This window comes from Primulina tabacum, chromosome 17 (assembly GCF_025594145.1).
Source record: "Primulina tabacum isolate GXHZ01 chromosome 17, ASM2559414v2, whole genome shotgun sequence".
NCBI lineage: Eukaryota > Viridiplantae > Streptophyta > Magnoliopsida > Lamiales > Gesneriaceae > Primulina > Primulina tabacum.
The window spans coordinates 14592721-14664809 of NC_134566.1; the positions used below are offsets into that span (position 1 = coordinate 14592721).

General features: G+C 35.8%; 2 protein-coding genes across 2 annotated transcripts; both read right to left on the minus strand.

The window, feature by feature from the left end:
- Positions 1-13173: 13173 nt before the first annotated feature.
- LOC142531545 (auxin-binding protein ABP19a) lies at positions 13174-14009 on the minus strand. The gene has a single exon (XM_075637716.1). It carries the CDS (start codon positions 13931-13933, stop codon positions 13301-13303), a length of 633 nt encoding a protein of 210 aa, XP_075493831.1. The 5' UTR covers positions 13934-14009; the 3' UTR covers positions 13174-13300.
- Positions 14010-29564: 15555 nt separating this feature from the next.
- Positions 29565-36636, minus strand: LOC142530885 (transcription initiation factor TFIID subunit 12b). The gene is made up of 9 exons (XM_075636783.1): positions 35717-36636; positions 34676-34894; positions 32620-33159; positions 32311-32385; positions 31626-31704; positions 31109-31173; positions 30736-30771; positions 30470-30649; positions 29565-29864 (listed from the first exon to the last, which is right to left on the minus strand). The coding sequence occupies exons 1-8, from the start codon at positions 36455-36457 to the stop codon at positions 30473-30475; spliced, it is 1932 nt and encodes a 643-aa protein (XP_075492898.1). The 5' UTR covers positions 36458-36636; the 3' UTR covers positions 29565-29864; positions 30470-30472.
- Positions 36637-72089: the final 35453 nt, after the last annotated feature.

The window sequence follows — 72089 nt, forward strand, 5'->3', positions numbered from 1 at the left end:
ATAAATGCTTTTGCACAAGACTGATGAACCGCAAACTCAGCTGTCATTCCCCGAGACTGGGGTTAGTTGACACCGGCGTTGTTTTACAACCACACAATTGAAAACAACAAGCCTCGTAGTACAGTATAAACCAAAAACCAGTTTATTACTCATAATCAATCAAAAGATTGTCTTTACAACGTAGATTCTTAAAATGATAAAAATAATATGCGGAAGCTTTTACAACTTACTAAGCCAAAACTAAAATAAACTTCTTGAATCATCTTATTATCAGCCCCAAAACTGGTCTTGCTCATCCTCTTCGATTTTCTTTTCTGATTTATCTGGGGAGAGTAGAGTAAGGGGTGAGTATTTTGGGAAATACTCAGCAAGTGGGGGCCGTTCGAGCACAATATAACAACATGCATAATTTCGAAAATCACATGACTTGCACTTACATAACATCATTCATATCACATGCATAACATTTACCAGCACTGAGATTCATCCACTTTCTATGGTTTACTGATATCAGTCCCTAATTTTTAATCCTCTAAGGGGGCGAGGCCGTATAGCGGTTATGTCCCCCACCGCGTAAGGGTACGTCATGGTTGGGATTCCCACCCATATACAGTCGAATCCTCACAGTGCCCAAAATCGTATGACAACCAACACAAGAACGGAGTAGAAGAAGAACGTACTCGACCGTATTTTCAAAAAAACGAAATAAATATGCATAAACGAAAGTTTAATCTTTAAAACAAGCCCACTTACCTTAGACTGGAAGAAAACGTGAAGAACTCTGAAACTATAGAAGAATCATGCAACCAACCCCTCGAAAACGCAGCAGCACATCTACCGAAAAATCAGCCGTCTTGAAAAATTCACTGCGCCTTATTTCACCGTTGGATCGGACTCAAAATTTTACAGTACGTTCAAAAGTACGTTAAATATATTATGAACAGTGAAGATCGAGTTTGAAAGTCGTTTAGGCCTGTTCATACAGAAAAACCGTAGGTATGCTGAATTACCGCCTAAAATCTGAGAAGTTTTCTTTCAAAGGCTATAAACAAAAAACTAACCGTTGGATTTTGCTGAAATTTGGATATGTTATGCGAAACATAACGAAGCATATTCTGAACGGTGGAGATCGGATTCTGAATATGCAAGCAAAAGAAACGAATTTCTAAACTTCGAAAGAATTTTGACGACTCGTGCAGAATTTTTGGGAGGAATTTCGAAAATTGAAGAGAAAAATTTCGAAATTTGCTTGCTAGAATGAGGGGTGAATTTTGAATGAGAGTGTCTTATTATTTATAGGGGTGAGATGAAAATCTTACCATAATTCGATTGATACTCTTTCCAAAATTTGGAGATGCTCCTTCCATAAATATTGATATGCTCCCTTGTTGAGAAAAGCTGTCTTGTACGTAATATTTCCTTCCAATTTGATTGATGTCCAGCCTTATTTCGAAATTAATACATGATTTGCACCGGAATTTGAATTTCATGTATTTATTGGCTTGGAATCTCCAATACCATGTATTATTTAATATTTTCGAATTTATTATAAATCAAAAATAAAGTCTTATACATGTCTATATTTAATTAATTGCATGTCCAAAAATTTGGGTTTTCACATCCCTCCCTTCTTATTAGAAGTTTCGTCTTCGAAACTTGAGTCGGCTTGACTTTCTAAATGGTAGGGATATTGCTTGCACATTTTCTATTCAAACTCCGAAATAGTTTTCTCATCTGTGTGTTTGACCATTGCACCTTGACATAGGGAATGATACATCATCTCGGTACTTGGTCTTTTATCCACAATATAAATAGAGACATCTTTATATTTCAGCTCTTTCCCCATGTTACCTTTGATCATGAGCAGTTCAATTTCCATAACATGGCCTGGGCTCGAGGTGTATTTCCTTAGTTTGGACTTCTGAAATACATTATGGATTCTAGACATATCTGATGACAATGCTATTCTGTAAGACAACATGCCAATCTATCCAGAATTTTGAATGGTCCTACGTATCGAGGATTCACTTTTACAGCTTTACTAAATCTAAGGATTCTTTGCATTGATGAGACCTTTATATAAGCCTTTTCACTCACTATGAATTCCACTTGTCTTCTTTTAAGATCAGAGTAACTCTTTTGCTGGTCCTATGCAGCCTTGAGTATATCTTTGATAATGGCCAATTTTTCTATTGTCGCTTGGAATAGTTCTGGCATGTCATGGATGTCTCCTTTATTTTGTCCCAGTACAGTGATGATCGACACTTCCGTCCGTAAAGGCTTCAAATGGAGTCATCCCAATATTGACGTGATAATTGTTATTGTAGGCGAATTCTATCAGGGGTATATGTTCACTTCAATTACTACCGAAATCTATGACACATGCCCTTATCAAACCCTCTAGGATTTGAATCATTCTCTCTGTTTGACCATCATTTTAAGGGCGATAAGCCGTATTAAGAGTGACTTTTGTTCTCATGGCTTCTTGAAAGCTCTACCACAAACGTGACACAAATCTTGGATATCTATCCGACATTATGATTGTTGGCACTCCATGTAGCCGCATAATGTTATCCAAGTATAGAGTAGTCAACTTGTCAATATTATAATTCCTTCGAACAAGTGGAAAGTACGTAGATTTTGTGAGTCTATCTACGATTATCCATATCACGTCTTGACTCTGTATTGACTTTGGAAATTCTACTACGAAATCCATGGAAATATGTTCTCATTTTCATTCTGTAATTCTAACTGTTGCAGTAATTCTCCATGTCGCTGATGATCGACTTTCACTTGTTGGCATACTTGTCACTTAAATATAAACTCGGCGACATCTATTTTTATTCTGTTTTGCCAGAAACGTTTTTTTTCAAATCTCTATACATCTTTGTACTGATGGTATAGATATGGAATGTTGACTTATGCGCCTCTAACATCACTTCTTATCGAAGATTGTCGATGTCTGGCTCACACAATCGTCCTCTCATCCCCAAGATTATGTCTGGGCCCACTTGAAAATCTGACGAATTTATTTTCTTGGCTTGTTCTTTGAACTTCTCTAGTGTCATGTCTCGACTCTGATTTAGCTTGACTGCTTCTAGAAGACATGATTGCACAGAGAGTGATGCCAGGGTTATCTTACCCATGTTTGACTCAAAGTATTGGCTACCTTATTTGCCTTGCTGGCGTGGTAGCTTATTGTCAAGTCACATTCTTTGAGTAACTTTATCTACCGTCCTTGTCCCATTTTTAATTCTTTTTGAATGAACAAATATTCGAGACTTTGTGGCAGTGAGTGAATACTTCACACTTGGCATCGTAGAGATAGTGTCTCCAAATTTTCAAAGCAAAATCACTGCTGCCAACTAGAGATCGTGAGTTGGGTAGTTTTGCTCATGTGGCTTTAGTTGACTAGCCTGTCTTTCATGAGTACGCCTCTGAGATCTTCCTTTGATACTTCGCTGTAGATGGTAAAATCCTTGTCCTCAGTAGATAATACCAACATTGGTGTAGATGCAAGCTTCTCCTTTAATGTTTGAAAGCTCTTTCACATCTTTATCTTCAGTTGAATTCATAGTTCTTTTGTGCGAGTCTCATTGGTGATACGACTACTGAAGAGAAGCCCTCGACAAATTTCAGCTAATAGCCTAGTAATCCAAAGAAGCTTCTAATTTTGGTTGCATTCTTATGTTTCGGATAATCTAGAATTGCCTCTACTTTCTTAGTTCCACTGATGACCTTATTTTGAATGCTGACATTGGGGTGTCTTCTGCTCTGACCTTTAGCTGATTATAGCTTGACCTCAGATCGAGTTTGGAGAAGACTGTAGCTCATTTAAGTTGATCGAAAAGACCGTCTATTATTGGAAGAATATATTTATCTTGATTGTGATCTTATAGAGTTCTCTATAATTTATACACAATCTCATACTTTAATAATGCTTCTTTACAAATAGGACCGGTGCTCCCATAAGAGATTCATTTGGCCTATTCCATTTTTTTTGTCTAACAACTATTGGAGTTATTATTTTAGCTCCTTGAGTTCATCTGGAGCCATTCGGTACAGTTTATTGGAGATTAATGTATCACTGGTATCAAATTTATCTCGAACTCTACTTCTTAGTCTGAGAACATTCCAAGAAGCCTTTCTGGAAAAACGTCTGAAAATTTTCGTATTACTTGAATATCTTCCAATTTCAGCTTATCTCCTTCTTGCACTTTGTTCACCATTACTAGGTAAACTTCTTCTCCCGATATTATGGCTTTCCAATTCTGGGTAATAGAAAAAATGCATTTCTGTTCCTTGGCATCGCCATGGTATCTGATTTGTTCTTGGTTTGGGGTTCAGAGTTTGACATTTTTACTCTGGCCATCTACTATCGCACGGCTCTTAGCTAATCAGTTCATCCTTAGGATGGCGTCGAAATCTATCGAAGTGAGTTGAATTAAGTCGGCACTGAATATATGCGAATTGATACTAATTTTATCTTATCTTGAAATTACCCCAATTATTATCTCAAAACTTAAAACCCATATAGAATATTGAAACTTAACTCAGTATTGATCTATAGCTTATTGACTTAAATTCCGAAAATTATAACCTAGTCGTTACCTCAAATAATTATTCTTTTACTAAATCTTATTTTCATCAAGATCACGAGCCTATCACGCTCTAAAACAAAGGAGTTCATTGAATGTCATTTTCTTTGAATCATTCTTAGCACCATAAAAGTCAAAACTTATTGTACTATACTTTCCTTGATACCCATCAATATCTCATAACTTACTTTTTTTTTTACGCAAGGTCGTAGCCTACTTGTTATCCCAAAATAATATAAATTCCTTAACCTGATGATATTTTCTCACAAGATATTCCAATGTTCTACATATTTAAAGTTAGCGCTTAATATTCTTAATAACCCAAACATATTGCTCACACAATTAACTATCAACACAAAATCAACTTCTATGGTACAGTACCCAAAACTTATGATATAATCCTTATATCAACTTTTCTCATATTAGTTTTCATAAATAACTTATCATCCTCGAGTCAAATTTTTTTCCTTAAATCAGAAGCTTAAGTCAACTTATCTCTGATAGATATATTCTCAAAATAGATACAAATACTAATTGTCCTCATAATAAAATTTCAAAAAAATCAACAAGTAGTTCAAGAAACACGTTGAACGAGATTTTCGAGAAAGTTTCCAAAAGTAGAAAGTTTGGACATTGACCCATGGATAGAAAGAATACGTCGAGAGAATTTTAGAACAGTCGACGGAATTAAATTCTGAGTTTCCTATGAAAAGCTAGGAATTCTACGAAACTTTCCTAAAATAGCAAAAAACGCGATTTCGGATGTCTAAACGAAAGATTTTCTTGTTTTCGGACCACGCCTCACATCAAAGTTGTGAATAATACTTGTTGGGAGTTTCGAAAGGGACTGCATCAGCCTTTTGCCATAACCTGACAAATTTTTCTTCCCAACTGGATTATGAACCTGGCGGCTCTGATACCACTAAAATGTCACGCCCCGAGACCGGGGTTAGTTGACACCGGCGTTGTTTTACAACCACACAATTGAAAACAACAAGCCTCGTAGTACAGTATAAACCAAAAACCAGTTTATTACTCATAATCAATCAAAAGATTGTCTTTACAACGTAGATTCTTAAAATGATAAAAATAATATGCGGAAGCTTTTACAACTTACTAAGCCAAAACTAAAATAAACTTCTTGAATCATCTTATTATCAGCCCCAAAACTGGTCTTGCTCATCCTCTTCGATTTTCTTTTCTGATTTATCTGGGGAGAGTAGAGTAAGGGGTGAGTATTTTGGGAAATACTCAGCAAGTGGGGGCCGTTCGAGCACAATATAACAACATGCATAATTTCGAAAATCACATGACTTGCACTTACATAACATCATTCATTCATACCAGCACTGAGATTCATCAACTTTCTATGGTTTACTGATACCAGTCCCTAATTTTTAATCCTCTACGGGGGCGAGGCCGTATAGCGGTTATATCCCCCACCGCGTAAGGGTACGTCATGGTTGGGATTCTCACCCATATACAGTCGAATCCTCACAGTGCCCAAAACCGTATGACAACCAACACAAGAACGGAGTAGAAGAAGAACGTACTCGACCGTATTTTCAAAAAAACGAAATAAATATGCATAAACGAAAGTTTAATCATTAAAACAAGCCCACTTACCTTAGACTGGAAGAAAACGTGAAGAACTCTGAAACTATAGAAGAATCATGCAACCAACCCCTCGAAAACGCAGCAGCACATCTACCGAAAAATCATCCGTCTTGAAAAATTTACTGCGCCTTATTTCACTGTTGGATCGGAATAAAAATTTTACAGTACGTTCACAAGTACGTTAAATATATTATGAACGGTGGGGATCGGGTTTGGAAGTCGTTTAGGCCTGTTCATACAGAAAAACCGTAGGTATGCTGAATTCCCGCCTAAAATCTGAGCAGTTTTCTTTCAAAGGCTATAAACGAAAAACTAACCGTTTGATTGTGCTGAAATTTGGATATGTTATGCGAAACATAACGAAGCATATTCTGAACGGTGGAGATCGGATTCTGAATACTCGAGCAAGAGAAACGAATTTCTGAACTTCGAAAGAATTTTGACGACTCGTGCAAAATTTTTGGGAGGAATTTCGAAAATTGAATAGCAAAATTTCGAAATTTGCTTGCTAGAATGAGGGGTGAATTTTGAATGAGAGTGTCTTCTTATTTATAGGGGTGAGATGAAAATCTTACCATAATTCGATTGATACTCTTTCCAAAATTTGGAGATGCTCCTTCCATAAATATTGATATGCTCCCTTGTTGAGAAAAGCTGCCTTGTACGTAATATTTCCTTCCAATTTGATTGATGTCCAGCCTTATTTCGAAATTAATACATGATTTGCACTGGAATTTGAATTTCATGTATTTATTGGCTTGGAATCTCCAATACCATGTATTATTTAATATTTTCGAATTTATTATAAATCGAAAATAAAGTCTTATACATGTCTATAGTTAATTAATTGCATGTCCAAAAATTTGGGTTCTCACATCAGCTGCAGCCTGAACCAGAACCAAATCCAGCTGCTGATGCCATGATTATAAGCCAATCTAATGGTGATATAGTGCATCAAGCCGACTCCCTCTTCTGCTCATCACAAAGATTTTTTACCTGAACAACCCGACTCTCCAACCAAGCTCCAATCGATTATCTCATGTCCCAAATGATCATTATTTCCCATACGTTCATGGTATTGAAGTCAAGAACTATGCTCACCAAGTTATGTTCGATGTCTTCAAGACTCAAGTGATTAAGAATCTAAGCACCATTGAGTCCCAAGTTCGAAAGTCACTACTGTTCAATCGCAAATTAAAAGTCAAGTTGTTGCCATAGAAGAAGAATTGGTAGCTCAAATTACTCGAGCCCAAATCAATATGGATGTAGAGTTGAAAGATCAAGTGGCTCATGTTTGACAAACATATGGATGAACGTTTTGATACTTTGGCAGGCAATTGCAAGATATTCCAGAATATATGCAACGTGGTGGTACAAAAAAAGTGGAAGTGGTGGACGAAGAAGATTGAATATTAAAAATGGCAAGCTGAGAGGGCCAAATACGAAGAATCTAAGAGAGCTGATGAAATTAAGAAGAATGGGATATAGAAGGAATAGAGGAGGAGGTGGCAGAAGCGGTTTGAGTCGTAGATGTTAGATTTTATATTTTCTCTGTAGGTGTATCATGACTTACTTTTATGCACATGTACAATGAAATTTCATTTCTTAATAAATTAATTTTTTTAACTCATTGTTTTCATTGATCCTGTAATATTTTTATAAACTTGCTGCCTGGTTTTGTCATTGTTAAAAAGGAAGAATTGTGAGAATATTTATCATAAATTTCGGTGATTGAAAAAATAACAACATCAAGGTGCTCGAGGAAACCATATGCTTCAGTGTATCATTTTTAAAAGTGGTCATCTAAGTTATGTCCAGGCATATTAAAGTTAGACTGTTACTATCCAATCTTCGGTCAGAAATGAGCAAATCAATCAGGATACAGGTTTTTTTAAAAATAATTTAATTTTTAAAATTAATTTCAAAAATAATTTTTTAAAAAAATAGGTATGCAAAAATACCCCAATCCGCACTTACGAAGCGCGGACGTTGCTCACGTGGAGCAGCGTCCGTGTTTCGTAAGCGCGAACGCTGCTCACGTGGATGCTCCACGTCGCTGATTCAATTTGAGCGACGGTTTTGATATAAATTCCGTCGCTAAATATTCCGTCGCGCGGACGTGGCTCCACGTGAGCAGCGTCCGTGCTTCTGCTCCACGTGATTCAAATTTAGGAGAAGAATTTTTGCGCATCTTTCAATCTGCATTATCACAATATTTCTGAGCACACTTAAGCGATCACTTTTTAAAGCTGCTCACTTAGCACTTGCCTATCAGAATATATCAGATCATCCAAGAATCTTTTAGTTCTACTTCACTAACTCAAGTCCTTACAAGCTAACCATTGGTTATTTGTTTAGTTGTCTAAGGAAATGAGAGTTCTTAAACAATCAGATTTGTAAAGTGATCACTAAGAGTTCCAATTTAGACATTTGATAAGTTCTATTTGAAATGAATTGTTACAAATAGTTGTAAAATCAAAGTCTTTTAGTGAAATCTTTCTAAATGAAAGAAGGGTTGATATAGAAGTGTTAATGTTTATATAAAAACATTCATAAAATATATGTTATTTATTTTTTCGTACTTTATATCTCCAGCTGTTGCTTATTTGAATAATATTTTACTCACAAGACAAAAATTCTTGAACTCGAGACACTTGAAAAAACGGGGGATTGCACGGGGAAATTGACGTAAAATGGAGGACTAAATATGGAGCTATTCATGAGTCATATGCTTATTTTCCATCTCTTTTAACTTTGTAGTTAAAACTACACAAGGACTAAACCGAGAAAATTAGTTAAAATGAATTATTAATTCGGAACACTTGAAAAATAAGCATCTGAATTAAGAAAATGAAATAAAATAGGGGACTAAATAGGGAATTATATTTTTAAATTCAAAAATATATATTTTATGATGCGAAATCAATGTTTATATATATAAAAATATCTTCACATACGATATATGCATATATATTAAAATTTGATATTATTTATATAGAATGTAATTATGTTAATAGAATATTTTAAATATTATTTTTGAATTTTTATTAATTAAATTCTAGTTTTTAGTAGATAAAAAGTCACTTTAGTTGAATTATTATAAGTGAGTATAATTTTTTAGATATTATTTTTTGATTTTTAATTTAATTATATTTTATCTTTAAGTATATGTTTTTAATTTCATTATATTTTATCTTTAAGTACATATGTTTAAAATTATCACTTTAATTCATCATTATCAGTGAAGGATAAATAGGATCATGAATGACACACATCTTTAATAAATATAGCATAAATATATCCATAAATTACAATTTTCAGTATTAAATATTTATCGCAACACAAATTTTTATCTAAACATTATAAGTAAATTATATCAAAATTTCACTAATAGTAGAAATTAATTGAAGTGTAACTTAATTACCTATAAATTTAATTCAACATAATTAAATTAAATTTGGAGTAATTGCATTATATTTATCATTTATAAAAAAATTATATTGAATAAGAAACTTTTAAATTTTATATTTTATTTACTAATTCATTAACATTTTCTCAATCAAAATAAGTTATTTTTAATCAAAATATCTTACTTTTTCAATACATCTTTTTGTAAGGGAATTTTGGAGAAATTATTCATAATGAAAATTACTTACATAAAATAAGTACCGTAGATATTAAGAATGTTAAAGTCCAATAAAATTTTGCATCAATACACCAGAAACCTTTTGTGCTAGGAGATAAATAGGACCAATCCTAACAACTTCTATATCCGAGTTTAACTTTAAAATAGGCCCCTAAATCATAACGTACATTCATATTTTTTTAGACTCGTAGCAATTTTTTGAATTAAATCACTATCTTAAAGACAATATAAAACTAAACAATGCACAATAGTCAAAATATATATTATAATTTAGTAATAAAATCAAACATGTACAAAATGATCACTAAAAAATAATAAGTCTTAGAGTTTTAGCGTTAAAAATAATAATTAAATTTTTTAATAATTTATTTTTCAATTGATAACATAACCAATTCATTTAAAATTTTTTTGTGGCATGGTTGATTGGAGAAAAAAGTTTTGATGATATTTAACTTCGAAAAACTTCGTTTTGCACTTATTACTGTAACGAGAAGATCAATGATAACCAACAAGAACTTATAAACAATGTGAGCAGTTATGAAATATTCATATATTTTCTTTAATTAATTCACTAAAAAACTCATATGTTGGAATATTTTAAGTTTTGGTGATTAACCTAACTTAAGTAAATTCAAGGAGAAAAACAGAACTAAGAAGCCTAACTGATTACAAAATCAGACTGATAAAAACATAATAAGGATACTGATAATCAAACCGATTCAAGGTCGACTGATGAATCCCAAATGATTGTCTATCTAGTTGATCAGCCAGACCAAAGCCTTATATTCCCTGAAGAATCAATATGATCAATGATTAAGAATCAGAACGCAGCTGAAATATCAAATAAAAATTTCTGTACTAACGGTCACTGAACATTAATCAAAATGTCAGATCTTAATGCACTACCATAACATATCAGAAAGAACGATGACATGATAACAACGGCATCTCCATTTGGAAACGAATATATTTTAAAAAGATTACTTTTGCAAATTGAAGATATAAATAGATCAATTGATCAAACTCTAAGTTAGACAGTTACACATTTGGATTATCAAAATAAAATGATCTTCTCAGTAAAAAGATTTCTGAGAACCAAATTGAAATAGTCAGCACACTCAAATAAATCATTATCTGATCATTTTGAGGACAAAATTTATGCTTAGAAATTCTCTGAGAAATTTGTGTAATCAAGAATAAGAAATCTTACTGCTCAAAGTATCTAGATTGAAGTTTTTACTAATAGTTTCAGTTAGGCAGTGTTAAGTCCTACTGAAGTGGGTGATTTCAAATTAATTGTAATTACTAAAATCTTTTAGTGCAAACCTTCCGCAAAGAAAAATAATTGACGTAGGAGTTTTGGAATCTCCGAATATCCAGAAACAACCTTGAATTTATTTACTTTTCAATTTACCTTCCTTACTGACCTTCTTGATAAGTCATTTGTTCAACCAGTTGCAGTACTAAACCTACTTCTGCACAGATCATGCTGATTGACTTGATGAGAACTCAACTGAAAAGAACAAAATTTCTGTGTTGCTAACTCAACTGAAAATTTTTGAGATAAATTGATTCACCAATCTAAATTTATTTTTGATCCTAACATCATACGAGTCCGAGAATGGTTTTTATATTGGTCCAATTACACATCTTCGTAATAAATTTATGGAATAAAAATGTTTGTTTTGTTTATTATGACCCCGATAAAAATATATTTATATATGGAAAAAAACTATCAAGCGATTTAAAAATAAAATAATTTTATCAAGAGACCTAGGAATTATAAAACGTTTATATTGGACAAAACGAAAATAAATTTCTATGATAAGAAGAAAAAATTATCCAAAAATAATAAATTTATATTAAATTAATTTATAATACTATATAATAAAAAAAATTATGGGCTTAAAAAAATAGACCTGACAAACGATATAAGCTTCCAAAGACAGCTTTTATTAGTACCCTGAAAACGAAGAGGCGGAGCCACTCACCCATGCATATTCGTGACCACTGCATGAATGGTTGCTTTTCACTTACCGGGTCTAGGGATTTAGATCCTCTATTGTGTTGAAAAGTACTTTTTACACTAGATGATCACATGATCATCTCGTTTTTAAATTTATCTCATATGGTGTGATGTCCACAAGATGATCATGTGATCATCTCGTGTAAAAAGTACACAACATCAAGTGCTGTATTTTCAACACATTAGAGAATCCAAATCCCCGAGCTTAGTGCTACTTCCAATTTTGATCCATATATAAACAGGGACGCAGTCAAAAAATAGAGGTCGAGGGATAATTTTTTTAGAGAGGACAAGAGCAAATATTTTGGAGGAAAATGAAAAAAATATAATTATTTTTAGACCACTAATCAAAAAAATTAAAAATTTGAGGAAGACAATCGCATCCACTCACCCCCAAAAAATTTGAGGGCGATCGCATCCACCCGCCCCCCATTGGCTCCGTCTCAGCTTATAAATATATGTGTGTGTGTGTTCTTTGATTGGAAAGCGGAATAATTTTGCGTATCAAAGAATAAGCCTCTGAGAATACATTAATTATTGTCAAACCTTAGAGAGTACAAAATACGTCTATTCAAAACGTTAAAGCTAATAATTTACTATTAACTTTAAAATGTTGGGAAAAAGTAATTTTTGTGCACTAATTCTTTCAATTTTAAGTTTTGATCCATTAATTTTTCAAATTTTTTTAAAACATTAGTTTTTAATTTTCGACTATTTTTGGTCTAATTGTTAACTTGGCATCGAAACGTCTTTTCATGAAATATAATTGCGAGTAAAAAAAATGTAAATTTATGCATCAAAATCAAACTGAAAACCAAGTTTCTATGAACGTTAGCATCAATCAAAAATCATATTTATATTTCTTATAAATTCAACATAAAAATAAAGGCACATGAACATTCATCTCCATTATTATGACCTCGTAAATGTCTGAAACTTCATTTAATGCAAATGTTGCCACGTGTTTTTTCATCTTTGCTTTTGTAATTGCATGCTACCACCTCCTTCAAAATTTATGAACACATTCCGCCTTAAATATGTTTGATTAGATCTGAAGGGTAATTTTCAACAAAGATTAATTCTAAAAAATAATTTTCAAACTCATCGTGCACACTTATATGAGTATCTACAAAGATGTAATGAAATATATCAAAATTGTACAAATAGATGAATGTCATTTCATCGGAACTTGGATAATAGATGTGCAACATATCAAAACTATATATATATATATATATATATATATATATATATATATATATATATTATGGCTCCGTGAATCTGAATTATTGAAACAGAAATGCAATACATTGAAATACATGGTTACAGCGATTTCAGGTGAAAAAAGAAAGTAAAAACAGATTAAGGACGATGGAAACAAAAAAAAAAAAAAGAAACTAGGAAATTATGGCCTCAGCCGCTGCCTCCAAGCGCAGCCTTGAGTTTCTTGACCTGTGCATCATCAAGGAACGTCACCTTCTCCAAAATATCAGACGCCAACGAGTTCCCAAACAGAGCAAAATCAGTGATCTGCAGCCCGGGTCCTTCGCTGTTAAAGCTTGCAAACGCCACGGCGGTAGTCCCACCTCCATTGATCTGAAAGTGCAGCACCCCTTGTGGGATAATCATGCTATCTCCCTTCTGAAGCTTCGCCACAAACACTTGGTTAGCCGAGGAGATAAATCCGCTGACGACGAAGCCCTGGGTCACCAGCAGAAGCTCTGCGGCACCAGGGTGGGTATGCATTGGGATTACGCCTGCCGGGTCCAAGTCGAGGCGGAGCAGGGAGACGCCTTGGCCATTTAGGCCGGGAAACTGGGCTGTAAATGCAGGTGAAACGGATGCTTTGATGAGGGCTATTTTAGGTCCAGGCGTCCGTAAACCGGTGAAAACGAAGTCGGATACTGTTGCATTGGCTGATGGCTTGCACGTGTAACCCGACGGGGTTTCGGGGCCGGTCAAATCTGCTATGCAGAAGTCCTGCACCAAAGCGTTGATGCAAGTTAGGGCGAAGAGAGTGAAACAAAGAAAGATTAATCTTAGCATTTTTGGCTGATGAGCAAGTGTATATATAATATATATAAGTATTTGGTGTGGTTGTGTTGCATTTGGAATGAGAGTCGGGGAGGTTTATATAGAGTTTGAAGCATTGTTAATGTGTGGCTATAATGTCAGCAGGGAATTTGAAAGTTTTAGGAGAACCACACATTGGTTTAGTGAAGAAGAATGATGCTTACTCGATGGATATGCCCTTTTGAGTTTTAAGGAAGAAAAAGGACAGAAAATCCCTTTTTCATTCATAAAGAATCATCCATTTAGATTGCTAATCTCCATCATGAGGTCGACAACTAGCTCCATCAGGCATAAAAAATTTACATTTGTAAATAATTATGTTGTTGTTGAAATCATATATCAAACATAATATCATTATATGTCCATTTTAAGCAAGATTCATCGTGATTTGTTTACTTTACTTAAAGGGCTCCTAAGACTATGCCAAAAACGCTAAACGACAACGGATAAACTTTATTTAAAAGGCCTCCTAGCACTATGCCAAAAACGCAAAACAACAACTGATTTTATCCGAAAATCCGTTGTCATGGGTATTTTAAAACTGTTGTAACTGAGGGTGTTGTTGAAAGTGTGTTCAATAACAACAGATAAAATCCCTTGTGGTAGCTATTATTTTTAGTTAATGATATATTGTCGCTAAAATTAGCGACGGACATGATAAAAAATTGTCGCTAGTTAGCGACGGTTTACTATACCATCGCAAAGTGTTTCAGTGAAATAAAAAAAAAATTACTTTTAATAATTTAATAAATCTAAAAAAAACTTACAATCGCACTATGCTAACAATATTTATAATCTTAACTAACACTTAAAAACTTACCAAAAATTGAAACGAAAAAATTTACCCTAAATCGAAACTAAAATAGTCTGAGAGTGAAAAATTTTAAGTGTTGTGAAATGGTGTGAAGGAAAATTGACTGAAAATGCAGATATTTATAGACAATTTGCGACGCTTTTTGTTGAAACCGTCGCTATTAGCTATTAGCGGCGGTTTATGCAGACACCGTCGCTATTAGCGACGGTTGTGTATTAATCCGTCGCAATTAGCGACAGTTAAGCAAAAACTGTCGCGATTAGCGACGGGTAAGCAAAAACCGTCTTGTTTATTAAACAATCGCTAATTTAAAAATGAAAACGATTTTGCCCAAACTGTCACCAACATTCGCTGAAACCGTCGCTAATTTAAAAATTACGACGGGATTGCTGAAAATCGTCGTTAAATATAACAAATCGTTGTTGTTTGTCCAAAAAACACGCTAATCGAGAACGATTTTCACTAAAACCGTTGTTAAAAAATATACGACAAAGGTTTTAGTGAAAAACCGTTTTCGTAGGTGTGTTGTTAATTGTGTTTTTTCTTGTAGTGTAGATATCTTCCATATATCTTATAAACCCGTGATCTTCCTCTTATATTTCTAATGTCGGACTTTGATTGTATTCACAACAAATGACCACCATTATTATCATGGTTCGGGCCCATATGTTCGTTTTTTTCACTTGGAGAATTATACATTCTAATCAAAGTCACTCTTCACCACTACGTTGGAGCACATGCCTTACGTAAAAGCTCATTACGGATTAATGGGAACCCTCCACCTCCTTCGTTTAAGTATCCAAGAATTCTATTCACATAAATTGATCTAGACAATGTCTATGATAAACTCACATATCTCCACAATCGTAGATATTGTTCACTTTAAGCAGAAAATCCCCGTGGATTTGTTTTTGGACTTTACCAAAAAAAACCTCATACCAATTGAGACTTCTCCCATTTTATAAACCTATGAACTTTCTCATGTATTTCCAACGTGAGACTTTAGGCGATTTCACAACCATTATAATTATTTGGTCGATTTTTATGCCACCAAACCACATAACACCGCTCGTTGTCACTTACAATTTCTGATTTAATTACCACTCGTTAGATACTAATATTTCATCTAGCCCACCATATTGGTTTTGAAGAATTAAATGTACTTGGATAATCTATTCCTAGATAATCTAATTTTTTTCTAAAATCAATCAAGGAACTCATTTGGAGACCAAGTTCCAACAGTTTAATTTTAAGTAGGATGTTATCTATCTACAAGAATTTAATGAGTAGCATAGCTAGCTAGAATATATATATCATGCATGTATATTTGGCAACTTGTGAAGAAGCAAAAGAAGTGGTCCAAAAAGGGCACATGGAAACGGAGAAAGGAAGAGAAGAAGAAGACATGAAAGACAGCTATAGAAAAGGGCAAGAAAGCTACGAATGATATCCATTTCCTATCCTTCATTTCCATTCACTTCAATTCTAACCACTAAAACATGTTTTTGTCTTGTGACCTTCAAAATATTGCGTTTTTGACTTACTCCACTGGTGCACTTCTAAAAGTAGGTCCTTGTGAGACGATCTCATGAATCTTTATCTGTGAGACGGATCAACCCTACCGATATTTATAATAAAAAGTAATACTTTTTCGTGGATGACCCAAATAAGAGATTCATCTCACAAAATACGACCGTGAAACCGTCTCAGATAAGTTTTTGCCTACTTCTAAACGTTACTTCCATATTTTAGTCATGAATATTTAGCTGAGTTATATATATATTTACATCAAAAATTTATATAGTAGACACATATGATCAGTTTAACTAAATCCTAAGTTATGAAATTTACATATATAGTTTTTGGTGGAGGTTTTCACGGGGGTGCGAAAAGACTGAGCCAGAAAATAGAGGTTGCGGGGCAAAATTTTTTTTTAAATTTTTAGGAAGGCCGTGAACAAATATTAGGGAAAGTGAAAAAATATAATTATTCTTAAGCTCTTATTCAATAAATTTTAAAATTTGAGAGGGCGGTCACACTCATCCGCCCTCGACTCCGTCACTGGTGGTGGGTTTTTATACGTCAGAGACTGACTACTCAAACAAGTGAATGCAAAATCGCTTGGTGACGCTTCATTCAGATATCCTCCTCGAGCGGGCAACTATAGTGTATATATATATATATATATATATATATATATATATATATATATATAGCATACAACCGTGTTCACTATATATGTATGTATGTATAAGATATTGCATACCAACCGTAGTGTACATATGTATGTATATATAGATATTTGCATACAACCGTGTACACTATATATGTATGTATGTATAGATATTGCATACAACCGTGTACACTATATATGTATGTATGTGTATATATATATATATGTACATATTGCATACCAACCATGTACGCTTACGTGAGCACTGATGAGATCATAACGTTCGCCTATTGAATATATATACATATATTCTCATAGATATCTACAAACAAATTCCCATGCATATCATTATAGGATAAAACGCGTAAAAGGTTCGTTAAAAGTTGATCCCTTCAAGGAAATCAGTAAATTAGCTACACAAATTTCTTGGCAGGATATATAACGATATTATCAAATTATGTATTATCGATCAATTAGTGTGTGTGTGTGTGTGTAAAATCTTGCAGGAAAAAAACCCTGAATTAATTTAACATTGAAAAGCAATGTTCTCTTTATTTTTATTTTTTTTAATAAAAAAAATAATGTTCTTAGCCACATCGCAACACATGCATAGGTGGACTGCATACCATATCCAACAAGAATATGCCAATAATATCCATTTAATCGGTAAAAAAGTGTTTTCCAATTCTCCTAATTTTGAACTCCCAAAAACAAATTTTCGAAAAAAATAATCTAAATATTATATAATTCTCATTTTTAACGCTTTCAAATTCTAATAAATTTTTTGAAGTTCAACAAGTGAAAAAATGCTCCATTTTGAAAATGTTATTTAGAAATAAATAAGAAGAAGAAGAACGCAATATATATATAAATATATATACATATAGTTAATGTGTTTTACATAAATTTGATTATTATTAAAAGTATTTATAATCAATATGCATTTATAATTATAACTCAATATAGAAGTAATTTGAATATTTTATCGTATTCAGATAGACTGGACATTCAAAGCTTCGTGAATCATTCATCGGGACAAAAAGTGTCGTTTGCGGGAGAAACAATTCGTAATGTCAAAGGGAGTTCGATTGAAGCCGAGTCAAAGTTGAGTGGTACTCGCCAAATGAAATATACTGAACATGTTCAACATAAAAACGTCATTAGAAAAGAGGGAGTTTTTTAATTTGATTAAGTACTCATATGAATGTAAAATTTGGAACTTAGTAGATTTAATCGAAATCTGAGCGTGGACCCGTAGACGTAGGTTTTTTTTACCGAACTACATTAAAATTGTCTGTCTTTTTTTATTGTTTCAGTTTTTTATTTTTTATTTTTTTTTGTGCTTATTATGAAAATTGGGTAAAATAAGAAAAATGGGATCAACAAGTACTATTTAGGTGTTTACACACTTTAAGTTAAGGATAAATTGGAGAAAACTCGTCAATCTTAGTTTCAAATTAGAATTCAATTTCTAGAGCATAAAAACTTAGTTTGCACTTCTCGACTTTGACAAAAGTGATAAAAAGATTTCCTCAATTTTATTTTGGACCAAAAATAGTATAAGAACTTAGGTTAAATAGTTCAAACATACAATATTATTAATATATAATTAAATGTTTAAGGAGGAGATTTTCTCAAAATATGGATCCGAACATACGTTCAAGATTTATTATTTTCTTGTTTTATTCCAACATTTTGGAATATTTCAAACAAGAAGTTATAATCAAGGTTAAATATCAGGAATCCCTAGGAACATATCAAAATACTGAGGTAAAATTATGATTCAAAGTAATAGGTTCTTCGAAGTTGTCCCAGATTTCTCTAAACTTTCGAGAGACTTTAGAGAAATTCGAAAAGACAATACAAAATTATGGCAATAATCTATATTATGTATCACTGAAAATTGAAGAAATAATTGAAAAAATAGAATAAATTCTTGAGACATTAAAGAATATTCAAACAAGTATTCAAACTCTAGAACAACAATCGTGTTATAGTAATAGGATTACGGAAAGAAGGTTACCACGATCCTTTGGTATTGAACCTCTATTACATCAAAGACAAACAACCAAGGTGAGGCAAAAACCTTTAACCAACAAACAAAAAATGATCAATCTAATTATAACTATCACGGAGAAGAAAATAATCTAATGACAATTATAAAAAGGATTGGTTTAGAGGATTTTCAAAACTCGCAGTCTTTTGTAAATGTCAAGGTAGTAGATCTGAAAATGAACGCAACTGTAGGAAGTGAACAACCCATAATTAGCAAGGCACCTCCTCATGAACCATCAAGATACAAACATGGGAAGAACCCGAACAGATTTCCAAATCGATGGAGAAGTACATTCAGCAGGAACAAGGTTAAGGAGAAATCAAATTATCTTGCACCAAACACGCAATAAGAAAATTGTTTTAAAACAAATATATTTTTATAGGGTTATACTGAACCTTGATGTTCTGGATTTCAAAAATAGAGAAAATCTCATGGATGAATGGACATCAGCTATGAGAATCGCAGTAGGACTACTTGATCTCAACTAAGAAGGATTCATTAAACTTTTATAAATGAGTTTCATGGGATAAGTCAAAATCATCTTGGACATGACTTCGACATAAACCAAATAGTCAGCCGTAACCAGATAATCTTTTAGCGAGATAGTCGAAAGAAAGACTGTCCTATTTAAAATATAATTTATAAAGGTAGACTATTTTAACAATCAAGACATGGAGAAGAAAAAAATATATATTCAAGATCTGTATAGTCTTAAATTACATGAGATATGTTTAGTGAGTGAATATATTATGTTATTCTCTAAATATAGATAGAATTCATGGGACGAAAAATATAGCAACACCACTTTTCTTCTCCAAAATACCAAGTCCCGAGAGAGAAATGATAATAAGAGAATATATCCATGGAAATCTAGATTCTCTGGCCGGACGAGCCTATTTTCTAAAGAAAAGTTTTCAGAATGGTGTCATATGACAACATTAAAAAAATAAGGGATATTAATAAATGTACTCCTTTATGTTGTAAAAAATGATCTTCCAACATTAACTAGAAGTAAGCCACAAAGGCAGAAAAATGAAGAGCTTTAAGTCTCATTCTTATACCATAAGTGGAAGAAGTGGATGATGTTCTTGAAAAACAAGAACAATATGGTGATCTAGACAGAAGGACATGTCTTATAAATTTGGAAACAAGGTTGACCATCAAAGAAAAAATTGTCATCCCAAGCATTGAAATCATCACAAAACATGAGACGAACACAAACAAGGAAAAATTCAGAAGAGCTCACTCCAGAGCTAAGGAAAGTTTTTAAGATTGTATTGCCGGACATGAGAGCATGATGCCATATTTCGACCAACTATTTAGAAAATAATAGGAAGGGAATAAGGAGCTTCGAATCAATTCCATATATCAAATAAGTAGTTTACTTCAAGTGTATCGGTTTGAGTATATTCCATCAGACGAGAGTATATATGAAGAAAAGAAAGTCTTAAGTCAAGAAAGATCCGACGGAAAGACATAATCAGAATTCAACTAAAGACAAAGTGTTTTGACATGAAACACGTGAATATTTGTCTAGATTCTTTAGCCATATAATTATCTTATAACACAACATGATCTAAAAAATCATGAAAGAAAATCCTAGCTTACATAGATATAAAAGATTCTCTGCATTACAGGTAAAAAAGTTCTTAAGAAATCTTCGCCTAAGGAAAATAAAACATCATCTAATGTACAAGGTTTTTAGAAGGGAAATGACAATCTCCATGGAACTTATGAAAATCAGATGGAGATACCATTAATTTATTTTGAAAAAATAAAGATGAATTTCAAAAGCTCAAGCTTGAAATAGCACAAACCATGTCTTGAATTCATATTAAAGCAATCCAGATCATGATAAAAGCTACCTTCAAAGAAGTAATAAATGCACCTATTGATATTGCTATATGCGATAAATGAATGAATAATATTCAAAACTCGATAATGGTAACTATCTCAGGAAATCTCTGTTCAATAAAAAATGTATGGTAATTTATACAAGAATTGGTTACAACTTGACAAATCGAGATTTCAGTCGAGCCTTAATGTTACATCAAAACCTCAAGGAAAAAAGATTAATGAAAGAAGGTAATAAACCATATTATATTACTTATTGAATTTCGTATGCTCTATCTAATACACATCACTCACAATTTTTTTTTTATCAAAAATGATTTAATAGAAATTTTTTATCCAGAAAGGAACAAGTTTTCTTCAATACAGAAAACATATATCTAGATACAAAACATACCAATACTACAAAGGAATCAAATTCTTAGACTAGAACCAAAGATACTATCTTTTCAAGGAGATATGATCATAAGTCATTTGTGGGAAAAATCACATGTCCAGGAAATCCAACCGGTAACAAAAATCATTTCAACAATAGGAAAAGTTAGATGTTATGAAAGATGGAGGGATTTCGAAATAGTATTCGATATTACAAGAAAAAATCAATTTTCTTGTAATATCATATACTATTTGGAACAACCTACGATATGAACTTACCAAACAGGGGCGGAGCCAGGATCATTATTCAGTGTAGGTAATAATATACTATAATTAATAAAACAAAACCCAAAAAAGACTGGTTAATCATAAACATAAATAATATGTCATAAGGTTCAAACACAAGCTACACAAGACCAGAAGTAGGTGTTAGTTAATCGGTGGTTCAAAGAAACGGTTGTGTTTTCTCGATCTTTTTGAACAAATAAGGTTGTAATATTCACATCTAACTTACGAAGAATTAAGCAACAAATATTAACGAAGATAACAATCGATCTCAAGCGAACCTTCAAAGAACTCGTCTTTGATAATCCGAGTGAAGAACAATCGACAAACGCCACAAAGCATTAAACTTTGATAAGTTTGATTTGAGAAACACATAAAGGTGTATACAAAGCCAAGCTTTGAAATTGAGAAAAAACTCACAAAATATTATAAAACTCAATGTTCATTCATTTTTTTTTATAATGGCCAAATTTCGTGTATATAATGTTTACAAATCAAAAGGATATCAAAAATCTAGTTACCAAATAACTTAGAACTCTAAATTAGGCAAATAATATTTCTTCACGCAGGTGGCGCGCTGGGGCGGTATAATTTGACGGCCGTAGCACGGAGTGTTCTGGAATGGGCGCGTTGGGGCGGCAATGTTTGGCCGCCCTAGCGCGGGGCTCTAGGGTCCGGTCTTGATTTGGCCTCCTCTTCATACTTTAGGCTACAATAATTTGATTTGATAAGAGCACTATCTCTGATCGAATCACAACATGTTTACAAGATTATACTCATATATGGTATGTATTACAAAATTCAATCCTTCATGCTATTGAAAAAAAATGTCAAGCCGGGAAAATGTTTAGATGAGTCGGCTGAAGAAAAAATTGATGCTCCAGATCCTTATCTTGAGCCATCAAATTAATCCTTCACTTCGGGGATTGACGAGAAAGAGATCAACTTTAGACCTTGATGGATCGGTTCGGGCACCTATGAGGGTGCTTCAAACACAATATTCTCAATGAGCTGCAATAGCTCTTGTTCTAAGAATGTATACACCGATGAATTAGATCGAGTTTGATTTCAAACCAAGCGGAAAACACTCGAAGTAATCATTCGTTAAGAAAAACTGATAAATTTTAAAGGGGCTTTTAGCTTGTGTACACTGGTTAACTGAAATAAGAGGAATCAATTCGAGCTTGTATCAGTTCAGTTATTGTGAGAACTGAATTGATATCAGCTGAACTGATCAAATCAGTTTAAAACAAAAGTTAAGCAGTTAAATACACAATATATGTTTATGGATGTTCGAAGACTTCAACTGCTCACATGTCACCCCTTCTACCACATCGGATAGGATCCACTAGAAGACTTTGATTTATACAAACCCACTCAGCTTAGGACTTACCCAACTGTCTAACTGAACTCCTAGACTAGACTGAAGGCAACACATTTCAGTCAACATTTGTTTAACTTCTGTGTGTCAAAGACTACATACACAAGTTTATTGTCTTTGTGCAAGACCATATTTGAGTGGTGGTGAGTGTGTGTGAGACCTGATCTCTGTTTACAACATGAAAGTGTTCTCACACACTGAGAAAATTGTGCTTCTAATCTAAGCTGATAACACGATGAAGTCTTCTCTCTGGGATGATTGCTTCTTGTAAGCTGATATGCAACATGCGTGGCCCTTTTTGTATCTTCACGCACTTTTTTTCACCTCTTGTTATGTATTGGTTTTTACTGATCTTCTATTTATAGATGAGAAACTAATCGTACAGTGAGACTCAATAATTGTATTCGTTGCAGCTTGAATGCGTTCTTTGAGATTTGTGTCTCGACTTTTCTGACATCTATGCTGGAACTTTTGTCTTTAAGTGTTGCTGCAACGTCTATTATTGTACCTTAATCGTACAATAGCTTCTGTATCGTTGCGCATTGCTGGAATCCACTTAGGTAAATTTGTCTTGGTTTGAAACTGATTAAATCCTAACTGATGCACCCAACTTGTCATCTGAACGGATATTCAGTTGGACTTGTGAAATAAGTTATCTCGTCAGTTGATCTTATTTCACTTTTTCAGTTGAACTGGCTGATCTCTTCATCAGTTGAGCACTTCATCAGCTGCCGGGCTTTTGAAGATCTTCTGCTGAATTGCCTATCAGTTGGACAATCAGTTGAACTTCTCTTTGATATATTAGTTCAGCTGATTCTGTTTGGGCAATCAGCTGGTACTTTCAGTTCGCACCTGTTAGCTTCAGTTTTGGCTCATATAATTGATCAGTTCGAAGCCTGATAAATTCCAGCTTCCTGCGCACTTAGGTAAATCACTAGAAACAAAATAACAAGTTTTGTTATCATCAAAATCAAGATTGCGAACATGAAATGTTCCAACAAACCTTAAACTGGCAAAGGAAAAACCAATGTTGATACTAATGAGTTTACAATTTCTCCATTTTAGATTTACCAACATAATCAATAAAAATTAAAAAGTAGAATATGAATCAACCCAACCACAATACAGGTTGATATAGCAAGAAAGTATCCGATGGAGTAAATGAAACCAAATTCCTATCCTAAGGAGGTCAATATATTGTATGAATTTGGGGCTCTTGCCTCTATTTATACTACATCAATAGCTTACCAGAAATCTCAGCAGTAACAAAGTGGGTACAAGAAGCTGTTCATGAAACATGGACAAACAACGGCTATTTGAACAGTAGAGACGTCGTGAAATTCTAATTTTTTTAGTGCAACACCAGAAGCAGCCGAAAAGACTCACACAAAACCTTTCATTTGATCAAGCTTACGAGACCTGATATGAACATCAAGAAGTTCATCAAGGATCCCCCAGAGAATGAAACACATCATATTTCATCACTTACTAAAACTTTATCTCCAATCGGTGAGCATGGGGATTATGAATCTATTTCACAAAGATTGACAAAATCAAATTTCCATTAAGTTTTATCGAATTCTTTAAGTGAATATTTGTTGTTAAATACTATGATAAGAAAAACTACAAGTTTTGCAAAATATTCATTTGGCAAGAAAAGAAATTTTGTGTGGAACAACAAGCTGTCGTGGAGTAAAGAAACTTGCCGGAAATTTTGTAACATGGCTCATGACTGGTCAAAGGGAATATACCCAAAATATCCGAACCAGAAAGAGTTAGACTGAAAACATACTGCGTAGACAAGTACAAGTGTTGAAGGACCACACAAGGCACGTTTTCCTCGGGGACCGACAAAAGCAAAAGATTCATCGACCAAGGTAAAGAAAATATATGATCCAACAACTCCAATAGTGGAACATGAACCACTCAACCACCTCTAAAGGACAGGTCCACTAACTAGTGTAGGTCTGGACCACCCACTACAAGACACAGTCGGCAACAACTAGCATATAATAATACATAAATTTATTACAAGTATGAAGTCCGAACTTCAAATTCGAGAGGACTTCTATAAATATCAAGGCAGAAGAAAGATGAAAGTATCATTCAATCTTTTTATTTTCTTTCAGAACAAAATTTGTAATATTTTCTTTCAGCTACAGGGTATTATTATGTAATAATATTTTCTATGCTGAATAAAAGAAAAAGGCTTTCTGCCCCTCTCATGTATTATTTTCAAACTAAAACTTATTTACTATACATCCTGAGTTACGAAACGATACAACATTGTGCTAAGTGTTGTTGAAGAGATCTATGTCAGGAACCATATGTTAAGACTGCATGGTTAGACTTTTAATATATATATATATATGTATATATATATATGTATATATACAACCCTCATATTTATGGTGTATAAGTTGGAAACCTGCATAGTCTTATGCTTTTGGACACGGTCGACAGGTGTAACAACGTCATATGCCTAAAATGGGGTTCTTGGATAATTTTGAATTTTTTTAACAAGTTAGGGAACTTAAACGAAATTTTGATGGACAAAGGACTAAAGTTTAAATGAAACTTGAGCTTGAAGATTTATTTGAAATTTGTCCTTAAATTAATCCATTCTTATGAGTTGTTGCAAGTTAATTAATATTGTTGACTTTTGCCTTAGTTTTCTTCTTTTTTAAAAATTTCTTTTAGAGCTCTTAGTAAAATGGTTAAAAGTTGAATGAGTCATAAGATCGACTTTTAATATCTCCATAATATTTATTTACATATAATTATTAAAATCTAAAGTATAACTATAAAATATCAAAAATTATTTTGTTTCAACCCAAAAATTTGAATAAATTTTTAAAACTTTCAACCCACACACAAGTTCTCTGTGTTTCTTTCTTTCTCACACCTCTTATTCTCTTTATCCTTTCTGTCAGCCACATTTATTGCATGTCGGCCAAGTGGATGCATTTAATGCACATGTTGGCTGAATTTTTTGAATTCGTTAAGTGGGTTGGCATATTTGACGAGAAATGTTCAGATGGAAATAACGCATTTTTAACGCGTTTTCACATTGACAGAGGCTCTATAAATAGAGCTTCCTCCTTCATTCTGAAATCATCCATTTTTTGAGTTTTCTCTCATTCTATAGCATTTGAGTGTTTAGTTCTATAATATATGTGAGGTGTTTGTTCTCCTGTATTAAGAGAGTATGTGTTCTCTTTGGAAACACAGTGAGTGAGTTGTACACTACAAAATATTATAGTGGAATTCTTTTCATCTTGCCCGTGATTTTTTACCCTAATAATTTTTAAAGGTTTTCCACGTAAATCTCGGTGTCCAATTTATTCTTTATTTTCGGGTTTATTATCTCAAATTACCGCACGTGAGACCAACAAGTGTTATCAGAGCTTTGGTTTAAAATTTATTTAATTTATTAGTATGGTATGTGGTTGCACCCTAGAGTGATCTTCCACAGCAGAAAAGATTTTTTGAGATTTTTTTTATTAAGACGAGATTATTTTGTTCAGTCTACTAAATTGTTGTAGACATAATGCGGGCATGTATGAGATAAAAAAGTTCAACATAAGAAATTTTATGCTGTGAAAAATAAAGATACAAGCAGTTTTAAGAAAGGAGAATTGCTTGGCGGCTATTGGGGATAGACCGATGGAAATTACAGATGATGAAAAGTGGAATGAGATGAATGACAATGTTGTTGCCAATTTACACTTGGCTATAGCAGACGAAGTACTGTCAAGTATCTCTGAGATAAAAATATCCAAAGTTATTTGGGATACTCTGACAAAGATGGACGAGGTCAAATCGCTACACAACAAGATTTTCCTAAAGAGAAGGCTTTATACTCTTCGGATGGCGGAATCTTCATCGATGACCGACCATATCAACACACTAAATACTCTATTTGTCCAACTCACTTCCATGGAGCATAAAATAGGGGAAAATAAACGTGCGGAGATTCTACTTCAAAGTCTACCAGATTCGTATGATCAACTTATCATCAACATAACCAACAATATTCTTATGGGCTTTCTAAGATTCGACGATGTCTTAACTGCGGTTCTCGGAAAAGAAAGCTGGCGCAAGAATAAGGAAGATAGATTGGTAAACTCGAAACAGGCAGAGGCTTTACCGATGATAAGAGTAAGATTCATGGACTGTGACTCCAGTGGGAGCCAAAGACGAGGTAGATCAAAGTCTAGAAGTAAGAAGAAAAATATTTACTGCTTTAAATGTGGCGGTAAAGGGCACTTCAAGAAAGAGTGTACGAGTATCAAAAAAATTCTCAAAGAAATGTGGTTAGTACTTCAGGCAGTGGTAAAATATTATTCAGCGAAGAGCCAACAGTTGCAGAAGGCAGACACAAATTTTGTGACACGTGGATTATGGATTTAAGAGCGACGTGGCACATGACATCTCTGAGAAAATGGTTTGATCATTATGAACCAGTATCAGGAAGATCTGAATTCATGTGAAATGATCATGCCTTGAAAATTGTTGGGGTCGGTACTATCAAAATTAAAATATTTGATGGCACAATTCGCACCATACAAGAGGTACGACATGTGAAATGACTGACGGATAATCTTTTGTCTTTGGGGCAATCGGATGATATCGGGTGCAAAACACGTATCGAGAACGGGAGCATGAAAATTTTGAAGGGTGATCTTGTGGTTATGAAGGCGAAAAAGTTGTTGCAAATCTGTATGTACTTTTGGGAGAAACACACAAAGAGGCAGAACTAGCTGTTGCATCAATTGGTTCAGAAGAAGAATTAACAGTGTTATAGCATAGAAAGCTCAGGCATATGTCAAAACGAGGGTTGAAAATTCTCTCAGAACGGAAGCTGCTGCCGGGACTTACAAAAGTGTCACTACCCTTTTGTGAGCATTATGTTACCAGTAAATAACACAGATTAAAGTTTGACACTTCTACTGCCAGGAGCAAAAGCATACTGGAGCTGATTCATTCGTATGTTTGGCAAGTACCAGTTGTATCCCTGGGAGGAGCGAGATATTTTATCCCGTTCATTGATGATACTAAATAATTATAAGTTATAACTAAAGGTACAAAATCAACCGAATTCTACGAAGAAATTTACGAAAGTTTGTAAAAATATTGCAAAATATCCATATAATTTTGTCAGCAAATCCGTGAGATTATGTGAAAGTTAATAAAAATCTATCAAATTAAAAAAACTCTATTATTTAGAAAAGTCATTATAATTATTTAATATGTGGATTGAATATACCAACTTAATTTTGCATATAAAATATCATGTTTAATTTAAATTTTTTACAACTAATGTATATTTCATTTCTCTCGTATTTTATCTGTGGCAATGTCATCATGTTATTATAGCATACAACGAAGACTTTTGAAAGGAAAAAAATAAATTATACACATATTAAGGCCGATAGTTTAAAATTTGCATTTTTTTTATAAAGATTCAGGGGTGTTTGTTTGTTCGTTTGTTTTTATACAATATTATTCTATTTTATCGAAACATTAACATCAAAATAGTATAATTTCTACATCAAATACAAATATCATCTCCAACTCATTTTTTTAATTTTAGCGCAACACTTTCTTCACATAATGTAATTTTTATACCAAATGCGACACTTATATCAAACATATCAACTCGCTAAAAAGAATATTCTCGAAATGTTCTCTATAATTTTATTTATAATAATTAAATAATTTCACAAATAATTAAATTATAAATTTCATAAAATACATATATATTAAATTTAAAATGAAATATTTATACACAAAACATAATTATATAATTAACTTATTAAACAATTAAAATATCCAAATAAAAACACTAAAATCAATCATAATTTATTTTTTAATCCACTAACCCTATTTTAAAAAAAATTATTTATCATAAATTATTTATATGGTATTATTCATTTTAAAAAACATTATATATATATATATATATATATATATATATAAAGGTGTTAGCACAGCACTGTAGACTAGCAACACTCCAACAGCGTAAAGAATAGCGTATAGAGTAGGGTAGAATGGCCTGACGCAAAATGCCAGAGGGATAGAGTCAGTATTGGAGATAGGCTATTTAAATCGTAATATTATGCTTGTCCAAAAGAAAAATCATTATTTTTTACATTAAAAAATAACATTATTTATGGATTGGACATGGTTAAAGATTTATTTTACAAAATTAACACTTGACAAGATTTAAAAAAAATCATGATTTCAATATTCTACCATTACAATATTATTTAAGTTACTAGTTAACACATGAAATAATAAATTGAAATATAAAAGTAACATAACTAATTTTTAATTTCAATCATTATAAAATTTGAGTCAAACGCGTGACTACTTGAAAAAATTCATTCGTGACCATATGTTTAAATTATTATATTTGAATCAGTAGTCGTATCTATTCTCACACAGCCTTTCATTCCCTGTCTGTCCTCTTACAAGGACACGTATCCTATTGTACGAGCTTTTCATCTTCCCGTGCAGTGATGCACACACAACATGTGTGAATCCACAACAAATTTGTCTTGAACATCGGTGAAGGTCGAGATTTGTTCAAAATACATAGATGAGGCTACTTACAAAATACAAATAAAGTTTGACAAAAAAGTTCCAATTTCGTCTGAATGAAAATATTCACAAAGAAAGAAGTCAATAGTCAGATCAGATCGAATTTATTTTCAATGTAATACAAAAAAAAATTAAAATTAAGAAAACCCTCCAATTATAAGAATAAGAACTTGCTGTATCCAAATCATTCAAAAAGCAAATGGTTAAAATTTGAAGGACTCTAATCACGTCAACAATCCACAAGAATTCCCAATGCTCGACACTAAAATAACACAAATAATCTAGCACAGTATTGATAGAATTCAAAAAAATTATGTATTCAAACCAGCAACAAGTGAGAGGTGGCAGCACCTTCGATTTAACCTGCAAGAGAAAGAAGGTGTATGTACTCGATGCATGTATGAATTTTGATAGTAGCAGAAATAAATGTAGTCGAACCATTTGAGGACGAATAATTTGTAACAAAAAGATAAACGATTGCACTTCACCAAAAGAGCAAAAAATCGAAGAGAGTTATATGTAGGCACAACTGACAGCCACATAAGAAATATTAAACTACTGATCTCAAATGGACCATTTCGTTCGTAAAAATCATGAATGTGTCCTATTAGGCTTCTCGTATAGTTTTTCAACATTTCGTTAAAAGCAGCTACCCACAGAAGAAAAACTAGACGTTTGAAGATGAAAACTGAGACCATTAACAAAAGGCAACAAACACTCACAGATCCCAGAATGAAAAAAAGAAAAGCCTTTCAAGTTGTTAATTCTGTGTTCTCGCATATTTAGTTTAAGAGACAATACATGTGGGTTCTATAAAGAAAATTATTTCTTGTGGACCGTCGAAGAGCATCACAGACATCTCCATTTAAAATAGCATCTACATTACTCCGTGTAACCGGGAATCACAGGAATTATCACCAACAGTTTATACTGAGAAAGAAGACTCAGAAAAAAGAAGGAATCGATACCTATTAAAACCTAGTCGTCTGTTGCAGCATCTGGGGAACATCAGATTGTGATACCAACTGCTCTGAACTTGGAGAAGGCCTTATTACATGGCTTGGACCAACTGGGTTACTAGGCCATTGTCTCGCCAATGGAGCAACATTATTCGTCTCAGATTGAACAGGCGCCATTAAATTACGTATCTGAAGAAAATATTCATAAAGAATGCGGTATATTGTTACTGGAAGAAAAATGAAAGCCAAATTTCAACACAAACAAGGGAACTTACAACATCTAGACGCTTCTTATGGACATCGCTTGGTGCCTGCATGTCAGTTGAATTCGGGTCAACATGTATGTTTACATCCATAGTTCATTCGAGTAACTAAAGCATTTGTTTGCATCTCATGTAATTTTAAGATTCCTACTATTTCACAGGCCTATACTCTAAGCCACGAAATAACTTGGATGATATGAATTTTTTAGTTTGAGGTAAATCTTAGATGTATGTGAAAAAATTTATTTTGTGATGTAAACCAGATATCAGACTGAGTACTTCACAATCGTCAAAAGAGTATAAAGAAGGTCTGACAACATTCATGACTAAGAAAGGGGTATGCGTCATTAAACAAACTTCACAAAAAGAAACAAATAAAGCTTACATGGACTGGATTGTGTTTCCTCTCTTCACTTGAAAACCCAGGAATGGATAAATGCCAGTTTTTCTCTGCCAATATTTCATTTAGTTAGCTTCATGTAAAACAACTAGAGGACAGGGGGGCCTCTCATTTCTAAAGGATAACCTGAGAAGATAGAAGGCCTTTTTCAATCTTTTCATATTCGTTCATTTATTTTTCAAACAAGATTGAATTTTCATTTGAATATTCCCCAGTCGTCCCTTGAACATAAACAAATTTCTCTGCAAACACAATAATGGCTTCAAACCCTATCATAGATTCATTCTGGCAGGCCCCCAAAGTGTGATGTGAATTGTACGTTACAAAGAATTGTTGTTTCATGTATTTCACAGAAGAAGTGCAGGAATAACAACTTCGGAGTAGTGTAAAATTTTATGATCTATTTCACTAGTGACAATAAACAAAAGGTATATGTGCAGGCGATGTCCTGATAGTTGACAAGAACTATCCAAAAAGAGTGTCCCACTGAATGCAGACAAACCTAAATGCAGCAACACATCTTTGGCCTCTAGAGTTGAAGATTTCCGATGCTTAGCCAGGGTGCACGCAAATGTAGTAACCTACATGACAAAAAACACGCTGTTCTCTTAAACGATTAATGCATGAGAACTTGGCTCACCAAACAAGTAATTACTTCTAGTTCTACCATCAAATCTGCATGCGGTACTTCAAGATAAGCATATGCTAACATCACAATTGACTAATGGAGAAAAAGCCAACTTTTTTAGCTAAGCTATTTGGAATAAATAACTAGATAGTGAATCGACAATTAGAATTATTAAAGGTATATATATATTGTATATTCTCCCAGTCTAGTGGCCCCAAATTTATAGCCGTTGTTCAGTACAAGATTAAACAATTTAGCTTCGGAACCAGTAATAAAGGAAACATCAGAGTTACACACTTCTTGCAACCCGAAAAGAGAAGGCAGCGAAAAGAATGAACAATTGAACCAAAATTTCGCAACTGTTTGGCATGCTGAAGCTTGTCAAGAATTACTACCCCACCCCCCAAAAAAAATCCACAAACTCCTCAAACATATGCCATAAATGGACCATAAATAAAAATACATCATCAGTAAAGGTTAAAATTAGTAATAAAACAACAATTTCAACAGAACAATCAATTTATAAATAGCAAATAATTCAGGCATTTGCGAGCCTCACCGATTCAATAAAGTAATCACCAATCTCCAAAAGCAGGTCTTCAACTTCTGGATCCAGTTTTGCATTTAAATCCAACTGTGACATTGAATGGTAATCAATATAATTCCTTCGCTGTTAAATGCAGTGAATGCAAAAGATATACATAACCCTGATAAATTTTTTGACATATTTTTTAGATCACTTGCAAGTGATATTAGATAAACGAAGCCGTCAACAAAAAAGATCAGCAAAGATTCAAATCATGAGTAAAAGGTAAGTGAACGTATAGATCCAAAACAAAAAGTATACGTAAGAAAACAAGGGAACGACCTGTGACACCAAATCTTGTATCTTTCTCTTCCCAAGAAGTTGATTGCTCGCTTCAGTGCCTTGGCTTGAACTCCCACCAGGTGTTGTTGCACCTGAGGCCGTAGCATCGGGTTGTGATCCTGTCAAACTAACGGATTTCTGACCTCCAGGAGCCACCATTCTTGGAGATTGCTGTTGGGGCAAAAGTTGTTGTGGTGGCAACTGCTGCTGCTGCATTGGCTGCTGTTGTTGATGTTGCGGCAGTTGCTGCACCTGTGAATGGCCCAGCTGTGATTGCTGCTGTACCATCTGAGATAACTGCTGTGGATTCAGACCTACTGAATTTTGATGAAGCTGTGAAGGCGCTAGTTGCTGCTGCATAACCAGCTGTTGACGATTTTGTTGAAGACGAAATGAAGCGGAATTGGGAGAGGATATTGCAGGCATTTGCTTCAACCACTGCTGTTGGGATGTAGCATTCTGGATCAAAGTAGGTTGCCCGTTCTGAGCCAACCCGGACAATTGTCCATTCATGAATGATGTCCTCGTTACACTCTGTCCCTGCAATTTAGAGAATATGCATAATATTACATACTGACCAATAAAAGAAAGGTAGGGTGTCACACACTACACATTAATTTCGACAGATTCCAAGGATTAAAAGGAAAAACCATAAATGCAAATACGAGTAAATGCAAATTTCCGAACTCAAAATTAATTGTAAACTGAACAAATCAATTCTCCATTCTTCGGAGTAAAATAGTATTTATTGCATGATTTAGATCAAATTCCAGAAAAAATTTATATGTGAATATTTTAATCACATTTTCAGAAAAAAATTACATTATAAATTAAAAAGAGCATACTTAGCACAGAAAACACTATGGAGGTGCGTATAAACTCAATGTCATCCACTCGACCTGTCGAAGATGCAATTTCACATCTAAAACTCTCGTTCCACAAGTCTCAAAATATCTCAAGTTCTCAACCTCTGTATCTTCACATAAATCAACTTTTCTTAATGCACCCAAAGGCAGGAAGGATCACAGGTCGAGGGAGTTAAAAATAAATTTTCCCTGGGACAAACATTTTCGTGCTTGGACGAAAAAAAGTTGTGCAGGAATAATATAAAGTGTTACCAAAAATCGCAAACTGATGATACATACTTGCAATTGATGTCATGGGAAAATGGTACCGCGGCATACGTCTATCTGATACATGCCCAAAAATATTTTACGTTTGCGATTTCAAGCACAAAAGTACTCATTACAGAGTAATTATCAAGTGGACAAAACAAATTAACCAAAACTCAGTCATTAGTTTGATGAAAGATAAATTTTACATATGATATAACGTAATTTATGTATTCAAGAAGACAATATAATACTTTAATGAGTTTCAGTAACTCAGTTGTTCCTCTTAGGTAATATTAACATTAGTTAGAAATATAAACATGTAAGAAAAGTTTTGAGCAGCCTCCCCGGTAATATATAGCAAAAATCAGGCACTTCACATCTCCGACCTTAAAAATAAAAATTGACTGCTTATTTAGCTAAAAGTAGGTTAAATTCAGCTTCGGAAGATCATAAATTTAACTACACAAGATCGAACAAATATTAAATGGTAAAATTCGGCACGTTAGATTCCGCGACAACAATATAAAAAGATCGGATGATTAAATATAATGTCAAGTGGAAGAAACGGGTCATATATAAAGTGAATTTAAGGAGAGAACAAGGAGTGAATCTGAAACAAGGGCTAACATTTATGCTTCAGACCATAGCTTGCACGTAGGAATTGTTAATCCCATAAATAGTCAGAAGCAATGAAGGGGTGAATAAAATAACAAATATTATAAACTTCAGAATACAAACAACAAATTTCAGATACTTCTTACCTCCAACAGCAATTACATGTTTTCTGCGGATAATATGTTAAAAGACATTACATGCGAGGTACGTTATTGATAAAACTTCTCCTCTTGGAAATAAATGTTTAATTACCTTTGCTTGTTAATTAGTTCAACGGAGTGACCACAACAGGAGATGAAATCACGAAAATAATGTAAAAAGTGTACCTGACCAGCATTGAGAGCAATTTGCTGTGACAATTGCTGCCTCAGTTGTCCTGGGATCATTCTTGGTTGGGTGTAAGCAAGTGTCCCATTTGCTCGAAGTTGAGAGCTCAAATTTAAAGGCCCCATCATCCCCATTGCCTGCATTCCTGGCAATGACTGCCCGGGAGAATTGCCTTGATGGAACTGTGATGCTTGAATCAAACCAGCCTTTTGCCGGGGCTGCAACCAAGTGGCACTTTTAAAAACTCACACACAGTAACCAGAAAAACTCCACGTAACAGAAAGAAAGAAGCTGATGAAAGTATTTGAGGCCAGCTACCATTTTGAGAACTAGTGCAGCCCCACACCAAGGCAGCAGTTCTCAACAGTTGGTTGGATTTGGACCAAAAGATTTGAATTTGAGATGATAATTTGGATTTCAAATGGCCCCAATCTTGCGAATATTTTGAATCAATCATGTTGATTCAAAAGAACTTTAATGAAAGGAGGGATATTCCTTAATTTCAAATTCCTCCGTCCAAACACAACCGGAAAGCTTTGCAGTATAACCATTTGTAAAAACTAAACTAGTTTCAAACCACGAGATATGTATGGCACAATGAGGTAAGATCCAACTTCTTCCATTCATCTGAAGCATGTTTAACACACAAAGAGACGATAAAAACACAAAAGTGGTGTTGATTTTTTAGCATAATAAATAACAAAACCAAAATCAAAGATTAAAGAAGATCAGAAACTGAGATTGCCTGATCAAAAAAGAAAACCTCCAAAACACTGGGTGGAAAATGATAACACATTAAACTAGTCTTATAGTGAAAACCAAATGTATAGGAGCAAAGATTATTTTTCCCAAAAATATTAAATATCATGTTGCTATAATACTTGCTATACGAGTACACAAACATCATATTTTCCCATGTAAAGCCATAAATAGTGTGATCATCAGAGTTCTTGTATTGAGGTAACAGAAACATCATGTAAAGATGTAAAGGTCGATTTTTATAAGAGAACTAAAAAGATTGTGAAGATTGGATCCCATACCGAAGTTAAGAACTGATTTTGCAAATTAAACTGGGCAGCGGTCGCTGCTTGACCAGATAACATGGGTAAGGCTCCTGTCTGTCCCATCATTGCTGACCGCGCCAAATTTCCACCTCCTATCTGTCCTTGTTGCTGCTGCAACTGATTCTGTTGCCCCATTTGCTGCTGATGCTGTAACTGATTCTGCTGCCCTATTTGCTGCTGAAGCTGATTATTGTTATTGCTACTGATATTCTGTTGCTGCATCTGCTGCTGCTGTATCGCATTCAATCCGCCGAAATTCATCTGCCCGTAAATTCCTGAATTCTGCTGTTGCTGCCTCATCATTCCTAATTGATTACCAATACTACCATTCTGTTGCATCTGATTAAGCCTAGACATCGAAGAATTCCTCTGCAAACCTTGAAAACTCGAAACCCCAATTAAACTATTGCTATTACTACTACCATTGACGTTGTTATTATTCTGCTGTTGCTGTAATTGTTGCTGGAGCTGCTGCAACTGTTGCTGCTGTGCTTGCACCATTTGCGAGTGTTGTTGGGGTTGTACAAGTTGCTGCTGCGATTGGACCAATTGCTGCTGCTGCGGTTGCGCCAATTGTTGCTGCTGCTGATCAAGGGAAGACGAGGACGATGGTAGGGGTTGTAATTGTTGTGAATTGGAGGGTTCAATTACGGACGGTGGTTGTTGCAAGGGCAAGGGTTTCGACAGAGACGACGATGAAGTCGGATTTTCCGCCATTGTCACGAAGGTTTTAGGGATTGAGCTCAAGTTCGTGGATCGATTCACTTCTTGGCGTTGGAATTCATGCCAACGTTCTTCACTTCGTATGGGTATGGATCAAAGAACAGAAACTTTTTAGGTCAATTTCATAAATGCTATAATTTGTTAATAGGTATGATCAAAATTTCTTATAAATCTCCTTAAATAAATTCTTAAAAATCTTGATGAAATCGTAAAATCTATCTCAATAAATCTACCTCAAATCCTAATAAAATATTTTTTTACCATTATATATTAACAAAAAAACCGATAATATCACCAATAGCACATAAAATTATAAGATTTAATTTTAACATAATCTATAAAATCTTGACAAAGTATTGATGCTAAAAATAAAAATTAAATATATATGCAGTAATCTCTTATTAACATTTCAAATTCTTTAGAAAAAATTACTAAAATTTTAGTTTAACCTTGTCTATAATTTCAAATTTATATATACACACACTACACACATATATATATATATATACTTCTATATTATATTATTAAGTTTGATATATCTAGATTAACTAACTTTTGGTGTCATGGTCTGTTTTAATAATTATATATATAAATAAAATGTTTAAATTTTAAGGCAAATCATGTGTAGCTCAGGGATAGATCCTTAGTTTTTTAAGCATTAGGTTGTAGGTTCAATTCTTACATTTTTTTTTCTTTTTCTTATTTTTTTAATTAATATATCAAAATTGCAGTATAATTTCTCATTATTTATTATAATTATATTTTAATCTTCATTTAAATATAAACAAAATAAATTATAAAAAATATTGTATAAGACGTGCATCATTACACTATTATATTATTAAATTTTAGACAATTAATGTAACGTCCCGAAAATTTGAAGGTCCACGTGTACCACATGCATACAAGTTATTAAATTCCTTGTGTATTTTAATTAATTGTTTTGATTGCATAAATTAATTATGATGTACGTGTTGACGTGTTTAAAATATACTTTTCTATATGGATGTATTAAAATGTATTTTTAAGGGTTATTCGAGTTGCGATCGAGGAACGGAGACCGATGGCTGAAAAATGGAAAATATTTTTATTAAATAATTGTTTTTAATATTTAAATTTAAGGGTGATGCTTCTTCTCATTTTTTAAAATAAGGAGTTTTGAGGTGATTTTACACGCCGGGACGTGATTTTTATCGGTGTTGGATTTTCAACAAAAATACGAACGTTTTGGTAACTCGGCTAATAAATTCACAAACTTTACTAAACAAAATATTTTAATTAAACACTAATGGGTTATTTGGACCTAATTAACTTTGTTAATGGGCCTAAACTTTTGTTAGTAGTTTATTTACTATTTAATATGCAAAACCCCACCCCATACCCAACAATTTTACACGCCCCTTCCCCAACCAATTCAAAGACTCCTTTGCACCTAAAATACACGGCACACACACAAGCTTAAAGCAAGGGAAAAAGGTTTTCAAGCCAAGCTCGATCGTCGTCGTTCTTCGTAATCGTCAATGTCTAATCGTGCGTTAAATACGCAAAGGCACGTCATATTCTTCCCTTTACTCATCCATCACACCATAGTATTTGTTTATATATGTTTTGCATGAAAAACAAGTGAATATTTCAAATAATTTCGTTTATGCATCAAAGGTGAATTTTTAAAGCATGTTGTGGATCCAAAAATCATGATTTTTATGTGTATAAGGGGCTGCCATGATTAGGAATTGTTATGGGATGTTTTTACACGTTTTTAAAGGGTCCTAGAACACATGAACATGTTGCACACAAGACATGATAGAAGCTGGACCCATCTACACGTTTTTGTGGCTTAGGTGATCGGCCAAGGGAAATATTTGCATGTCTTGGCTTGGGCTCGACCAGGGATGGGCTAGGTCATGTGGGGGTCAGGGGAGGAGTCCTAGCCACGCTAAGACTCGAGCACAAGGGCTGGGAAGGAGTCCTAGCTCCAACCCGAGAAGCATCAAGCTGCGCGCAGGAGCAGCTGCAGCATAGGGAAGGAAAGGCTAGGCCAGGTGGATTTGGGATAGGCTAGGCTAGGTCCTTAGGGTCCTAAAAGGGTGCACAAGGGTCTGGGCAGGGGCTGGTATGGCTTGGTTGGCTGCTGGCTCGAGAGGAAACGTGGGAAGCACTTTAGGGGCGCACGACTCTTGTTCTGATGGCAGGGATTGCAGCAAGGGTTCAAGGGCTTGGGCTGGTCTGGGTTGGGTCTGGGAGTGGTCCAAGTATGGTTAGGGCCAGGTGGGTTTGGTGGTGGCTCGATTGGAAGAGTCCTAGACTAGATAGGAGTCATAATGCACCTAGGAGACTCACACATACACACATGCATGCAATTGGGTCTACTGTCCAGGTGAGTTTGAGCGACCTAGGGCTAGGTTCTTGGGGCTGGGCTTGGTTAGTAGGGTGACTAGGTGGGTTGTCTCGGGTTTGGCTCGAGGTGGCTTGACCATGGCTCGAGTAATTTAGGAGTTGGCTCGGTATGTTACATTAAGGGTCAAAAACAAAAATATAAAGATTAAAATTGGAACCATGGGTCCACGGGTGTGGTTCATGGCTCACAAGGGTAGAATATGTAATAAAAATGTTATGTTTAAAATTTGGGATCAAAATGATGAGTTTTGAATTTATTCGGGATTTAATCGTCTCTCGAGTAATTAAACGGATTCCTCCATTGGGTAACCTTCTAAAACTAGTGTAGGAGATGTACATCTTTACAGTTCAGTTCCATCTTATCTCTGCCGCCATCTTCGATAGTGAACGGAGCATCATGCTCCAATGTACAGTGGTCCACCCAACAGTCAATGGTTGAGTTAAGGTGTTAGCAAACAGTAGTTTCCTATTTACATTTTCAGACTTGTATACTTGACATGGAACCATGGAATTTCAACCGAGCATGTCTAATTCTTAAACTCTTTGAGGGTTTCTTCATGGGTGACGAATGTACCTCCATCGGGTAATAATATATCTCAAATATTGGCTATCTCATAAGCAATAATAATATTGGAGAATGTAGGTTGTTGTTTCGGGACGTTCATGGGAATAAGAGTTAAACATGATGTCTCTAAGTATGATGTTTGGGGACGTCCAATGGATAACCTTCTCCTGGTAGAAACTCGGTCTCATCTAGTTGCTGCTCTAAACCTTTTGGCTCGTTAAACATAAGATGTATCCCGTGGGAATGAAGTGTCCAAGATAAAAGTAAGGACATGAACAACCTAATCGCCAAATGCATGAAAGTATGGCTAGGTGAGACTCGTGCTTCGAGATGAGGTTTATCTGTTGGTTTTGGACTTCTATTTTGAGTAATTCGATATGATTGTATAATAGTATAAGACTTCTGCATTTCAGTTTTACTACTCTGGCTATGGGTTTTATTAATTGGATTATGAACTCTGATTATCTTGATTAATATTATTTAAGATTTATTACAACATTCAAAGAATATACAATCTAGGCGGCTCGGGTAAATGCGCTACAATTTACTTTATTTGAAATGCATATAAATGAGTCATATGAAGCTTATCTGGGCCTTCCGGGATTCACAGGGTAAAGTAAACAAAGCCTTTTGATGGTGTAAAATCCAAGATTTTTGCATAATCGTGATAATATTTTCGTACTAGGATTTGCGCAATTTTCGGGTATCTATATCATTATAAGATGCAAGATTTGCAAGATTATCTAAAGTTAGTGGATAATTATATCGTGTACAATATTTTGGAGCTTGAGATTTAAGATAATATTGTGCATATTTTTTAACTTAGGATAATAAATAGATCATGATATAAGAAATTAAATAAGAAATTTTTGGATATAATCAGGTAAATTTTGAGATATAAATTCAAAGTTGAAAAGATTATAATAGATAGAGATAAAAAATTTGAGATGATATTGATATTTGGGTAAGGATAATGAGATAGATAAGAGATAATAATCTATCCTAGATTCAAGATTTAATTCAAAGTTTAAACGAGAAGATAACACATGATCTGGATCACAACCACCTCCTATAAATAGGATAAACTCTCATTCAGAATTTACACATCAAATTTTCGAGTTTTGCTCTCTAATTTTCGAAAATTACTCTCCAAAATTCTGCACGAGTCATCAAAATTCTGTCCAAGTTCAGAAATTCGTTTCTCTCGCTCGGGTAGTCGGAATCCGATCTTCACCGTTCAAAAAATGCTTCTATATGTTTTGAATAACATATCCAAATTTCGGCCAAATCCAACAGTTAGTTTTTTGTTTATAGTCTTCGTAAGAAAACTGCTCAGATTTTAGACGAGAAACAGCATACCTACGATTTTTCATTCATAAGCAGGTTAAAACGACTTCAGAACTCGATCTCCACCGTTCATAATTTAAGTAACGTACTTATGAACATACTAAAAAAGTTTGAGCCCGATCCAACGGTTCAAGGAATTTTACAAGACGGATAATTTTTTGGTAGATGTGATGTTGCGTTTTAGAAGCATGATTCTTTTATGGTTTTCGAGTTCTTCATGTTTTCTTCCAATCTAAGGTAAGTGGGCTTGTTTTAAAATATGTTGTGTACGAATTATTTCGTTTTCGAAAGTTTCGGTCGAGCACCGTCCTTCTGTCTCTACGTTTTTTTATGAAATGGTACGTTACGTGAGGATTCACTGAAAATGGGTGGGAATCCCAATATATGGCCCTTCACGGTGGGATAGAACCGTTTTATAGCCTCGCCCCCTTAGAGGATTAAAAATTAGGGACTGATATCAGTAAACCATAGAAGAGGGAAAAATCGCAGTGCTGTTATGATATGAATCTGATGATATGTTATGAAAAGCATGATATGTTTACGTGTTATTTTCGAAAATTGTGTAAATATTTTTATGTTGTGCTCGAAAAGCCCTCACTTGCTGAGTGACGACCATATCACTCACCCCTTACTCTACTCTCCTCAGATAAATCAGAAAAAAAAATCGAGAAAGATGAACAAGACCAGTTTTGGGACTGATAATAAGATGATTCAAGAAGTTTATTTTAGTTTTGACTTATTAAGTTGTAAACACTTCCGCATATATATATTTTTTTATTATTTTAAGAATCTACGTTGTAAAGACAATCTTTTGATTTATTAAGAGTAATAAACTGGTTTTTGGTTTATACTGTACTACGAGGCTTGTTGTTTTCAATTGTGTGGTTGTAAAACAACGCCGGTGTCGACTAACCCTGGTCACGGGGCGTGACATTTAAGTGGTATCAGAGCCGTCAGGTTCATAATCCAGTTGGGAAATTTTACCAAAAAAAAAAAATCCGGCCAGATTGTTTTTGCAAAGAGCCGATCCAGTCTCCTTCAGAACGACCCAAGGAGTAATATCCATAACGAAGTTGAGAGGCATGGTCCGAAAACGCAAAATTCCTTCGTTTAGGCATATAAAATCGCGTATTTCCATTTTAGAAAAGTTTTGTATATCCTATAACTTTCTGAAGAAAATTCCAAATTCGATTATGTCAACTGTTCTGGAACCCTCTCGACGTATTCTTTCAATCCATATGTTTATCTCTAGACTTTCCATTTTTGGAAAATATCTCGAAAAATCTCGTTCAACACGTTTCTTGTAGTGCCTATCGGATTTTTATGGAATTTTATTAAGGAAACAATTAGTATTGGCCTATATTGTTGGGATTATATCTATCTGAGAGTTGACTTAAGCTTCTGACTTAAGATGAAATATTTGATTTAGGGACAATAAATTATTTATGGAAAAAAAAATAGTATGTAAAAATCTGAGATAAGAGTTATAATAAATTTTGAATATTCCAATATAGAAGTTGATTTTTGGGCAATAGTTAACTGTGTTCACGTTAATTTGGGTTATTAAGAATGCTAAGCGTTAACTTTAAATATATATGATTTTAGGTTATCTTGTTTAAATGAATTGGGAGACAATATCTTAAGGTTTAATAATTTATATTATTTTGGGATAACTAGTTGATGTGATCTTGTTAAAATAGGTGAGCCGGGTACGAGGCTCCAACGGATCAAATCAATAATTTATAATGTTTGGGAATTTGAGTGAAGATAATGGCTTGGATCAACACCTGTAAACAAGAAAGTAACTCGTGAATGGGCGCTGGAGGGATGTCCGGCGTGGCCACTCCGATGCTTAAGTCAGCAGGCTTTTTTATGAACACAAGCAATATTTGAAGGGAAATATGTAAGTGCTTTTAGTTCAAAGATTTCCGAATGTTTAAATGACATTAATACCTGCTATTTATAGTAGAAAATGGGGTAGGTACCTCGATTCTTGTGCCACCTACTAAGTATGGCAAGTCGGCTACCCATACTTGTAGCTTCTGATGACTTCTAGGACACTCCAAGACCAAGTGGTTCTGACGGATTAGGCTGCCTGTATCGATCACACTCGAGTGTGGTGCAATTCTCGAGGTAGCCTGGGTAGTTGGTTACCTGGGTACCTGTATGAGAAACCGGGTGGAGAAGAAGTGCCCGGGCAGCTGTCTTCTGATCCGGGCTATTCAACCGATAACCCGGGTCATCATTAACCCGGAAATGTGTCACCATTATCCCGGACCTTTACAGGGGTATCACCACACATCCTAAAAATAGTCGGGCTAGAGCTTGACTCGCTGTCCCGATCAGTCATGCATGTTTACTCCAAAACATATCACAGAGTGAATAAGAGCCTTGGGTCTCTAAATATCCTGCAGAAGTGATGAGGTGTCAGGCTTCTATATCTCTCAGGTTTTGAACATTCATCGTTTAGTATTCTCGGGAAATCCAATGAATGTCATTAGGTTGCATGCGTTAACAGTGACACCGTCGAAAATTGTTCGTATTCCGAGGTAATAATGAGCCTATTTCCTCGATACCCGTACACGTCTTTTCATCTGCCTGCTCAATTTCCTAGATTCCCTCTGATCGTCCGATTGGATTCGGATCGACGATGGAGACTGATTCCTTCCTATATATATATACAGTAACCTGCTTACCTATTCTCCAACATTCCATCAACTCAGTCCTTAAGAAGTGCAATGGCGGGTTCCAGTGGTTCGAAGGCTCCCGACATGGCAGCAGAGTTCATGCAAGCGGCTTTTGAGAAACGAAAATCTGAATTGGAAGATGAAGTCTTCCAAAAGATCCTCCATTACTGGGAGGAGCTGCAAGGACTTCAGCTTCTTCACGAGTGGGAGGAGGCTAACACTCCTGAACTGGTGGCCAAGCTTGCAAAGTATCGGGAACGCTTGCAGATTTCTGATACGGAGGACCTCTTTGAGGACGACTTTATCCTCCAGCTATTGCTTCATAAAGAGAGGAGGACGCTGCAGAAGATTGCCGACTCCGCTAGCTTTATGAAGGCGTTCACTGGTAGCTCTGTAAAGAGTTTTGTGATTAAGTGGATAGCCTCTGTAGAAGAGAAATTTTTTGATGTAACGGGTAAAGAATTTCCGGAATAATAATAATAATAATAAATGCTTATCTAGTTACTCTTATTGTCCGTATTTCATTGACACCGCATGATATATGTACCATAAAATGAATCAGAATAAATATCCAGAACTGATAAGTGATCAACTGAAAAAATCGGGCCCTAAAATTCCCCAGGCTCGAAATGAAGTACCGAGGCCTTACTTTTCCCGGGATTAAGATAAGATGCCGGGGCCTCAGACCTCCCGGGCTTAAGATGAGATCTTGGGTAACCCACGGGATGCCATGATAATGCGTGCCCTTTCTATCAACGATCAGGAACTTTTCGTATTTCGATGAGCCGATAAGTCTGACATTTTTAATTATTGCGTGTGTCCCCTCGTATGCCTGGTACGATTTTCTAGGCAAATCGTGGTCGTCCACGCATGCTTTTTAAATAAACGAGTGAGATCTTCCCCCACCGCCTATATATACTAACTAACAGGTTTTCCAAAAATTACTCTCAAATTCGAAATTGCAGCGAAGCTCTTGCGAATTCTCTTCTCGAGACTCTACTTGTGCGAAATCATTTCCGGCAACCTTCCACCGCATATATCGTCGTAAGTTTTCTTCTTTTAAAATGTCTCACTCAACTTCTTCCACCTCAGGAGCGAATGCGCGAGGCTCTCCTAGCGCTGAGTCTTCCGCACTTCGTTCCGATTCTCCTCCCTCTCCCCCACGTCGCTCCATTACCCAACCTTCTAAAAAACTAGTGGCACTTCCAACCAAACCTCTCTTTTCTAAACCTTTATCTTCTAGCCACTCCCGGGCCCGAGCTCTTGCGAAGAACAAAGGTAAGGGTAAAGCCAAGGTCTCGAGTCCTCGGGCGGTCGAGATCCCGGGAACTCCCTGGTTCTCCTCTATGCGAAGCGCCTTACGCTTGGGGGCAGATGAGGAACTCCGAGCGCTGGGCAATATTCCTTCTTCCATTTCTATCTTGATACCTGGGCCCTCTGATAGGGCCGATAACCCTCCTCCTAGGTACACAACTTTCTTTCGGGACCAGGTTAGGAATGGTCTCCGGTTTCCCGTTCATCCCTTTTATATTGATGTTGCCAAATTTTTTGGTGTACCTGTCAATCAATTTCATCCCAATTCTTTTAGGATTATGGCCTCGGCCTATGTCCTTTTTAAAATGAATAATCTTCTCATCACCCCCCTCATCCTTCACTATTATTTTTCTTGCCATTTCGGGGATAATGCATTTTTCCTTAAATCCCGGTTAAACGCCCGATTCCTCGATGACATCCCTTCCTCTCAAAAGGGATGGAAAGGAAGATTTTTTTACATCCAACTCCCGGGTCCTTTACGCTGTCTAACCCGGTTTCTCCCTTCCCTTCCCCAACAACCTTCCCTTCCTCCATCCTACAAATTTGAGGAGCCTTTCCTCCTGAGTCAAACCCTCGTGGAGGGACACAAGTACTCCTCTTCTATTCTTATCTCAGAAGAGAACTTAGTGGCCTACGAGTTGAGTGCCCGGGCTGAGGACTCCATAGACCGGGTAATTGATGAGGTGGCTGGCTCGGGTTCTCAACTCGGTACATACTTTATCTTCTGTGCTTCCTTATTCCTTTATCCTGTTTATTTAATGTGTCATAACCCTGTCACTCCTCTATGCAGATAACTTTGAGATGCAAACAGCTTTTGCTAAAAGGCGTGCAGCTGAGAAGGCAGCCCGAGAGAAGGAAATGGCGGCTCGCCGGGCAGCTGCGGAAGTAAAGAAAAAATGGGATGCAGAAGCGGCAGCCTTGAGAGCTGAGGTGTACCGGGAAGAACCTCCCCAGGATGGCGCTTCCCGGGCGATGACTGAGAACTTGGAGGAATCTGAAGATCTCATTCCCCTCACTCAGGGAAAACGAAAAGCTACTGCAGAACCCGAGCTGTTTATTCTCGAAGACCCTTCCGAGGGTGACCAAGGCGCCTTCCGATCTGCTCCACCTCCTCCTCCCCCCCCCCCCCCCCCCCCCCCCAAGTCCAATGAAGAACCTCGCCAAGAGCTCCCTCCAACCGACCAGCTTTCTCTGGCTAACATCTTCTTCGAGGGAGCTTCCACTATTGGTGTTAAGCGTTTCAAGAAGGTGCTCAGCCCTGCTGAGATAGCTATCCTGAAAAGCACTCCTTCTAGTGTGAGGTTTTTGGAGGGGTCCAACCGTCTTCTGTCAGTAAGTTTTATTCTTTTATTTCTTTTCCCTCTCTCTCCCTCCCCCCTTTTTCTTTTTTAAGATTCCTTCTTGTCCAGGCTGCCCAGATGCTAGTTTCGGCCTTTGAAGAGGTGGCAGCGGTAGCAACCAAGAAGGGTAAGCAAGCCCGGGCGGCTCAGGATATTCATGACCATCTCCAAGGAGAGATGGCCCGGGCTCAGAAGCTTCATGAGGAGACAACTGCCAGTCTCCAAGCTTCCTTGGAAGCAGCTAATCAAGAGCTGGCCGCGGCTCAACTTTCTCGTGATGAGAGCATAGCCCGGGAGGAGGCTTCTCAGAGGCAAATTGAGTTCCTGGCATCTCGGATTAGCTATCTCGAGGATGAAGCCAGTGCCCAGCAACATCGAGCCGAAGTTGCTGAAGATAAGCTCAGACTTCTTCAGCTGACCCATGAAGAATGGAGGACTACTTTCCTTCAATCGGCGGAATTCCAAGCAGCTGTTGAAGATAGGGCCTACAAATACTTTTCGATTGGCTTTGAGAAATGCCAGGAGCAATTTGAGGAGATAGGTCTGATTCCGACAGATAAGGAGGGCTTTCCTGATATTGATAAGGCCATTGCTTCCCTTCCCAAAGATGATGCTATCGAGAAAGAGGCTGAGAAGACTCCCGGGGAATCCGGAGAACCATCAGGGCAGCAGACTTTAGAATAGGCCTGTAATTTACTCTGTATTTTTTCCTTTGTATTTCTTGCCTTTGAACTTTGTAAGAAAATGTTGATTTCTTTCCGTCGCTGTGCTTTTTTCAATATGATTTTTGACAATTTTTCCGCAACCCGGGTAATGCAATAACTTATGAGTATTTCTTAGTAGGAGAAAACGGTAATTTCAATCGAATACCCGGGGTCCCGGTCCATACGTTAAATAAGTAGCTTAATTAATACTCCAGATGTAGAGATTTAAACCTGAACTCAGAAGGAGTATTTCTTGGATTCCACAAACCAGGGTGTAGTGCCCTGAGCTTTTTAAGAACCAAGGTACGGAGCCTTGGGCCGGAGATCATGTCCCGGGACTTGGGAATGGTCGAGGTGTGGTGCCCCGAGCCAGGGTGTAGTGCCCTGGGCTTTTTAAGAACCAAGGTACAGAGCCTTGGGCCGGGGATCATGTCCCGGGACTTGGGAATGGTCGACGTGTGGTGCCCCGAGCCAGGGTGTAGTGCCCTGGGCTTTTTAAGAACCAAGGTACGGAGCCTTGGGCCGGGGATCATGTCCCGGGACTTGGGAATGGTCGAGGTGTGGTGCCCTGAGCCAGGGTGTAGTGCCCTGGGCTTTTTAAGAACCAAGGTACGGAGCCTTGGGCCGGGGATCATGTCCCGGGACTTGGGAATGGTCGAGGTGTGGCGCCCCGAGCCAGGGTGTAGTGCCCTGGGCTTTTTAAGAACCAAGGTACGGAGCCTTGGGCCGGGGATCATGTCCCGGGACTTGGGAATGGTCGAGGTGTGGTGCCCCGAGCCAGGGTGTAGTGCCCTGGGCTTTTTAAGAACCATGGTACGGAGCCTTGGGCCGGGGATCATGTCCCGAGACTTGGGAATGGTCGAGGTGTGGTGCCCCGAGCCAGGGTGTAGTGCCCTGGGCTTTTTAAGAACCACGGTACGGAGCCTTGGGCCGGGGATCATGTCCCGGGACTTGGGAATGGTCGAGGTGTGGCGCCCCGAGCCAGGGTGTAGTGCCCTGGGCTTTTTAAGAACCGGCTCATAGCAGCTCCCAAGATATAAAACGCAATACTCTGGGAAAATATATATATATATTTTTTTTTTATTGATTTCTTCCGTCAAACAATTACATCTATTATGCATAGTACTTCTTTAAGTTAAACACATTGCAAGGCCTTTTGAGGGGACGTCCCTGCGCATCTTCTAAATAAAAGGATCCCGAGTTGACTCTCCGAGTGATTTTGTAAGGTCCTTCCCATCGGGCTTCCAGCTTCCCAACTTCCCCAGCAGGGTTGACTTTTTTCATGACTAAATCCCCAACTTGGAAGTCTCGCATACGGACCCTCTTGTTATAGGATTTCATCACCCGATTTCTGTATGCCTCCATTCGAATAAATGTCCTGTTCCTTTTTTCTTCTATTAATTCCAACTCCATGGCCTTGCCCTGGTCATTGTCCTCCGGGTAAGATTCTACCCGGGAAGAGGTCTGCCCGATCTCTACTGGAAGAACTGCTTCAGAACCATATACCAAACTGAAGGGAGTTTCTTGAGTAGGTGCCCGGGGAGTAGTTCTGTAAGCCCATATGACACTAGGTAACTCCTCCACCCAATCCTTTCCTTTACCCTGAAGTCTTGCCTTTAATGCTTGCACAATGACTCTATTGACAACTTCTGTTTGACCATTGGCTTGAGGATATGCAACAGAGGTAAAAGATTGAGTGATTTTCATTTCCTGGCACCATGACGTAATTCCTTTGCCTTGAAATTGTCTTCCATTGTCCGAGATTATTCTCCTGGGCACTCCGAACCGGCACACAATGTTCTTCCATAAAAATTTCAATACTTCTTGCTCGGTGATCTTTGCTAAAGGCTCAGCTTCAACCCACTTAGAAAAGTAGTCAACAGCTACTAGTAAGAATTTTTTCTGAGCTCGGGCAACCGGAAAAGGACCCACAATATCCATGCCCCATTGATCAAAAAGGCATGATGCCCAAATAGGCTTCATGAGAGTGGCCGGGCTGTAGCTAAAATTCGAATGATGCTGACAGCCCTCACAAATCTGGACCAAACGAGAAGAATCTTGTTTTAAGGTGGGCCACCAGAATCCAGCAAGCATTGTTTTTCGAGTTAAAGACATTCCTCCGAGGTGCTCTGCACAACACCCCTCATGAATTTCTCGGAGAACATAATCCACCTCTTTTTCATTTAAACACTTCAAAAGCGGTCCTTGGAATGATCTTCTGTACAAAATTTTATTTAAGAGAACAAACCTGGGGGCTTGTCTTTTGATCTTCTGAGCTCGGGCTTTATCCTCAGGGAGCTCATGGTTCGTAATATACGCGATCAGTGGTGTCATCCATGAATCTTCAGGCATGGGTGATGCTTCTTCCTCCGTAGATAGAACCAGCCGAGTAATATGCAACACCTCCCGGGTATTAACTTCTGATAAAGAAGCAGTCATTTTAGCCAAAGCGTCTGCCTCACTGTTTTCTTCTCGGGGTACTTGTTCAATACTCCAATCCATGAAGCTTTCTGCTTGGGCTCGAATGAGCCGTAAATATTTAAGCATCTTGTCATCCTTAGCCTCATAAATGCCCTTTATTTGTTGAGTGATGAGCTGTGAATCAGAATATAGAATAATCCGAGAAGCTCCAACTTCCCGGGCAGCTCGAATACCTGCAAGAACAGCCTCATACTCAGCTTCATTATTGGTTATCCGGGAATCAATTCTTAATGCTAATTTGACCTTTTCTCCCAAGCGAGACACTAATACCACCCCTACTCCGCACCCTACCAGGCTAGATGCCCCATCCACTGATACTTTCCATACCTCCTCCTCGCTGGGCTGGATCATTTCAGATAAGAAATCTGACAAAGCCTGCGCTTTAATGGCCACTCGGGGCTTATACTCGATGTCATATTCACCCAACTCTACTGTCCATTTTATCATTCGCCCGGATACTTCAGAGTAAGTCATGATCCTACCCAGAGGACTATTGGTAAGAACAATAACCTGATGTGACAGAAAGTAAGGTCTTAGCTTCCGGGCGGTCAGGACCAGGGCCAAAGCAATTTTCTCCACTTCGCTATACCGGAGCTCGGGCCCCCTTAGAGCATGGCTGACATAATAGACAGGTTTTTGATCAGTTCCTTCCTCTTTTATTAGAACAGAGCTGACAGCATACTCTGTAGCGGACAGGTAGACATATAATCTTTCTCCAGGTTCTGGTTTCACCAACACCGGGAGCCCGGCAAGATGAATTTTCAAGTCCTGGAAGGCCTGTTCACATTTCTCATCACATCCGAATTGCTGGGCCTTCCTTAAGATTTGAAAAAAAGGATAACTCCGGTGTGCTGATCGGGAAATAAATCTGGAAAGGGAAGCAATTCTCCCAGTTAGCTTTTGTACCTCCTTGACAGATCGGGGAGATGGCATGCTTAGCACAGATTCGACTTTCTCTTGATTCACCTCGATCCCTCGGTCTGTCACAATGAATCCCAAGAATTTGAGACTCTTCACGCCAAAAATACACTTGGCAGGATTAAGCTTGATTCCATAATGCATGAGAGTCGCAAAAGTTTCTTCTAGATCACTAATAAAGCTGGCACCCTCTCGGGATTTGGATAGAATATCATCCACATAGACTTCCACATTCCGTCCCAGCTGCTTCTCAAAGACTTTATCCATCAGACGCTGGTAAGTAGCCCCTGCATTCTTCAACCCGAAAGGCATTACAATATAACAAAATGTACCTCCCGAGGTGATGAAGCTGGCTTTGTCTTGATCCTTTTTAGCCAGAGGGATTTGATGGTACCCCTGGTATGCGTCCATGAAACTTAGCAATTCATAGCCCGAGGTGGAATCCACCAGCTGATCAATCCTGGGCAGAGGATAATGATCTTTGGGGCACGCCTTGTTGAGATCGCGGAAGTCTACACACATGCGCCACCTCCCGGTAGATTTGGGTACCAAGACCACATTCGAAAGCCATGTGGGGAATTGAATTTCCCTAATGTGGCCAGCTTTCAGAAGCTCCTTAATTTGCGCATCAATTACTTTGTCCTTTTCCGGGCCAAAGTGCCTCTTTTTTTGTTTTACTGGGTGAGATCCCGGGAGGATGTTCAATTGATGTTCTGCTATCAAGGGAGAAATCCCTGTCAACTCCTGTTGGGACCAAGCAAACACATGAATATTAGTTTTTAAACAATGAATCAGACTGACCCGAGTGGATATACTGAGATCTCGGGCCACCCGGATTTGCTGGCCTGGTCCAATTTCTATTACTTCTTGTTCTTCTTCTGCCACAAAATGCACCTCTCCTCTCCCCATCGTTCTTTCCCCGTCCACCCTTGCCTTCTTCCCTTCCTTCCTTGTTCTACTCTGATCCGCCCGAACTGCCTCCACATAGCATTTCCGAGAGGATGGTTGATCTCCTCGGACTTCTCCCACCCGAGCTCCTACTGGAAATTTTATCTTTTGGTGGTATGTGGATGCTACGGCTCTCAATTCGTTCATAGCCGGTCTCCCCAAAATGATATTATATGATGACGGGGAATCCACTACGGTGAATGAAGTCATCACCGTCCTCTTAAGATCCTGAGAACCCAAGGTTAATGGCAACATGATCTCCCTTTCCGGGTAAACCATATGGCCAGCAAAACCAAAGAGGGCAGTCTCCACAGCCTCTAGGTGGTAGCCCTGCAAATCCATCTGTACAAAGGCATCTTTAAAAATTACATTTACAGAGCTGCCTGAGTCCACAAAGACCCATAGAATATCATAATTCGCCACTCGGGCTTGGATCACCAGGGCGTCGTTGTGGGGCAGACTCACCCCTCTCAAATCTTCCAGGCCAAAACTAATGATCGCCTCATTCCTTCTTGCTCCTTCTACCTCCAAACATTCCCTCCTGCTTCTCCCCTTCCTCGCCCGGTTAGAATCTCCATCAGTAGAGCCTCCTAATCTCATTTTGATCATTCCTGTGGCAGGGGGCGAATTCTTTTTCCTCTCGGGCTCAGGCTCCCTTCTTCTACTGGGCTCAATCCTCGAGATATTCCTCACACTACCTCCTCGGGCGCTGGATCCTGGTGGCCGAGATGTCCAAGGTGGCACTCTCGGCCTCTGGCTATTGTTACTGGGTCCCGGGATGGAGGATGAGGCATAATTCCCCTTTAGTGCCTTGCAGTTTTCAGTGTTATGGTGGCATACTTTGTGAAAAGAGCAAAATCCACTTTTTCTGGCCGGGATAACTGATGATCCGGGGCCAAATCTCTGCTGCACTCCTGCACTTCCCTCTCCCGAGCAATTTTCAGAGGCACGTGGTGAGAAAAGTGCTCTGTATTGCCTCTTTTCTGTCCCCTCTCCTCGGGCTTAGACATCCGGTCTCCTTTTTTTTTTCTCACAGCGTCCCTCTTTTGTTTCTGGGCCTCCTCCATATTGATATATTTTTCTGCTCGCGACAATAGATCCTCGAAATCTCTCGGCACCTTCTTAGTAAGTGACTTGAAGAACTCACCCTCTCTCAAACCCTGGGTGAATGCAGTAGTATTCGTTTCAGTGGCACAAGTAGGGACGTCTAAGGCCACTCTGTTGAATCTTCTGATATAGGCCCTTAAACTCTCTTCTGGGTTCTGCTTAACTTCAAAAAGGCTAAAAGCAGTCTTTTTGTACTTTTTACTGCTGCTAAAATGGTGTAAAAACACCTTCTGGAGGTCTCCAAAGGAACTGATACTTTGGGAAGTCAAGCCTTCGAACCACCTCTGAGCTGAATCCACCAGTGTTGTTAGGAACACCTTGCACTTGATTCTGTCAGTGTAACAGTGCAACATGGCCATATTTTCAAACCTGGCCAGGTGTTCCTCCGGGTCTGCATTGCCATCATAGTCTTTCACCTTTGCAGATTTGAAATTTCCAGGAAGAGGCTCCCGGACGATGATATCAGAAAACGGGCATCATCTCGAGACTGCCCGGGCAACGCTCCGTCTTTCCAACTGTCCTTCCAAGACCTTCATCTTCTGCCTTAATTCCATCAATTCCTCTGCCACGGTAGGAGATTTGGACCCAGCACTGGATCCCTCGTCTTCTCCTACCATCTCGTTATCCCTCCTTCCCTGCCCCTGCTCCTGCTCAAATCCCTGATCACGTCCCTGTTTATCACCAGGTGGTGTGACAGGGTGAGAGACCTCCTTCCTGGCCATAGCTAGCACAACGGCATCGGCCATCATTTTCTTTAACTCTTCAGGGGTCAGGGTAATGAGGTTTGTTCCAATGTTATTAACATCAGCTTGTCTTGAAGTTTGCCCCCCATCACCCTGGACGTGAGAATTACCCTGGTTGGTTCTTCTCGTACGAGCCATATCAACGTCTCGAACTCAGTGCTTTCCCACAGACGGCGCCAATGATGTGATCTCGTTAAAATAGGTGAGCCGGGTACGAGGCTCCAACGGACCAAATCAATAATTTATAATATTTGGGAATTTGAGTGAAGATAATGGCTTGGATCAACACCTGTAAACAAGAAAGTAACTCGTGAATGGGTGCCGGAGGGATGTCCGGCGTGGCCACTCCGATGCTTAAGTCAGCAGGCTTTTTTATGAACACAAGCAATATTTGAAGGGAAATATGTAAGTGATTTTAGTTCAAAGATTTCCGAATGTTTAAATGACATTAATACCTGCTATCTATAGTAGAAAATGGGGTAGGTACCTCGATTCTTGTGTCACCTACTAAGTATGGCAAGTCGACTGCCCATACTTGTAGCTTCTGATGACTTCTAGGACACTCCAAGCCCAAGTGGTTCTGACGGATTAGGCTGCCTGTATCGATCACACTCGAGTGTGGTGCAATTCTCGAGGTGGCCTGGGTAGTTGGTTACCTGGGTACCTGTATGAGAAACCGGGTGGAGAAGAAGTGCCCGGGCAGCTGTCTTCTGATCCGGGCTATTCAACCGATAACCCGGATCATCATTAACCCGGAAATGGGTCACCATTATCCCGGACCTTTACAGGGATATCACTAGTAGATTGCGATCTTATATGAATAAAATAAGTTATGAGATATTGCTGTATATTGAGGAAAATATAGCATAATAAGTTTTGACTTTCTTTACGGTACTAAGAATAATTCAAGGAAAAAGACATTCAATAAAAATAGTTTGTGTTGGAGATCTCTAAAATCATTGTCTTGTTGAAAGTAAGACTTATAACAAGAATTAATTGAGTATTGATTTCATTCGTACAAGGTTGGATAAGATTTTATTTTATAACGACTGAGTTATAATTGTTGGGATTTAAATCAATAGGCTATAGATTGATATTGAGTTAAGTTCCAAGGTTTTATATGAGTTTTAAGTTTTGAGATAGTAATCGTGATAATTTCAAGTTAGAATAAAATTAGTATCTATTCGCATATATTAAGTGCCGACTTGATTCAAAGCACTTTGGTAGATTTCGACGTCGTCAGATGGATGGATTGGTTATCTAAGAGCAGTGCAATAGCTGATTGTCGGAGTAAGAATTTCAAACTTTGAACCGCGAACCAAGAAGAAATAAAGTATCATGGCAATGCCAAGAGACAGAAATACATTCTTTCTGCTTCCCAGACTTGGAACACCATAAAATCGGGCAAAGAAGTTTACTTAGCAATGGTGAACGAAGTACATGAAAAAATTGAGCTCAAGCTGGAAGATACCCTAATAATGCGAGAATTCCAAAACGTTTTTCTGGAAGAATTCTCGGGATATTCTCGGACCACAAGGTTGAGTTCAAATCAATGTGGTTCTCAGTGCTGCACCAATTTCAATAGCACCATACCGAATGACGCCAACTGAACTCCAGGAGCTAAAAGAATAACTCCAAGAATTGCTAGACAATAAGCAATTTCAACTGAGTATGTCTCAAAAAGGAACTCCAGTACTGTTTGTGAATAAGGAAGACAGAAGTATGAGATTGTGTATAGATTATAGAGAACTCAATAAGATCACAATCGAGAATAAATATCTTATTCCAATGATAGACGATCTTTTCGATCAAATTAAAGAAGCTACAACTTCTCAAAACTCGGCCTGAGAACATGCTACTACCAATTGAAGGTCAGGGCTGAAGATTTTCCCAAAACAGCCTTCCGAAAAAGTGGTTCAAACCATTACTTGACAAACTTTTTAGCGGTGTTCACTGAGGAGATCCTCATTTTCTTACCAAGTGAAGAAGACCACAAAGAACATCTCCATCTCACTTTCATAGGTCAATGGAGAGATAATTATATTCCAGTTCAATAAAGGTGAGTTTCGACTACAGAACGTCACTGTCTTAGGTAACATAATATGTGAGGCATGAGTATTTGCGAATTCTAAGAAAGTAGAGACAATCAAAGATCGGCCAAGACCAATGACAATGACAGAAATTCAAAGCTTCTTAGGATTGGCGAGCTATTATCGGGATTTGTCCAAGATCTTCTCTCAATAACAATACAGCTTACAAAACTCACAAAAGAACTCTAAATTCAATTGGAGCAAAGAATGTGAGAAAAGTTTTGAAACCTTAAAGATGAAACTTGCAACCACAATGGTGGTAGTGCTGCCTGATGAAGGCAATGATTTTTTTCAATTACAGAGATCCGTCAAAGAAAGATCTAAGATATGTGATCATGCAAGAAGGAAGAGTAATTTTCTTTGCATCAAGGCAATTGGAACTGTATAAGCAAAAATACCCGACTTGCGACCTTGAGTTAGCTGCAATAGTTTTTGCATTAATGAAGCATTATCTTTACGACGCCAAGTGTGAGATCTTCACTGACCATCAAAGCCTCGAGTATTTTTTCACGCGGAAAGAATTGAACATGAGACAAAGATGATGGAATGAATTATTTTGACGTAACAATAATCTATCTTCCAGGCAAAGCGAATAAGGTAGCTGACGTTTTAATTCGGAAAAAACATGGGTAAGACGCTTCTAGCCTCACTATCGGCACGCCGTGATTTGAGAAATCGTTAAGCAAAACCAGTTTTATGGTCTTGATGGGAAATTAAGATTTAGTATTAGAAAAAGAAAAGAAAATTTGAGATTAGAGCTTATGTGAAATGATCAATTGGAATTTTGATTTTTATCTTTTAAGATAATACTTTTGAGGTTTACTTAAGGTTGACCGTATTTGGTTATAGTTTGACTTTTGGGAATTTTACATTACTACAAGAGTTTTGATATGAAACAATAAAAATAATTGGGGACTACTGTTTGCATCACATGGTTGATATAAACTTTAAGAAATGATTTTTGGGATTTGTATTGGATTGATTGTGAGACTAGTCTTTATATTAAAAGTTCAATGGAAAAGTTGATATTGATTTTTTGGATTTCAGTTAGAGTTACATTGTTGGGCTACATTTGGATTCAAAAGGTTTTTATTGGGGTTTTCCTCTCTCATAAGAAACTAGTTCATCAAATTATGATTATGAGATATGCGACTATTGGGTTACAATAAATTTTTATAGAACCAATGATTCTTATAATTATGGTTCAATAGAAGTCATATCATTGGATGCAGTAATAGAAGTAATAATAATAAATTATGATGTTACAAGTATAATTGAAAGTATAAGTAAGTCAACACTTTTGTTATTAAAATGTCTGAAAAAAAAATTACTGGGATATAATTTAGAAATTTAGATGATTTTCTAGTCATACTGAAGGAGAAGTCACTTGTGAGCTAGAATAGAAAATACGTGAGCAATACCCGTACCTCTTTCTAGACCAAGCCAATCCAAATTTCGAGGACGAAACTTCTCATAAGGAGGGAGGGATGTAAAATCCAAGATTTTTCCATAATCGTGATAATATTTTCGTACTAGGATTTGCGCAATTTTCGGGTATCTATATCATTATAAGATGCAAGATTTGCAAGATTATCTAAAGTTAGTTGATAATTATATCGTGTACAATATTTTGGAGCTTGAGATTTAAGATAATATTGTGCATATTTTTGAACTTGTGATAATAAATAGATCATGATATAAGAAATTTTTGGATATAATCAGGTAAATTTTGAGATATAAATTCAAAGTTGAAAAGATTATAACAAATAGAGATATAAGATTTGAGATGATATTGATATTTGGATAAGGATAATGAGATAGATAAGAGATAATAATCTATCATAGATTCAATATTTAATTCAAAATTTAAACGAGGAGTTAACACATGATCTGGATCACAAGCACCCCCTATAAATAGGAGAAGCTCTCATTTAGAATTTACACATCAAATTTTCGAGTTTTGCTCTCCAATTTTCGAAAATTCCTCTCCAAAATTCTGCACGAGTCATCAAAATTCTGTCCAAGTTCAGAAATTCGTTTCTCTCGCTCGGGTAGTCGGAATCCGATCTTCACCGTTCAAAATATGTTTCTATATGTTTTGAATAACATATCCAAATTTCGGTCAAATCCAACGGTTAGTTTTTCGTTTATAGTCTTCGTAAGAAAACTGCTCAGATTTTATGCGAGAAATAGCATACCTACGGTTTTTCATCCATAAGCAGGTTAAAACGACTTCTGAACTCGATCTCCACCGTTCATAATTTAAGTAACGTACTTATGAACGTACTGTAAAAGTTTGAGCCCGATCCAACGGTTCAATAAGGCGCAAAGAATTTTACAAGACGACTGATTTTTTGGTAGATGTGCTGTTGCGTTTTAGAAGCATGATTCTTTTATGGTTTCCGAGTTCTTCATGTTTTCTTCCAGTCTAAGGTAAGTGGGCTTGTTTTACAATATGTTGCGTACGAATTATTTCGTTTTCGAAAGTTTCGGTCGAGCACCGTCCTTCTGTCTCTACGTTTTTTTATGAAATTTGGTACGTTACGTGAGGATTCATTGAAAATGGGTGGGAATCCCAACATATGGCCCTTCACGGTGGGATAGAACCGTTTTATGGCCTCGCCCCCTTAGAGGATTAAAAATTAGGGAATGATATCAGTAAACCATAGAAGGTGAAAAAATCGCAGTGCTGTTATGATATGAATATGATGATATGTTATGAAAAGCATGATATGTTTACGTGTTATTTTCGAAAATTGTGTAAATATTTTTATGTTGTGCTCGAACAGCCTCCACTTGCTGAGTGACGACCATATCACTCACCCCTTACTCTACTCTCCTCAGATAAATCAGAAAAAAAAATCGAGGAAGATGAACAAGACCAGTTTTGGGGCTGATAATAAGATGATTCAAGATGTTTATTTTAGCTTTGACTTACTAAGTTGTAAACACTTCCGCATATATATATTTTTTTATTATTTTAAGAATCTACGTTGTAAAGACAATCTTTTGATTGATTATGAGTAAAAAGCTGATTTTTGGTTTATACTGAATTACGAGGCTTGTTGTTTTCAATTGTGTGGTTGTAAAACAACGTCGGTGTCGACTAACCCTGGTCACGGGACGTGACAGATGGTATTAAAGAGAAGGTGTGGCGAAAATCGAAAGGCTGAGAGTGTAAGTTACTTTCTGCAGGAGGTTGTGAATTTTAATAAAAGCTGTTGTGCAATCCATTCCTTCATATACAATGAGTATTCAGATTGCCTGTGATACTTTGTCAACGCTTGCGATCTATGATTATCAATTTTTGTTGATGCGTAAAGGGTGATGAAAACATTCTTTGTTGGTAAAACAAGCTTGAAGAATTCTTAACAATCCCAATTCTTTTGCTGCGAGAATATTTAAGATGAGATACTTTCTTGCTCACTATTTTCTACAGGATAATCTTGACCACAACTCATCCTATGTTTGGTAGAGCTTAATGTGGGGAGGAACTGTTGGTTAAAGGGATCAAACGTTTAAGTCTTTAAAGATCTATGATTATTGAGACCCAAAATTTTTAAACACATCACCATCCCTATGTAAAAAAAAGGGTCAATTGAAGGTCTGTGATTTAGTAAATGAAGCTGTAGAATGTGACTGGGACAATGTGAACAACGCACTATGGGAAGTGGATTGAGCTGAAGTGAAACCTATCCCGATGAGCATCGACTCAGGGGATGGCAAAATGATTTGGCATTATGCTCCGAGAAGCGAGTACACTATTAAATCGGGGTACTATCTAGCACAAGAATCCGATGAAATTAATAGTAATGGATTTACAAAAGGCCTTCAAAGATTATGGAAATGCAGGAACCTAAATAAAATAAAGACTCTGGTTTGGCGTCTTCTATTCAATGTAATTCCTATTACAGTCGATCTTCTTAGAAAGGGGGATCAGTGTTGTTGTGAAATGTCTGAAGTGTAGCACACATCCAGAAGATGTTACTTGAACTTTTTGGTACTGCAAGTATGCTCACAAACAGAGGCGGCCCTAGGGTGGTCAATATGGGGCCACCGCACAGGGGCTCCAGCTAGATAGGGCCCCAAGTAAAAAGGAATTAGGGGTATATTGGGTTGGATATTTGGGCTTTGAATTTTATCTTCAAATTTTCTAAAATTTAATAGTGGGTTTATCAATCGGACAATTCAAATTTCCATGTTGACCCTTATATCTAAAAAGAACCACCAAATAGAGTATCGAATGCACATCTGACAGATTTTGGAGGAGGGGTTTCTGATTTAGTGATGTCTGGTTATATTTGACAATGTTCTTCTTTTCGGTTTAAGTGTTTCCTTCAGTAACCTTCGGTATAACTTTGAACAGGTAAGCTTTTTTGTCATCTTGAGTTTTATTTTTATTTTCATTTCACATTATTTGTTTATCTTTTGTTGTTATTTTCTTTGGAATGTCATTTCTTTTCATGTTTTACATGATGATTTTCGTCTCGGATGGTCATGGTACGTAAGGATCCTGATGTTCACTTATTCATTATTAATCTGATTTTGATGGGTCATCTGCTCCAGACTTGAATTAAATGATTTTTCGTTTGACCATTCTATTTGTTTTAATAATATGTGTGTATTCTTTTACAACAAAAAGAAATATATTCACTTTATTTCTTTGAATGATGTTTAATGCACTGGTTGTCTTCATTCTTTGGTATTGGAGTAATTAGATATAAACTCTTTATGTCTAGATATTCTCTGCCTAGAAAGACAGTGTCATATCTATGGGGAGAAATAATATTTTCAACAAAATATTAAAAATTTCAACCCCTTTTGAGCTTTTTGCTAGCTAGCTTTGAAAATGTGTCGTTCTCATTTACTACAGCTGTTTATTTATACATTTTGAGTGCAGTTGTTCTTTTTTACATCTTAGTACATTACATCTATAATAAGTTGTTATTCGAGAACTTGATTTGTTTATTATCTGCAGAAAATCGGAATGCCTCCAACTAGAAAATATCAGTCAGGACATGATAAGCGGAAAAAGAAAAAAAGTTGAAGAATTTATTGAGTCTCAAAAGGTGCTATCAACATATTTGTTGTCAAACAATTGGGAAATCCATCACTTGAAGATTTGGGTAACAAAGAGGAAAAAGAAAAAAATTATAATGAATTACATGATGTCTTAGCCGTTGAAAATGATGTAGAGGAAGATGTGGATGAGATTGAAGGAAATGAAAAAGTTTTAGATGTGCACATAGTCAACATATAAGCATATAGACAAAATTAAGAAAATGCAAAAAATAAAAAACATTGTATCTGTTTGTAGAAATTGAAACTAACTACTTCTACATCTCTTTTTCTTCCTCAACCCAAGAAAAGTACCACTAGATAACGTCCAGATCACATAGCAGGACGAATTACTCTCTTTGTTACATCCATATCACACCACATAATGATTTACAATAATATCAAACTAAACATTAAGAACAGACATCATGACATTTTACAAATGAGAATAATACAACACAAACAGTGAGGTTTATAAGATGGTTTTGGATTGTTTACAAGAATTCACTCTTATGATGCTAAATATTTTATGAATTTTGGGGATCAATACCATGGGTTTAGAGCGTGGTTTGAAATGAATGAATCCTTGATTTTTTAACCAGCTCACTATCTTGTACTCTTCTTTATGCACTCTCTTATTTGCTTCTTTTTCCAACACTCTTGATATTCTCTTCAAATGATGTATTTATAGGGCTCGAGAGTTCAACAACCCAAATTCCTCAATATCCATGCTTGCACAATATGTGTTGTCTCATTAATAAAGTTGTCAAAAAGGTCGGTGAGGTGGGCCAACCCACAAAGTTTTAAGTATATTTGGTGGGTTGGGACGGGTTGGTCTGCAACCCCACAACCTATCATTTGGTGGGGTGGATGGTCCATTTTGATAACTCTACTTATAATGCTCTTGTACTACTTGTCTTTGTATCATTAATGCTTCTGATCTGATCTAAAATATGATCGTTTGATAACTACAAATTTGAATACCATTTGATCTAAGCTTGTACGATGTTTTTTTTTTCATTAATGCTCTTTACTACTTGTCCTTGTATAATTAATGTGAAGGATCGTATGCTGAGCACCTTGAGGTGCTTCAAACAAAATATTCTCTAAGAGCTGCAATAGCTTGTGTTCTAAGAATGTATACACCGATGAATTAGATCGAGTTTGGCATTAAACCAAGCGGAAAACACTCGAAATAATCCTTCGTTAAAAAACACTGATATACTTTATATCATGTGTAACTGAATAACTGAAAATGACAGGAATCAGTTGTGACATATATCAGTTCAGTTATGGTGAAAAATTGAACCGAAGGATGCTCTTACTGATCAAATCAGTTTGAAAACAATAGTTAAACAATTGAATACACAAGATATGTTTATGGATGTTCGGAAACTTCAACTGCTCCTACGTCACCCATTCTACCACCTCGGATAGGATCCACTAGAAGAATTTGATTAATTACAACAAGTGTAATAACCCACCCAGCTTAGGACTTATCCACTGTCTAACTGAACTCCTAGACTAGACTGAAGGCAGCACCTTCCAGTCAACACTTGTTTAACATCTATGTGTCAAAGACTACATGCACAAGTTTATTGTCTTTGTGCAAGACTGTATTTGAGTGGTGGTGTGTGTGCGTGTGTGAGTACTGAACAAGGAATGCACCACGAAGGTGTTCTCACACACTGAGGAAAGTAAGCTTCTAAACTAAGCTGATATGACTTGAGTATTCCCTCTGGGCAAATTGCTTCTAGAAAACTGATATGCAAGATGCGTGCCCTTTTTCTTTGTATCTTCACACACTCTTGTATGTTCATCTCCTTCCTGATGGTCTTGAGCTTGTATTTATAGAGGCATTGAGATTGTACTTCAAGACTCATCACATGTGATCGTTGCTGCTTGAATGCGTTCCTTGATATATGTGTCTTGACTTTTCTGACATGCTTTCAGGAATCTCTCGGCTTTAATCTTTGCTGCAACGTCAATTATTGTACATTTGATCGTACAGATGCTTTGTATCTTTGTGCGTAGCTGGAATCCATTTAGATAAGCTTGTCTTCATCTGCAACTGATTGATTCCTAATTGATGTTCCTAACTGGTAATCTGAACTGATCTTCAGTTTGGCTGGTGAAATCAGTTGACTCATCAGTTGAACTAATTTAACTCTTTCAGTTGAACTGGTCAGCTGGATTCTTTATCAGTTGAACTCTTCATCAGCTGGCCGGGGTTCTGAAGATCTTCTGCTGAACCACCTATCAGCTGGACAATCAGTTGAACTGATTCAGTTTGGTCGATCCGTTGGTGTTTTCAGTTTACGTCTCGATAGCTTCAGTTTTGGCTCGATTAACTAATCATTTCGAATCCTGATCAGTTTCAGCTTCCTACGCACTTAGGTAAGTCATTAGAAACAAAATAACAAGTTTTGTTAACATCAAAATCAAAATTGCGAACATGAAATGTTCCAACATAATGCTTCTGACCAGATCTGCAAATGTGACAGTTGGATAAGCATGAATTCGAATACCACTTGATTAAAGCTTGTAAAAAATGTCTTGTCTCATTAATGCTCTTGTATCATTGAAGCTATTGACCAGAACCGTAAATGTGACCGTTGGATAATCACGAATTCAAATACCACTTGATCAAAAGTTCTTTTGTGGTATATTGATATCTTATTACTACTTGTTCTTGTATCATTATATTGACCACAACTGCAAATGTGACCGTTGTATAACCACGAATTAAAATACCACTTGATCAAAAGTTCCTTTGTGGTATATTGATCTCTTATTTCTTCTGATAGCTGATAAGATCACAAGCCACTTATAAATTCAGCGAGCTATCATGTAATTTCTTTGATCTGAATCTTGGAAGACACTTAGAATTCTTGCAAGTGTTGAGAATTTTCAAGCTTGTTCAGATTTTATGATATTCTATCATCTGAATTTGTATTTGAGATTTCGATCTGGGTCTTTTCTCTTGATCTTCTTCTATATATACTCTGGCTTGTCCCTTTTTTTCTCTGAAGAACTATGTTGATGTTGAACTGCTTTACTTCTTTTAGATTCTTCCTCAGATTAACTGTTACTATTTTATTCTTATTCTCTTATGAATTGAATTTATCTGCATTCCATTATCTTTGACTTCATGAGCTTCTGATCTTCGGTTGAGTGATCTAATTTGATGATACAATTTTTTTTATCTACAAATCACTCTCGCTTTCTGTTCTTGTTCACTAATGAGTACTCTTATCATGATGGGTTTGAATTGATCTCCTTGGATCTTGTTATCTGGTAGATTCTATGAGTTGGGCATGTTTATTTCTCTTGACATAATGTTCTCTATTATGCTTTTGTTCATGCTTGTTGCTCTTGATATGCATTGGCTCTGAGCTCGTGTTATCTTCTGATATACTCTCAGCATCACATATGTTAGACACACAAAACCTGATCTTATAGATAGATATTACAATTTTTCTTAAAATAAACTAATTTTTAGCTTAAAATTAACATATAGTTTATCTTTTTAAAAAAAAACATATAATTTTTTTTGGATAGGCCTCCCATTAGGTTCGGTCTTGCACTAACGTATCCGATGTCACGTCAGAATGCAGGTAAAAATGATTAAAATTTTAAAGTAACTACGAATAATAAATAAGACTGATAATTGACCGACAATAAGACTTAAAAAAATTACAAGTTACATGATTAAAGATTTTACCGATATTAGTGCTCATATCTTTATTATGTTGAGTAAACTTTTCGGATGAATTAAGCATAAAATATACTTTTTGTTTCATTATTCTATTGAAAGATCTCAATCGATATTTTCATAATTAAACTAGTGATCGAACCAGTTTATCTTATAAAAACGGTTTTAATAACATTGCTCTCAGCTATGTGGTTTTTTGGGCTTGATATTTGTATCAAAATTTCAACTGCCGATTAATAGTTTTTCTGATAAACATGTCGCTTCAGCTTCTTGCTGAATAGATTTGAATTGTTTTTTTACGCCTCACTGCCCCGGTCAGGTGACACTGGCACTAGACTCAAGTTTGAAATCCAAATCCGACAAGCCTCGGTAATCAAAACGTATAACCTGAAATAATATTTCGTCCAATTCAAAAATAAGATGTCTATTTCAACTTAAAAATAAGTAGCATAAGTTAAAGTAATAATTGTTGTTCTCAAAAGCAATAGACTAAAATCTAAAATACTACATAAAAATAGACTAAAAGTGCAAAAGCAGTTGATTCATTCTTCTCTACCAGCCCCAGAAATGGGTTTCTTCTTTCTTCCTCGACCTGTTCTTCGTTATCATTTGAGAGGTGTGAGTGAGTGAGCAATGAGATTCACTCAATAAGCGGAAAAAAATCAATTTCGGTCTTTAAAACAATTTCAATTTAGAAAGCATAACCATAAAAAATAATATGCATAAACAAGAATCATAATTCCATAACATGAGTCGAAAAATATGCACGGGATGTTTTATAAATTTCATGGCTAATTGATGTCATTATCCTATATTTTAATCATCTAAAGGGTGATATTGGAGCCAAGAAAAACATAAATAATGTATTCCCGAAATATATACTTCAATCATTAGTTCATAAACATTCAGTGCTATACGAAAAATTTACGAAAACATGTTTTGAAATTCCATACTATGAACTATAGCATACATATTGGTTGGGTGTTAAATCAAAATTAGAGTAAAAATAAAAATTCCACTTACTGTTGCTGAAAAATTTCATAGAATAAGCTTGCAGAAACTTTGTTGGAGCCTTGGTGGACGAGCTGCAACCTTGTTGGACGAGTATTGAGCATAAGAAATTTTGTGTAGTTTCAAATCTATGTAATTTTTTCTTCTGCAATTCCCATGCTATTTATAAGGATGAAATCTGGCTGTTAAATCATCGTTTATTGTTCATTATTTGACATATGGTAACGGTGGTTGTATTATTCAATTGTTGGGAGGCTGGTAGGGTTGCTGGAAAGGCTGCTAGTCGTAGCTCTACTGGTGGCTGATTATCACAGCTTTTGACTAAAAATGTTGTTTTACTTCCGACACAGAGTATAATAAATAAGTAACAACCAAAATATATATGTTTTGTTAACCTGAAACCATCATACAATTTACATAGAACTAAAAACTGTGAAGTGATTTGAAAATTCAATAAATTTACCTTAATTTTAATTTTTTATAACACAACAAAGTATGGAATGTCTTTTAAGGTTTTCCTGTGTGAGAGGACATTGATATGGTACCAGTCAAGTTAATGATAGGATATTTTTTGTAAACTGATTATTTCTCAAAATATTTTTAAAATAATTACCTCATCGTGTATATATTTTAACCTTGATGAAGGTCTTAATTTATATATATATATATATATATATATATATATATATATATATATAAAGTCGATGTAAGAGATAATTTTTTGTCATTAAAACGAATTTTTCTCACACATATTGCTCTCGGGATATTGCAATCATCTCTCAAGATACAACGACTTCTAACTTATGATTTGAGATAGTAACACTACAAATCACATGTTTCATAACAAAAAATGAAGCGAACTTTCTTTTAGAATAGAAGAAAAATATGCAAACAATATGAGTGCAAAAGATCCTTGATCATTTATTTATAAATATCAATCTGTTGGGAAGTGTTGTTTCAATAATGGGTGTCCCTTCATCGAAAAATTAGATGAAACCATCAAGGAACACCATTTGAATGCAACATATAATGAAAAACTTGGTGCCTCTCCCATGACCTGGAGAAAATCAGAGCATAGAAAGGACACTTAGACGCCTCCTCTTCGCAACAAGAGGCGCCTCCTAGGCACCTCTCTTGTGGGCTGGATTGTTCCAGGCAGCATATGGAACGCTAATGCACCCCTTCCAAGGCCTCAGCGCCTCCCCTAGCGCATAGAACAAATGAATGAGGTTTTCTTCATCTTCTTTTGCTTAATTTCTAATCATTAAGCCTTAAAACATTTCAAAAATTCTCCACATGAATGAAATTAATGCTTGTGATGTCTAAAGATAGTTTAAACGGAAAATCATCAGATCAAGAAAAGTAACTTTTAGCTTTGAACCTTTCTTAGTAGAATACTATTGAATTTACTAGGCCACGAAGTGAAGAACATGATGTCTTAAATTTTTTGACAGTTTGTGGAAAACTAGACAACACTATCTACAAGACAACTTCCCTATAATTTTTTTTTAGTTTTTCGGTTGTGCATATTTTGGACATGAAACGCATCTTGGCTTCATAAGTGTTTCTTTAAGGCGGCTCATCCTCACACTTATATAGATGGTCTCCTTTTAAAATTATCCTACCATACTCCATTTTTACAAAAAAAGGAATAATTAAAAGTACAATCTTATCCTCACTACATTTTTAGACAACAACGCTCTTCGTCCTAGGGAGATTAATTCTCAAGTGCTAGCACAAGTTCTCACAATTTAGTTATCTCGTTGGACTAAGATTTTGGGATCTCCAATCGATAAAGTTGGGTTGCCACTATGAAAATTTTATTTGCATGTTTTAAACTCATTCCTCATGACAAGTTGTACACTTGATCTCTGTTCAAAAAAATTTTACAATGGATCTGTCAATTTGTCATATGATTTTATTCAATCAAAATTGATAACACGACTCTAGGTCAAATTTAGCATGGTATTATATCTTCGACGTACACTTCCGAACTTACAATCATTCATTCAATTTATATCGTATTTTAACATGATATCTCTACTTCAGTAAGGCACCTCCACAATTCAATATATTTATGGAATTTATGACATTATTACAATTGAAAATGAATTACATCATTTTTCTTACATAGTTTCTTTTTTAAGAATGTTGTTTACTTACTATATTGCTTCCTCACAGTAAGAATAAGTTATAAATTTTATGATTCATAACTTAAAAATCCAAATTCAAGATTTTATATCTTGTTAAGCTCATATTGAAGCGTGGTAGCTAATACATTATTATCAAATTTGACAATATTGTATTCTCCAAGTTTATCACTTCACTTATCGCTGGATTAATATTTAAACTTCTAAGTTTTCTAAATTTTAATCGTGTTTAAGTGTGTTTGCTTCCAAGATTATCACTTCACTTATCGCTGGATCAATATTGTTTTCTTACAAAATTAGATTTAAGTGTGTTGCTTACAAAATTTAATCTTGGAATCTCATATTTCATTCACAATTCAAATTCTAAGCGTAAAAGCTTATAAAACATAATTCAAGATTTAGTATCTTTTTCAAAGTTTTGAGAGTACATAGCTTAAAAATTCAACAACAATCAAACAACATGGAGTACAACTTGTCACAACATATACAACACATTGTATATAATTGATACATCATTCTTATGTTTATCGAAAGCTACTAAAGCTTCATATTTTATTTCGAAATATATACATCTCATATCTTGTATTATCATCAATGAATACGATGAAATATTATTTTCTAATATTTAAGGATCTATATAACTTTCCAATAAAAGAATTGAGATCATTTATATTTCAATGCATATCTCATTTGATGCTGCAAATTTTAGACATATGATTTATTATCCTTTTCAATCCATATTACAAATTTAAGACAAGAATCATAAAATTATGTTGGCAAATTTTAAGTCCAGACAAGATAAAACTATTTGTTCTCAAGACGATTTTTCTCTAATACATAGTGCTCACGGGACATGGCATTAACTCTCAAAATACAACGACTTCCAACTTCTGAGAGTAGCACTAGAAATCAAAAGTTTCATTACCAGAAATGAAACAAATCTTTTTTAGAATAGAAATAAAAATATGCAAACAATATGAGTGCAAAAGATGTTCAGAATATCAATGTGTAGAGACGTATCGTTTAAACAATAGAATGTCTTCTCATCCAAAAATCAGATTAAAATCATCAAGAAACATCATTTGGATGCAATATATCATGAAAAAATAGCACATGTTATCGACAGACAAACGCCACCAGACGCCTAGGTGCCATTTTACAATCGTCTCTCCCATGGTCCTAGAGAAAACCAGGGCACATAGGGTTTTATTGCACAGAGGAGGCGCTTTAGGCATTTCTAGGCGCCTCCCCTATTGCCCAAACTGTTTTTTCAAGCCATATATGGTCTGCTGAGCAGACCCTTCCAGGCGCCCCAATTGAGTTATTTTTTCTTCATCTTCTTGTGCTTAATTTCTTTTATTAAGCCTTAAAACATTCCAACATTTTGTAACGAATATGGTATTTTCTCTATAAAAAAAAATCCAAATAAAATCAGCTCATGAGAAAATAAAAGAAACAGGGACGAGATGAGGAATATCATCTGTAAATTTTAATTTTTTGGATCAAACGGAAGAAAGGATTTACCCCACAAAAGCATAGTTCTGTTCCAATCACAAAGCTAATATTTTCATCTTTGTCAGTTATCTGTCACTTCAGAAGCTAGCTTAAGATGATTGTCAAAGTCTATATATATACAACTGTCAATTACTTAATCTAGTCGATGTGAGAAATCTAATACTCATCTTACCCTTCGAATAATCAAGTGAAGCGTGAATTTTACAAAATATCATCGGGTGGCCCATAAGAAATTCTAACGCATAACGGTGGAAACCTGACTTTGATATCATGTCAAGACATAGACCTGAAGTTTCAAGGCAGTCAATAACAAGGTACATTGGCAATCACTTGGTCTAAAGATGGTACATATGTTGTCACTTGCAAAAAAACTATTGACTTTTACATGCATTTCATTGTAATAGTTGTTCGAATTCACAACAGCATTTAAATCAGTCCTTTTTTAAAGTCCCTGATGGAAAGCAAAAGCGTGAGGACGTTTATCGATTCATTGATTTGCATTTCTATACCAACTAATTCATGTAACTGTGAAATTTATTTATTCTTGAATTCAAAGTCAATTTCTCATATTGAAAGTGGTTTAACAGTTCCTTTTTTTTCCTTTGTAAAGATTATTAACTTGAGTTGGATCCATCGAAGACCCCAATTGTGCAGGGTGGATGGAAGTGCATTGGATTGTTGTTCGCGTGTTGTTTAAATGTGTTTAGTACGAGATTAAACGTGAAAAAATGTTTTATTAATTTTTATTATAAATTAATAATATAAATCGATTAATAGATTAAATAACATATAAAACATACAAAATTTAAGAATAAATACATAAATTTCCAAGTTATAAAAAATATAAGCTTCAAAATCATAAATGACAAAAATTTGTTAGAAACGATCTCACGGATTGTATTTTGTGAGACTGATCTCTCATTTGTGTCATCCATAAAAAAATATTACTTTTTATGCTAAGAGTATTATTTTTTTATTGTGAATATCGATAGGGTTGACCCGTCTCACAGATAAAGATTCGTGAGACCGTCTCACAAGAAACCTGCTCATCATAAATTAGGCTGAGTAAACTTCAATTAAAATCGAATTGACAATGATGGAAATGGAAATTGGAACCACCGCAGCAAAAATCGGTTCGGTCGACCCTACCTCTGCGGGCACTGCCTGCAGGGGTCGATCCAACGGCTCGGATTTTTTCGAGCCAATTTTTTTTTTTTTTTTACAGGGAGGTGGACCCGGATCACTTATGTGGAGTGATCCGGGCCGTTCATTGCCCGTGCAGACAGTGCCTGCACGGGTAGGTTGAAACAAACCGCAAAAATGATGGGAGGTAAGACAAAGAGCACACGTGTGAGATTTACACGAGTGATTTTGCTGATTAGATTTCCAGACAATTTGTGGTGGCAGGTCTGGCTTGATTAAAGAAAGTGGGCTCACGCACGTGCACGTAGGAGACAGGCTTTGGACAACATGGGTCAGCCCATCACGTGATCCAAAAGTTAGTGGGCTTCGAGTTGTGTTTCAGTTGACATTTGACTATCAATGTAGGACCCACATACCATTGTACGCAACTCAATTTCTTCTTTTTTTTTTCCTTAAAAAATATAGATTTTAATAAACAGTACAAATAAATTGGAATACGAATTATTGATAAATTTTGATATAAGAACTATTATAAGTGGCTCAATTGATATATTATCCAAATAAAAAGTCTATTTTATATTTGAATTAAATTGATTTTCAACTCTTTATATATAAATATCATACTCTTTTTATATATTTATTTATTTATATAATCAATATGAGTCTCAAAACCCCAAAACTTACCGTAAAATTCCAATAGTAGGTCTCTTGTGAGACGGTCTCACGAATCTTTATCTGTGAGACGGGTCAACCCTACCGATATTCACAATAAAAAGTAATACTCTTGGCATAAAAAGTAATATTTTTCACAGATGACTCAAATAAGAGATCCGTCTCACAAAATACGATCAGTGAGACCGTTTCACATGAGTTTTTGTCAAATTCCTAAATCAAGTGGGAAAAAAAACTTTCACATATCGGAATCATGCGAACCGGAAAAACGAGTGACTTTTTAGTTGAATAAAAATAATTCATTTACAAATGTGCCAATTTATCAATGATTCATGTACCAAAATGGTTTTTTTTTTTCACTCTTTTAATAAATTAAATTATTCTTGTATTTTAAAATTCATTTTCAATTCATACTTCAAATGATCAAATATTATCGGTCTATGACACACGTATTTTTCGCTAAACGACATAAATGTTTATGCCACTGCACCACAAGACGATGACTAATCGACTCTTCTCACTTCCAATGTCCTAATGTCTCTCTACACGATTCGAAACATGATGTTTATATCGATTGACTCTTTTCACTTCCAACGTCCTAATGTTTGTTTGCATTTTGCAATGCCTTGAAGAAAAGGCAAAATCTATAACCACAGACAGACAAGCAAAGTCCATCTCAAACTATATAGTATTAAATATGCACACATAAATTGACACCAACAAGATATAAGAAGAATTCTTTTGAGTGTCTCAATAAGACGAAACATAAGATTAAAAGATAGAAAATTTATGTGTCGATGTAATAGTTGGGGTGACCCCCTTTCAAAAAGACAATTCATCAAGAAAAATTAATGAAAAACAAGTCTTGTACCAAACAAAATTATTACATAATATAAAATTGAATATTTCAATGTAACCACAAAATTGGATTGTTATCTTTCCACCGAGGTATGCAGCAAATGCCCACATATGAACAAATATTTTAATAGTCTTTTTTTAATATAGATTTTTATAAACGATTTTAAGGAAATTAAAAAGAATTTCAATAAAATTTGAATATAAAGCCTGCGAGTATGAATAGCTAGGTTGCATGCGTAAAGTTGTTGTAATAATAAAGCTGTGGCCTACATTATTCGAACAAAAATATTTTTATAAGATTTGATTCATAATTGATTAAACGTCATAATTTATAGGTAAAAATTTGTGTGAGACGGTCTCACGGGTCGTAGTTTGTGAGACAGATATCTTATTTGGGTCATCAATGAAAAAGTATTACTTTTTATACTAAGAGTGATACTTTTTATTGTAAATATCGGTAGGGTTGACATGTCTCACAGATAAAGATTCATGAAACCGTATCACAAGAGATCTACTCTAATTTATATTAAAAAAAATTGAACATATGAGTTCTCACCGTGTTTTTCAGTAGTTGCATCAAGGTGATCAGAAGTGTATATTATATCATATTTGTTTTTATTTAATTATTTGTTTTCATATTTGTTCTAATATGGAAGCTATGTATCTCCACAAATGTTATGATATCGTCCACTTTGAGCCCAAGTTTTCATGGATTGGCTTTTGGTTTTTTATCAAAAAGCCTCATACCGATCGAAATATCATTTTATCTTATTAACACAAGATCTTTTTCTTGATATTTCAATATGGGACTTTGGTTGCATTCCCAACAATCTTCCCCTCGAACGAAATTTCACAATTATTCT

Excerpts from the sequence above, each read along its gene's own strand:
- LOC142531545 (XM_075637716.1), bottom strand. The coding sequence starts at position 13,933 with ATGCTAAGATTAATCTTTCTTTGTTTCACTCTCTTCGCCCTAACTTGC.
- LOC142530885 (XM_075636783.1), bottom strand. The coding sequence starts at position 36,457 with ATGGCGGAAAATCCGACTTCATCGTCGTCTCTGTCGAAACCCTTGCCC. Across the intron at positions 34,895-35,716 it reads AAAATCAGTTCTTAACTTCG|CCCCGGCAAAAGGCTGGTTT; the intron begins GTATGGGATCCA and ends ACTTGGTTGCAG. Across the intron at positions 30,772-31,108 it reads GGAAACACAATCCAGTCCAT|GCACCAAGCGATGTCCATAA; the intron begins GTAAGCTTTATT and ends ACTGACATGCAG.